General features: G+C 35.4%; 4 protein-coding genes across 9 annotated transcripts; 3 read left to right on the top strand and 1 right to left on the bottom strand.

Moving 5' to 3' along the window:
* Positions 1-10,270: 10,270 nt before the first annotated feature.
* LOC408384 (transcriptional adapter 2-alpha) lies at positions 10,271-13,375 on the bottom strand. 2 transcript variants are annotated; one of them, XR_001705275.2, is made up of 4 exons: positions 13,200-13,362; positions 11,062-11,242; positions 10,547-10,937; positions 10,271-10,474 (listed from the first exon to the last, which is right to left on the bottom strand). XR_001705275.2 is itself a non-coding variant. In XM_016915620.2 (2 exons), the coding sequence occupies exons 1-2, from the start codon at positions 13,261-13,263 to the stop codon at positions 11,658-11,660; spliced, it is 1,443 nt and encodes a 480-aa protein (XP_016771109.1). In that variant the 5' UTR covers positions 13,264-13,375; the 3' UTR covers positions 11,454-11,657. The 2 variants fall into 2 exon arrangements, 1 of the variants encoding a protein (XP_016771109.1); XM_016915620.2 differs by lacking the exons at positions 10,271-10,474; positions 10,547-10,937; positions 11,062-11,242 and adding an exon at positions 11,454-13,036 and having other exon boundaries at positions 13,200-13,375.
* Positions 13,376-23,160: 9,785 nt separating this feature from the next.
* LOC410380 (neprilysin-2) lies at positions 23,161-39,610 on the top strand. 2 transcript variants are annotated; one of them, XM_393860.7, is made up of 10 exons: positions 23,161-23,570; positions 34,698-34,846; positions 36,301-36,438; positions 36,515-36,760; positions 36,879-37,087; positions 37,389-37,565; positions 37,771-38,265; positions 38,381-38,672; positions 38,780-39,030; positions 39,152-39,610. In XM_393860.7, the coding sequence occupies exons 1-10, from the start codon at positions 23,539-23,541 to the stop codon at positions 39,488-39,490; spliced, it is 2,328 nt and encodes a 775-aa protein (XP_393860.4). In that variant the 5' UTR covers positions 23,161-23,538; the 3' UTR covers positions 39,491-39,610. The 2 variants fall into 2 exon arrangements, with proteins under 2 accessions (XP_393860.4, XP_006566920.1); XM_006566857.3 differs by having other exon boundaries at positions 36,334-36,438.
* A 2,231-nt stretch (positions 39,611-41,841) lies between these two features.
* Positions 41,842-44,931, top strand: LOC726092. Of its 3 annotated transcripts, none has more exons than XM_016915494.2 (4): positions 41,842-41,918; positions 42,328-42,506; positions 43,651-43,930; positions 44,553-44,931. In XM_016915494.2, exons 2-4 carry the CDS (start codon positions 42,337-42,339, stop codon positions 44,796-44,798), a joined length of 696 nt encoding a protein of 231 aa, XP_016770983.1. In that variant the 5' UTR covers positions 41,842-41,918; positions 42,328-42,336; the 3' UTR covers positions 44,799-44,931. The 3 variants fall into 3 exon arrangements, with proteins under 3 accessions (XP_016770983.1, XP_001121859.1, XP_006566917.1); XM_001121859.4 differs by having other exon boundaries at positions 41,873-42,213; XM_006566854.2 differs by lacking the exon at positions 41,842-41,918 and adding an exon at positions 41,925-42,064.
* Positions 44,932-45,008: 77 nt separating this feature from the next.
* Positions 45,009-50,322, top strand: LOC100577829. Of its 2 annotated transcripts, XM_003250913.4 has the most exons (4): positions 45,009-49,140; positions 49,262-49,470; positions 49,748-49,943; positions 50,019-50,322. In XM_003250913.4, the coding sequence occupies exons 1-4, from the start codon at positions 49,123-49,125 to the stop codon at positions 50,130-50,132; spliced, it is 537 nt and encodes a 178-aa protein (XP_003250961.2). In that variant the 5' UTR covers positions 45,009-49,122; the 3' UTR covers positions 50,133-50,322. The 2 variants fall into 2 exon arrangements, with proteins under 2 accessions (XP_003250961.2, XP_006566916.1); XM_006566853.3 differs by having other exon boundaries at positions 49,748-50,322.
* Positions 50,323-72,089: the final 21,767 nt, after the last annotated feature.

The raw sequence follows: 72,089 nt of genomic DNA on the forward strand, positions 1-72,089 counted from the left end.
TCTCTCTCCTTAATTTATCTTTCTTCTTTTCTTCATTTTTTTCCTCGAACGATCCAAGATTCGTGGAAACGAGAAGCGAAACGTTTCTTTCGAAATGATCGGGTTTACCACGAAAATTCTATCCTATCCCTCCATATACGCGCACAATTCGTCGAACAATCAACGTTCCAGGGGAGCGCGTCGATGGAAAAACGGACACCGTGCGCAGGGAATGCGAGAGAGGCGAGGTTCAATCGTAATCGTTGCGTAAAGTTCGATTTTCTCGACGACGAGTTCGCGGCAGAGAAAATATAAATAACGGGACGAGCGAGTCGAACCCTCGTTTCCCTCGTTTCCCGATTTCGCGTATCCCACGAAAGCTGTCGCTCCATTTCTTTTCCCTCCTACCTAGGCGGCAATTTTCACGGATTTCCACGGAACCGGTTTCCACGTCTATCGTCGCTTATCGGCCGGCAACATCTCGCAGACGCACGCGTGCCATCGATAGTGCGGCGCGTCCACGCGTTGCACTCTCAATAATTCAACGGCGGCGACACACTAACTAACGACACGACGACGACGACACGACGTCCAGCCGAACGGAGCCGCGCCACTCCACGCAACGCCACTTCCTCGAAATTTTTCTTCTTCTTCTTCTTCTTCTTCTTCTTCTTCTCGATCGACTGATAATTTCGAGGTCGCGCGCGAAATATACGTCACGAGTCATCGTCTATCAAGTCACCGCGAACAAATAACATCTCTCGCAGCGTCGTTCTCACAGACTCCCCTCCCCCCCCTGTCCCGCCGCGCCGTTTCTTTCACCTCGCCTCCGCTCTCTCCTTTCCTCCTCCGGCCATCCGCTAATCGCACCTTCTCCGTCCCACTCCGGAGCCGCCGTATCTACGGGTCGTTGATATCGCTTCGCCTCGTGTTTTCTCGGATAACTCGTATAGCCGCCGTCTGCCGCGATCGCGGTGCACCGCGCCGCGGCGGCTACGTGCTCGTCGATAATAATTATTGACAGATGGGACTGACTAATGCAACCACGTTTCTCTACCGTGTATAAACTTTTAGTTGTGCGCGCTCTCTCTCTCTCTCTCTCTCTCTTTCTCCTTCCTGCCGAGCGGCGAGGCCTTTCTCCAGGGAGGGAGAGAGAGAGAGAGAGAGAAAGAGAGAGGAGAGGATTGACACGCGTGACGTGGTATTCCATCGATTCCTATCAAGGTTTTGAAATTCGTCCCACCAGACACTCACATTTCGTGACTTTCACATTCGAATTTTGCACAGATCGATTTGTATATCGTGTGCCAACTTGTAAATTTATCAGAGAAAATGTAAGAGATATAGGTGGATAGGAATGTTTGTATTTAAGTAATGCGAGATAGATTGGAACGAACAGTTTCCGGATACAGGATCCGAAGGAGAGATCGAAGTGCGATGCGTGTTGCTAAAAATATGCCTCTTTGTTGGCTAAATGCGAATCGTGTGATTATAAATATGCAAAACGAGCGGAAAGATATCGATCGTTGGATACGCATTTATTGTAATAATAATAATGCACGATAATAATCGAGGATCAATTATGAAAAGGTAAGGTAAAGGTTTTTTGCCAAATAGTAATTTTTGTTGTGACTTTTTCGTCGATTTTAAAGACACGTTTGAAGAACTCGATTATTTGGACAAATAGAGGAAATTACAGAAACGTTTGCAACGAATATTTTCCAACTCGAACGTGCATTTTCTTTTATTAGCAAGGCAAAAATGCGTTTGCAGAAGAAACGTTTAACGATAACTCGTTGAAGAAACATGGAAACATGGGAAGTCGTTCCTTATTGCATCCGCAAAGCTTAACTTTATACCTACCTAATTTCCTTTACAACTCGAAACGACCATACCTTGGCATAGTAATTCGCGTTAATTAGAATCTTCTTCTTAATTCCGACGCGCAAAGCATAGCGGCGAACCGTTTAACGTTATTTATGAATCATCTTGTATACACACGAAACCAAAACTCTCGGAAAAGATAGTTTGTTTTCGCGAATAAATTGGAAAGAGGCTTTCGGTGGCGATTTTCTCGAAATTCACTCGACGACCAAACGAATAATCGAAACGAAATAAAACGCGCGAGACACGGTTTTCGACGAGAAAGACACGATTTCGCACGCGCGCGCGCACACGCAACCGGTGTCCCCGGTTCGCATTTTTCCAACCGCGCGCACGCCGAGATATATACGCACAGATATATTGTGAGACGTAAAGTATACCTGGATAATTACATAATTTCCTGTAAGAAGTTTTTTCCAACGTGCCGCGGTTCTGGATCGCGGTGTCCGTAGCCGTGATACCAGCTTCCCGAGAAGTAAATAAAAGATTATCCGAGAAAGGACTTTAACACCTTCCTCGCATTGGCTCACGATATGATGCAATAAACACGACGCGCCAACCGTAACGTCTCGAGAGAGACGTTCCACTCTCCCGGATCCAATCCCTTCCCGGACGAATCCATCATTTTCCCCCAAATTTTACCCGGAGACGATCGAAATGGGAAATTTTTGATCCTCGAAAAGTTTGGATCTTCGAGGAAAAACGCGCGGGGAATAAAACGTGAAGAATTATCGAGCCTTCTCCTCGTGTTTTATTTAATCTCATTCGCTCAACATTCGCGCGAAGAAGCACCGCTTTCGTGTAAACGAGTTTACGAACAGATTGCTGTTCACGTTAAACGAGCACGGACGAATATACTTTTACTCTCGTTCCATCCTCTTATTCGTCTTGTATTTTCGAATTAATTTGATCAACCTCGCTTTTTTACTTCTCTTTAACTTCACCGCTTTTATTATCCTATATCTGTTACGTCTATCTTCTCTTCTCGAAAAAAATAATAACGTTGTTCGACTCGTAAAGTACGAGTTTCTAGCGATTCGTTTAACTCCTCCTCAATTTCCATAAAACCCGTAATCGCAATATCCAACTCTGATCCATTTAATTATGGAGGGTAAAATAAGGATTAAATATAACCGCGCATAATAAAACGAACTATAACACTTAATTTGAACTTGGCTGCAACTTGCTCTTTTAAAATTCAATTACGCTTCTCTGGCATCGTGACACGTTACATATTAATAATCCACGACACGGTCGATGAAACGCGAGGCATCGAGCGAAGCCCACCGTTCAATACCCGCGACTAACAATGAATAAAACTGTTGCCAGAGATAAAGATCGCCTATGTGAATTTCTTTTTCCATCGCAATAAACATAAAATCCCGATTCAACGATTCGCGGAAATACGACGTGATTTTCTTTCGCGTCTGTGCGCAGCCGAATTTCGATCGATTTTCGCGATTTATTCGCGCTCGACGAATAATGCGTCGTTGGGTTCCAACCGAGAGAGACACTTGTTGCAACTCGCGAAAATCTTTGCGAAAATGACCCACCATCGAGCCAAGATAAACGATTCGTCTCACCTTGTATATGCCTTTTCATTAATTTCAATTAATTAGAAGAGAAAATTAATTTTGTCTGAATTATGTTGTACATAATGTTATGGAGAAAATTGAATAAATTATTATTATTATTATCATTATCATTAACTATTCGTAAATTCGTATAATTAATCAGAGAATAATGGATTAAGAAAATATGCAATTTAATGTAATGTAATTATATGTAAAGCGATGTGAAAACGTAACGTAATAATAAATATTGTTGTGAAAATAAAATTTCGTTTGTTTTTGCTAATGATGTAACGCGATATCAAAAAACATAGCCATATATCTTCTGTTAACTTGATAACAGTAAGAAAATTATATTGCTTTAAATTCGTGAAATAATCATTATAAAAATATATCATATGAGATTAAATATTTAGGATAAAGGAATATTTATGGAAATAAATACGATATTAAAAATATAAAATACAAATATTTTAAACATTATAATTACGGAATTATCTCCATGAAATAAAATAAAAAGTGACCTCTTTCTCAAAATCTCTAACGAATCTTTCAGAATCAAACGCATAACTTAAAAGATATTTCATTTGAACAAGTACATACATGTATATTCGTTATAAAAAAAAAAAAAAGGAAAAAAGAAAAATTTACAACGAAATTCATCATTCTCGATCATACTGTGTATTAACAAATCGTTAGACAAATCGTTAGATTAAACGAACGATGAGACAATTTTGATTTCAAAGAAAAAAATTCCTTATTTCGCGAATAGATTTATTGGAATATTACCAAGCATATAAATTTTAAATATGAAAAGCAAATCGAAGATGATTCTTCCTTCCTCTTGTATGCTAATTTCTACTAATAATTCTCGTCTCGATATCAACGTCGTACGAGTGTTCGCAACCATTTACATCTTCAATCACGATATATTAATTTTTCGCCGTTTGCCAATAATAAATTAACCAATAATAAATAATTGGATTAATTTTATGTATGCAAGTGATTTCGGCCAAGATAACGATTATCGTTTGAAACAACTTATCTTTAAAACCAGTTCGAATCGAATAGTGATAAACGTTTCGTCGTACCGTAACCGTTTGGAATCTAATATATCTTCGTAATCGTTTTAAAATTTTTTTTTTTGACGAAAAATTAATTAATGATAAAAAATATTTGACATCTTGCCAAATTAATACTTACATTATTCAATATTAACCGATATCCAATCCCGTTTTCATAATAATACGAATTCAAAAATATAAAAGTTCGATCGGTAAATAACTTCGATCATATTTGCTTAATTAAAATTCGTATATCATGGATCATCGATTTTCTTCAGAGACGTTTCGTAAAAATTTTCAATCAATACTAAATAAAATAAATTGAATTCATAAAAAACAGAGTTTTACAATTTGTTCTATTTCAAGAGTTTTGTTCAAAGAAACATGCATATGTTTAAATGCATATATTTTTCTTTGAGGCACGAATAACATTTTCCACTAGCTATTTATTATTAATGATTGCTTTCATCAGATCGGTTTCATTCAGAATAAAATGGACCGATAATAATATTTACCATTTATGTATAAAAGCTTATGAGTGAATGTCTATACGGTACGAATAGAACTACGCAAGTCTAATAGCACAATGGTGCTAGTGAATCTATATTCCGTACATTTGCGTGACAAACGTGCACGTTTGTCGATGCTGTCGGTATCGGACGAATAATAAAGAATCTGCATGGTAGTAGTTCTAGTTCGCGTGATGGAGGGGCATATATTCCATAGGGATTTCGAATATATTCAAATTTCCCGCCATTCAGCCAAAAAAAATACGGTTCCTTTGAGATTTTTTTGCTCTAACTAACCACGATCTGTATTTACGAACACGATAATACATCTCGCTAACGTAATCTAATATGTTTAAACAAAAAAATTTAGAAAGATTCGGGTTAAAATACTACTTCTTTCTGGAATAATATTTTAACCGTTAAAATTCAAATTTTCCATTCATATACGTCAATAACGTATAACAAATGCTACATTACGATCGAGATCCGAGAAAATGATCCGATGAAAATGTGTAATATCTTTTTTTTTTTTTTTTTTAGAAAAAATTCCATCACAAACATCGTTCGATATATCAAATATGATCATATTACACGAAATACACGATACGAGCCATGTTTACTGGAACCATGTTTCATTCGTCGATACACGTAACGACGCATTTTGGCGCGTAATGAACGAAAAAGATGCCACAATGCCAAAATAACACGTTTAAGAAAGTCTTGCGTCGACACAACGATGCTCGAGAAACAGTATACATGGTATTTACTCACCTTTCTTACAAAAATATCAACTATCTGTATGTATTCTTCGAATGGGACGATGCTTTTTGCCTTCTCTTCGATGTTCAATGTCGCGTGGGCAGTCCACCTCTAAGTAAACAAAAACACAGACTTCAAATTGTCGATTCCCTTGCACGAGAGTTTTCTTCCATATGATCACTCGCGTGGTCTTTTTTTTTTCGGTCAGTAAAAAATAGTCGTCGAGAAGAGTGGCAGCAAATGCGACAAGAGAGGTGGCATAGTTGAAACAAAGATGTAACGTGAGAGTCGGAGAAACGGAGAAAGAGAAAGAAAAAGAGAGAGAGAGAAGAAGACAGAGAAAAAAGAAAGAACGAAAAAAAGGATAAAAAACAAGACGCGAGAAAAGTAGCTAGTGATAACGAGTTTCCTGCACTTGAAATCATGTGTATGTGAGATACGAGATTCTTTCACACGTCGATCACCAAACACGAGAAATATTTTCGCCGAAACAAAAGCGTTTCATTGGTTTATCGATGATTCGTTACACGCCATCAATGTCATCGAATCGTCAACGAATCCACATGATGAAATCCACGATTTTTCAAACGTTTCTGCTCGTTCGAATCACGACTCTCACTAGTACAGCTTTTTCATCGGGATCAAAAAAGATTTTTCGTTTCGTTCGATTTGGAAGATACGTAGTTGCATGCGTGGCGCGCGCGCGTGTTCGGAGTCTCGCGACGATCGTCCTCTTCCTCCAATGTGTGTTCCTGCTCAGGATCCGATCGAGCAGGCACTGACCCCACGAGACGACGTCGAAGCGAAGAAGAGAGAGAAGGAATAAGACAGACAGATAGAGAGAGAGAGAGAGAGAGAGAAAACGATCGGAGGAAGGGTACGAAAGACGAACGAAGAAATGAAGAAGGGAAAAAGAATAGAGCGAAGAGAGAAATGAAATCGAAGAAAAAGGTGGAAGAAAATAGGTAAGGAATGAAGAGAAAACGAAAGAATGAGAAAGAAAAAGAGTTAAGAGCGGATCGCGGGCGCGTATAATACCGGACTCACAGTTGGCAGTCTTTCCTCTCGTATCTTCTGCCGCGTTGTTTCTCTTCCGAATTAACACACGAAAACCGTTCGATTTATCGAGAGATTATGAACTCATTTCGAATAATTCCGTACGCACTGATTTTATGTTATTATGTATTAATTGTAGCACTGATACAAAGTCACCGTTGAAATTTCAGCGTTTCGTCCAACGAGACACGAATTCGCGCGCACGAACAAGACGTGTAAGCACGTCGCGCGCTTGTTTAGAATATACTGAATATATTTTGACCCGAGCGCTCCGTTCAGGCTCAGCGCTGGCGCTTTGCGCGTTCGGCCATTTTCGGTTGCGATCGGCTGTGTTCGTACTCCGTAGTCGAACCAACCACGACGTCCGACCGACCGCGAACGAAACTCGCGCCCTCGCTCGATTGCAAATTACCTTGCAGGGCCGATGCACCGCAATTCATATTTACTGAATTGATAACACTTTCTTTTTCTTCGTTTAAATTAAAAATTAATGTTAATATATGTACCATTATCAATTTGAAATCCCAAATTATTTATTGATTTTCGTGTTCGTCATTGTAATTTAAAAATAAAAAGAAAAAATTTTAAATGATAGAATGTGTACGTTATCGCGTACATGATTGTAAATTATTTCAATATTACTATTTAGCGATAATTTTATTTTTTTCATATGATTTAAAATAATATAAAATTTAATATTTTTCTTAAAAATACATTGCAATATCATTTTTCATAATTCATAATTTATATATGGAATTCAGATATATTTCTTTTATACAAAGAACATTTAATTACGTTATTCGATCGATATGAATCAAAAACGAGATTTTATTAATTTTGCTCCATTAGAAATATAATTTGGAGAAATTTCATTATATCGATAAGATTAAAAACTTCTCACATATTGTTTAATGTACATCATAACAAATGTATGATATTGAAATCTATACAGGCGCAAAATCGAATCGAATTAGAAAATGAAAAAAATAATCGTATTCTTTTGAATATACATTGGAGTTCAATAAACGAATTGAACTCTTTTAGTTATACGCCACTTATTCAACATATCGTATGATTAAAATAAACTAGATTTAACGAGAATCGTAATAGCATTTCAGGTTTATTTGATTTCGTGGGAAAAATATATAAATATTGTAAATGTTAATTAATGCTTAATACAAATAATACGGAATACATTTCACGTGCGTTTAATTGAACGGTTATTTGATCAATGTAGCCAATTTCAAGATTTCACCAATGTGTTTCGATGGATCGTTAAAAACGCTATATATATGTATTTGTCATTAAACGGTTACGTTTCTTCGTACTACAAAAATCCTATCAAGAATCTTAATCGCATCGCATACAAACATAGCGCGAGATCCCCACTCCAACTTCGATATCATCGGGCAAAGACAACAGCAGTATCGGAGAGCATTGTGGAACATACACTTTCGCATGTATACATTATGCAAATTGATTCCATCGATTGGCTGGTAGACTGTATGCAGCCTTGTCGGGCGTTTCAGTAACTTTGCTCTAGCTTCTGCTCTCGAGAATACGGCTATTCCGGGATCACCATTTACCAGACAATTTCCAGAGAATAGCATCGTTCTAGCGAAGCAATAGCGAAGCGGCATTGGAAAGGTTACTAAAAGGAATCGGACAGAAGTATAGGTTGCTCAGAGTAAACACGCTTTACGATTCACTTTCCTATAATTCTCGTATCAACGATGCAACATTCCCTATATATTCTTTACGATATCTTATATTTTCTTCTTGATTAATTGAAAATCAATCTTATTTCGTTCGTAATTGCTTATACAATTTTACTTTATATAATCGTCAATTCTTTTCTTCTTCATCTCTTTATCTATGTCAAAATGTCGAATAATACCAGTTGTAAATATAATATCAAGAAATAATTGTGACGATTAAAATATCTGTCTCTTTTGGTCGGATATTTTACGGTCAGTTGTAGTACACCCGTTACGAACTTCTTATTAGTCTTGTTAATCTATAAAGTATGACATAACTTAACAGTTATCATTTCAACAACATGTAACATTTACATGTCAAGGAATTCAGCAACATGTGACATGTGGAAAAATTCAATAGCGCATATTTAAGAAGACGCGAGCATGTTCATATATTTCGATATTAAGCAATCAGACTTATGTTTGCGTTACATTTTCAATTATTGTAAATATGTTTTGCTTGTCGGCCGGAGACACTAGCTATCGCCAATGCCTATAAAATAAAATAAGAAGATAATCTTTTGATCGAGGTATCTGACACGATTAGTTTGCAGCCGTTCAGATAACGCTTATTTCCAAATCAGACTGATTTTGCTATCTTCCTACTGCTTATACACATGGAAATAAGTTCGCGCGATAAATCGAGTGGTATTTTCTTCGAGTTCACAAGCGATTGTCGTAATTATCTTAAAAAGTTCCTTCGTGGAAGTAATCGACCAATTATCATATACCACCTATGGTGAAGTCACTTTTCTCAATAGCACGCATACGATTGAAGTAAATTGGCAACGAACTAGACTAGAAACACGTATGAAACCAAGGAATCCTTACTAAATATAGTAATTCTTATTTCGATGATGGTTAAAAGGAAACAGCCGAGGGCAAATAATTCGATCGCCTTGTTTTCGCGAATAAGAACGCACAGAAGCAATGGAAAATTACAATGTTTATATACATTCGTTATACATAAACACACAATTGATCAATAAATAGTCACAAAGGTAGACATTTTATATGTTACTTTTATTAATCATAAATTAGGAGTAATTTTTATTTCGTGCAATAACCATAGATGTCAAATTTTCAATGATGCATTAATATAATAATTACTATAATAAAAATAGTTAAAATTTTGCAGGATTAATAATATTTATTTTTCGTTTGGATTCTGTCTTTCTATTTTATCAAGAGAGGGTTAGTATACTTTGGAGATGGCGTCTTGTTCCATGTTGTACGAAAAGAAACGTCGATGGCACAGTTCTCTGTCTTGCCTCCTTCTCTTTAACTTTCAATTAAATTTTCTATCGACATTTATGTGATACACAAATCTCCGACACTATGATATAAAACGATATCTTCGATCAAACTGTATTAACGAACAATGAGCAATAAGAGAAACTGTAGATTTATCCCAATATAGATCTAAGACGACGATAGCGTCTAGATAAACTTTATGCCGTGACTGCAGAATGAAACAATGCAACAGGTGTATAAATTCGTGTTTTGTTAGTTTTTTTGATTCTTTTCTTTAAGAATAACTAGAATATTATGACAACATATTAATTTTTCAAATATTATACGATTATTTTTATTCTTTATAAAAAAATAGAATTAAACTATGGATTGAATGTTTGAAAAAAAATGAAATGAAAATATTCATTTTTGCACAATTTTATATATTAAATATAATATTGATTTCTATCGAGCATTTTATTTTTCAACAAAAAGAAACAGAATTGAAAGCGACTTAACAGTTGTTCAACGAAATAATGTAATGATAATGAAGATCCATTCTTGCATGCAGTCAATTATATGTAATTATCCGATGATAATGCCAGTTGCCATTAGAAAGATTAGCCGTTTTTTCCAAGATTCGTTTAATCCTTTGTCCAATGCTGGAATAAAATTTCTATATATTAATTAGGTTTAAAATCATTCTACTTTGTCAAATTTTAGAAAAATATTACATTTATTTTGATATTCTATTAGAGATAATTTGAATATTCTCTACAGACAAACTTCAATATGCGAATATATATATTTAAATATATATATTCATATGTATTACACATACACATATATATACATATGTGCATTAAAAATCAGACACACAGTTAGATAAAATTTTATTGAAAGTGAGTTTATACGAAATGATCAGAGAAACGATGATTTTGAATTATATTTTAATATTGTAAAGATCGTTTTGTTTGTATATCATCCAATATTGTTCTAAGTTCCTCATCTTCTAATCGTCCTTCTAAACTGGGAATCAAGGCTTTCGCTTCTTCTGGAGTTTCTGGACAAAGATTCGCGAGCGAAGCTAACTCAAACTTATGAAGTTTCTTCTGCATAAGCAAGCTAGAACATACAAATTTCTATAAATTTATACGAATATGAATATTTTTCATTTCAAAAAATAGTTTACGAGTTTCTTTTAGTTACGAGAATCTTTTATTAATTATAAAGATATAATCGCGCTTACTTTCTCACAGCAGCAATTGTTTCTTTATTTTTAAATCGGCGAAATCTATTTGTATATGTTAAACTCTTCATGAAAACTTCAGAAAATTCTTGTTCCTCTTCTGCTGATTCATTTTGGGCTTTTCTATGCTCCAATAACATATACACTTCCGAAATTAAAAGAGTCTCTGCGTTTTCAAATTCTAAGAAAAAAAAATTATAAATAACACATTTATTAAATTGTCATATCGTTTATACAATCGACAATATCCTATTATTTACTTTCATCCATTTCAGGTATATTTTAAATTAAATACTACTTGCTCTAAATTTTATTCATAAATTTTATTATATAAGTATTTATATATTTTATAAAATACATTTTATAATATTATTTATATAATATACAAATTGCAAGCAAAATATCATATATTTACATGTATGTATGTTGTATGTTATTAATCTGTGCGTAATTTTAATAATATATTATAACATATTATTATTTTCAGTCGATTTTTTCTTAATAAATTCTTAATATGTAATATCACAATCCAATATATACTTACGAAGTATAATACACAAAACTTACGTATTTTAGTTATATTAACAAAATGTATATCATTGATTCGGTTTATTTATATATCCTTTCTCCGTAAGAAAATCGTATATTTTTCGCGTTTTATTTACATCAATCTTAAGTAAAACTCTAGCTTGTGCCAATCTAAGGCAACCAGATTTTTTATTTTCCGCTATTAAAATTTGTTTAAAATCAAGATAATTGGTAGGAACTATACGCGTAACTGAGCAAAGTTCTTTTTCAGCTGGGGTTAATTTTTCGTATCCTGGAAGACCTTTAATTGCAAGTGGTGGTGCTGCTTTTCGTTGTGAAATTGTATTTGACATAGAATTATTAAAACTAATATTACATCCGGGTAATATAGTCTTCCAACTATACTCGGGATTATTTAAATATTGTTTTCTTTCCTTTTCATTTTCCTGTCTAAGTTTGCTTAATTTTTGAAACATTGGAACACTATGAAAATACTTTAAACCATTGGTGCGAAATTCAAATAATTTATTAATATAATTTTTAAGTTCTCCTGCTCTGTGTAAACCTTCCATGAAGTAATCAAATTCTATACCTCCTAATAATTGCATGTAAATTAATAATCTTTCTACAAGAGGTCTAGTTATTGTACATTCGTATCTTTGTATCCAAGATATAGTTCTTCTAAATGCTATCAATCCATGATTACGTATGATCTTTCTTCTTCTCATACGTTCTTTTAGTCTGTTGTTATATGCCTGTACTATAGCTACTTGCAATGTTTTTCCTAATTCGTAATTTTCATCATTTATACTAAATTCATTATAGTTTAAATCAGAAATTAATAATTCCGCATGATTATCGAAATTCACTTCAAAATCTGATCTTGCTGGATTATATCCAGCCAAAAGTTTACAATTAAGGGTATTTGGTGCAAATCGAGGAGGTTCTTCTAAATCTTGCAATTTATATAAATAAGGAATAGATTCACATTTAAACAAACTAGCTCTTGTTTCTTCAATTTTTGGCAATCCTGGTAATGCTTGATTATCTATATAATATTGAAGATAATGATTTTTACATTCTTCTGGTGATTTGTCTTGCATTCGTTTCGCCATGTCAATCCAATTGCCAAAACCGCACTCCAGTAAAACATCTAGTAACTCTAATTCTTGTTTCGCTGTCCAACCACTTTCTTCGATTAAAGGAAATTCGTTTTTTATGATGATATAGTCATGATCATTTCTATGATTGCCAATTTCTGATCCATTAGAGAAACAAGAGGGACATAGTTCCATACTATTACATACAGCACAACGAATATACGGTTCTGTCAATGCAGATTTACATACACGGCATATTGGGTCTGAAGTAATGATTTCATCCTTCACGACTGACACGTCGAGTTCTATGTTACGCTCGATCTTATCTGTTCTACTCGATGAGCAGTCTGAAAGAGGATAATCGTTACCTTAGGCCATGCCGCATAATCAATTATTTTCATATGTTATCTTATTAAATATAAATCTTTATCGAAAAAAAATCAGTCATAATCATAGGTTAGAAATAGGTAAATTATATTCTTTTTTTTTTTCCTCGAAAGAAAGACATACCTTTTGGAAATTGTAAATCTGCCGCGTCTTCCTCTGTCATATCAGTTAAATTCGGATTAGCCATATTTTTTTTTTTATATTAATTCTTTATATTTATATAGAAATAAATCACCACTTCTTTCAAACTGTTTACTACCAACAAACAAGCATGCTTTTAGTTACAATTAACAAGAATTGTATATACTTTCTTTACTAGATGGCACTTGCGTAGCTATATACTTCTAGTAAAAAAAAAATTATAGTTCGAAATTTCTTTAAACTAGAAGTTTCCAATTGATGACTACTACCAATCGATGTCGATTAAATAATAAATAATAACAATAATAAATTTTACTTTATGAAATTTTATATCCCACATTCTGAAATATCGATTGTGCGAAATATCAGAGTGTTCGGTATGCCCTCTATGATTAAAACAGTGAATTTAGAAATTACATTCAATTCAAGAATGAAAATTTTCTCTAGATATGCGCTTCATATCTCTTTTATATATTCTAAGGTTTTCTTACCATTTTAGCGTCATTCCCAATATTACCGATTTGTCAAAGAATAAGATTACAGTAGTGTGGTTAAAAATAAATTATAATTATTAAAATAGTTATTCAGAAAAAAATTATTATAAATAACTTTTTTCGATCCTATAATATATTAATGTATAAATAAAATTTCATGTTCAATATTTAAAATTAATATTCAAAAATTATTAAGTTAAGATTCATAAAAACGTCATTAAGACGTATTGCATTATTACCAACAATATAAAAAATATGAAGATTCGTTTTCCAAATTAAACATATTATTTAAAAATATATTTACCTTAAAATTAATAAAATTACGAATATAACGTGAATACATAAAGGTATGTATAAAATCATGAATATAAAATCATAAAAAGTAAAATTGCGTAAAATTGTTTTCTTAAAATCGAAGATATAAGTAATTATACTCTATTATACTTTAACATCTTTCAAATCGGATAGACATTAGAAAAATAGACAAAGAAAGCTAAGTGTGTGAACAAGTTCGCCTACGTTGTCTTTTATAAAACAAATAGACACGTTGTAAAATGCGTTCGCACATTGAACTCTCTGTTGGAATGTGTAGTTTGTAAAAGAATAATCCTAAGTCGCTCGAAAATAATAGCAGAATCACTATGTAAATATTAAGAATAGTCTCGTGAAAATCATATGAAAATTTTATCGAACTAACCAATTTTCATCTATTACATCTTTTTTTTCCACTTACATGTGAAGTTATGGATAACGAAATAATGAATAATTCAACGAAATTAGAAGAAATAGAATTTTATGATGAATATGTTTTATGTTTACAGATTCACGACAAAAGCATAAGAAGTGATCTATTTAGTAGAAAAGTGTTTTTTCTAGAAAAATTAGATTTCAAATATCGAAGTTTGTCTTCAGCAAGCAGCTTTTCATTGTAAGTTTAACACACATTTAAAGTAATATTAGGATATTAAATTATTAATATCCTATAGTATAATATTAATACTATGCTATAGGATTTTAATCATAAAACAAGAATTGCTTATTTAATCAAAACGTTTTGAATTGATTGCGTAATTTCTCGATATTATGATCAGATAAAAAGAAGTGTGCATTTAATATAGTCATTCAATATTTTTCAATTTAAATTACGTAATATTCACGTAATAAAAGGAAGGATCATTATTTTCCAACTATAATCTTTACAAGCATAATTCTTTGGTCGATTTACATGATTATTGATATAACCTTGGCCTTCGTGAGTTTTGCAAAGGATTAAACTCGGGACAATAACTTGTTTCTAGTTCTCGCAATGGTATGAAAAAATGCATATCATGTGTTTACTGTAATCCGCTAGGCATGAAAACCGGTTTCATTAAAATTTTTACGAATCGACCAATCAGGTTAAGACAGAAAACTTATCTCTTAATAACCTATCTTATAATTTTCTTTTTTAAGAAAAATATTCGATATTTTCGTTTTATCATCGAATAGTGGAAATTGTTTCTAATATTATAACATTTTACGAATTCTACATTGCATTACGTAAAAGCAGAAGCGTAAAAATGAATAATATTAGACAATTTGATCGACATTGTATCTCGATTAATATTAAATCATAGACTTCTGCGTCACTCTTGATTTTTTTTGCAAGTAAACAGAAGTTTGACGAATGTGAATTTGCACGCGAATGAATTTCACACCGTTCCACACAAAGCAAAAGAAACGTCGAATAATACGCGGCTTCAGGAGAATAATTTAATGCGATAGTTCAGCTACGATAAAAAAAAAAACTTTTTTTAAAACGCGAAGAGCAACGCGTTTCTATCGCGATACGACGATCGAATAATCGAGAGTCCTCGAAGGATTGAATCATTGAACAACGCTCGAATGCGTTTCTTTTCGCTTTTCATCGTGATGTGATTTCCGTATTCGCGACTTGAAATAATGAATCTTGAACAACCAAACTTTTCTAATGCAAGAACGTTGCACTTCCGCACTCACGATGATGGCGATAACGTCATGGAGGAGAGCGTTCGATCAGATCGAGGGAATATCTTTGATAACGTTTATAAAATGACTACTGTAGAGAGGTACGTCTATTTTATTAAATCAGTGAACATGTAACGGAAATATGATACGAAAAATATTTCTTGTATATATTCAAATGATAAAGAATATGATTATTTCTTTTAGATTCTTTCGTTCAACTTTATAAAATTATTTTATTGGATTTATTAATATATTAAAATTATGTGTGTATATTGAAAATAAGATTTATAATATTCAATCCAATACTTTTAAAAAATAAGTTACTCATGCTGTATTTAATATATAATCCAAAAAATATACGTGAAAACAAAAGGCAAAAATGATATCGACGAGTTTACTTTCGTTAACCTCATTTCGAAGCAATTTTCAGATAGCAAAATGATGTAGAAGCTTTCGTTAATTTTCGCTTTAATTTCTCGTGATTAATATCGTACATTTTTCTATTTTAAATCACAAAACGTGTGCAAAAACGAATGATACTTTCATGGATAAATCAAAAACCAGACAACAGTGATCAACAGTGAAAAATGTTATTGTTTCCAGAACTTCCTGCGTTATTTTTACATTCGTTCTGACACGAAGCAGGAGCATTTGTTTCTTGTAAAATTGCCGGAACAATAAGGATTCCTTTTTTTTCTCTATTTTTATAAAAAAAAAGAACCATTATTAAACAAAAATATAATTAAGATTATATATTTAAAATTATTGAAAATCATGATTTAAAAAAAAGATAAATTTCAATCGTGTCTCTTCAATTCAATTTATACACGAGTATAAAAATACTGAAGGATAAATTTCCAGACGTTCACCAGAATGACATCTGTATACCAACGACTTAAGATTGTCCACGAATACGTTAGGTATCTTTTTTTTTATACGAGTTGAGCCTCGGATTTATTCTCTCCTTCGCGTCGTATTCTTTCCTCGATAAAAGAAAAAGGAAAAGATTTTTGGGAAAGGGTTATCGGACTTTTTACGGCACGTTTATAAATTCGGTTTAGCTCATTAACATCGGCATTATGTATAACGGAACAACCGGCATTTATGTATATTTATATAAAAGATATATAAAAGAAACTGCGTTCGAATAATGCAACTTGCATTTAATTTATTATACTATATATATATTTGAATTCTGTTAATAGAAGAAAACATGCATAATAGATTTTGAATTAATTATTTTTAATTATATTCGTTAATTTTATATGAAATATTCGTATATTCATAACTTTTAACTGACGTGCTAAAATTGAGATATTCAAATTAATCAATAACTTACTATAAATAATGTAATAAACATTGTCAACTTTTTTCTCGAATCAGAGTAAATTGGAGACCAAACATAGAAGTTATTAAAAGTTTTCATCGATGAAAATAGATATAAATAGATACATATCTGATAACAAATTGAAAAAAATATTTCTCCAAAATTGAACAAAGTATTCACTTCCTTTCAAAATATACGTTTCATTAAGAGTTCAATTCCCAATTTCTTTTCTTTCCTTTCGTTTCTCTTATTTCTTGACGATTCACGCTTCTTTAAAGCATTGCAGCCTTCAAAAGAATACACTTCCACGAATCATACAAATTTTTCGATCATCGGAACGATAAATTTTTTTTTTTTATGCAAATACGACACACTTATTCCATACATCAAACATATCCTTTCCAATTTATCCGTGAGCTACGCGCATCTAACGCATCCAGCCTCGTCCAAAACGCTTCGTAAACATCCTTTAATCACAACAGCGTCCGATAATGCGTGATTATTAAGGAGCCGACAGAGTCACGAATGAATATTCATCGCATCGTCGAGCGCATTGTGCGCAGGTTGATCCACGATGGCGGTATTCACCTAGACAACGAAATTACGCGACTCTAGATGCAAATTGTTTACTTACGTAAGCTACGCGAACTGATACACCGTAATTCAATTCACCGAGGCTCATGAAACCGCGAAAGTAAAACAAATCCTTCGACTATTATGTTTAAATAGTCTCGAAAATTAATTATTCTTCAATTGTCGGGTTTTATTTTATGTCCATCTCTCGAGATGGGTTACGTTTTAATTCGTGAATGACGGAAATGATCATCACAGCAATTCGTTCCTCTTATACGTTAATTAGCATTGTCTCGAGTGAAATCTCTTAAACGTATCGATATTGATTGTTAATGATTGACTTTCCCTGTTGTATCGTTTCTCAAGTTGAATAAACATAAATATCCTTTATCGTAAGATTTAAAATTAGAATTAAAATTTATAACAATATTTAATAGAATATCGAGGATTTATTTCGCTCATTAATTTTCCTTTAAGAGATACGTGGATTATTTCATTTGATCGTTGGTACATTCGTTGGAAATATCTTAAACTTTCCTGGAAATGTTATTGAAACACGAATTCGAATACTCGTATCATTGTGAAGATCTATCTATTACGCGTTTTAATAGATTTAATATTTTACAAGTCTTCTTGCATTCGCTTCTTGATTTTAATAATTCTTGATTCTCTTTTCCTTTTTTTTTCTTTGATTCTTTTAAGAGATTATTATTCTCGAAACGACCGACTATAACCAACGTTCGTTGTATCATCTTATTTCCTAGCAACGCAAGCTCATAATAAAAAAAAAAAAAAATTTACGACAGAAATAAAACGCTGACCCAACCCACCTTCAAGGAATAATAACATTCTGTTTCCAAGCTTTGCTTTTTTTTCTTTTTCTTTTTTTTCATCGATAGGAAAAAATTTCTTTGATCGAGCAGACTAAATCCGACAAACTCCTTCCCTACGACTTAAATATCGAAATTACGAGCATTCCATCTACCTATCGAAACGGGGAGAGGGGGATTTCTCCCGACGTAAGATGTGAAATGTTAAACGATCGAAAAGGTGAAACGAATAGTTTGAAATCGAGGAGAAGAGGAGTATACGCGTGGCCGATCTTCGATAAAACGGTCACTACGACCTGAGCCTAACGGGATAACCTCGATAAACTTTGATCGGTAGATTGTTGTTGAAGCCACTCCTAGTAACGCCACTTTACGTTACATTTTTGTATTAAAAGTATCTCGATACATTTCATCGTATTCTAATTCAAAAGTAGAATTGTTAGAAATAAGATGTATCTAAAACTGGATTTTCTCCAAAATCTTAAACTTTCAATCAATGAATACTTGTTCGTTCTATTTCGACGAAAATCTCGTGAATGGCAATTCGCTCCATGATAATGTTTCACTTTGCCTATGACGGATTATCGATTTAGAATCTTAATGAAATTACATAAATAGCGAGCAAATCTTGGATTATTTCAATCATCAATTATTCCTAATCGCATTGGCGTAAAATTCTCCATATCTGGGTAAATTTTTCTTTTTTAAATATGCGCATAGTTAAAAGTGGAACGAAGTGGTTGGATCTCGAGTCTTTCGCCTCGTATATAAATTAAATATTATGGGAAAAAAAGTGGTCGGAGAATGGCTGTTTCCTGTTATCAACGCAACCCGCTTGATCGATTTCTCGTATATAACGGCTAATTATATTACGCGAGAGAGAGAGAGAGAGAGCAACTCGTAGCGTTTAATTTGCTAAGATCGTGTGCCGTGCAGTGGTCGAGTCGCGTGCAACGGTTATAACTGTATCTCTCGAGTCGAGTCAAGCTTTTCCCCGGTGAAAAGAGCGCGTTTCCTGGGGAACGCAAATTCACGCATTCGTTCCTTCACCTCGACTCTCTCGACTCTACTACACACCGAGAATCCAGGCCAATGACAATAAACAATTTCGACAGATAGTCGCCGAAACGATCTCTAATATCCTTCTTCGAACGATCGATCGAACGATACTTGATAATTATTCTTATTCTTATGTATATTTTTATCGAAAAGATTATTAATCGAAATAAACGTGTGGAGGAGGATTATAATATTAAAGCAGGTACAATTATCACAGATTGGCCAAAAGAAAGAATAAACGAAAAAATGGACTATGTATATAGAAATCCGGATGTTCTATCAACAACTGCGGTTTCTCTTTCTCTTTTCGAGAAAGAAAGGGTGTTTTCGAAAGAGCGCGGTTGCGTTAAATTGGCGCGGAGCGATAATCGATGGGATCAACGTGGCTCGATCAACGTCGACACACTTTTTGGAACGTGGTTCACCGACCTTACTCCGTTTCGACTCCGTTCGTTCTCATCTCGTCACCCGTTTCGAATCGTGATATCGAGGTATAGTAACACGCGCTACACAAGGCCTCGTGATTTTACGACGTCGCGCCATACGCAACGTGAAATGCATAACGGAATCGACCTTAGCTATTGTTACAAACGTATTGCCAGTCCAATCGATAAGCTAATCAATGAATTGCTCGAAAGAAGAGCTTATTATTGCCGATGCCCTCGATTGAAACTAGTTATCGCAATATCGGTTGCTGTTTTCCATTCCGGACAAACGATCGGTATCGCGCGATCACGTAACCGATTCTGCACCACTTCTTCCATTCCGTTCGAAAATTCAGTTCTAGAATCTCCTTTTCCCTCGATTCTCTTTATTTCGATCGAACGGAGAGCACGGATCTCTTTGCTACGTTTCAGAAAGGAAAAAGAAAGAACGTTCCTATATCGATAATTGTCAAACTCGATTAATCTTTGCAACATCCTTAATTCGATCCTTTAACGATATCTACCATTCCATTTATGGAACGATCTTTATCGATTCGAGGCGAATGCAATTCAGGTTAATGTAGACGTTAAAATATTCCTTCGAGTACGATTTAATGCCATTGTGACGGATGATAGCGTAACTTAACGATAAACTCGCATCTTGCGAGTTACGAAGCGAAGGTTTCTACGAATCGGAAAAAGAAGGTGAAGGTCGGACAGACGAGCGGATGGAAACGTGGGAACGAAATCGCTCATTTCCATCCAACTTTGTTATACCGATTCGTTACATTGTTGCGCGTTAATATCATTTAACAAAATTAATAATACTTTTGTTTTACAAGTATTCGTCGATTGATTTTTTATAAACTTGCGATAAACTGCGAATGTAATTGACGTGAAAATCTTATCGATTCCTTCTCGTATACGATCGTATACGAATAATTGTAAACTATCTACAAATTCTCTATAAGAAGTACAAATCTTAATTACAATCTTGCAAATAAATTGTTTAAGTCGTAATCTTTATTGTATTTTATATTGTAAAAAATTATTCCTGACAAAGAATTCATAATTAAATTGTTCGTTAGAGATATTATAAGGAAGTTCAATCATCGCGATAGTTGAATGAAACTGAAGAAAGAAAAAAAAAAAAATATCCGTGGAAAATATCTATTTTAAAGATCTTAGATTCACAAGATTTTCTGTATTAGTAAGACCAGGAGGAAACCATTCCAAGAAACTATTCAGTCTTTCCGTTCACGGAGAACAATTCCGCAAAAGAAAGTAGAATTATCCAGAATGTATTCGACTTGCATTTTGATAATCGTAATCTAAATTCTTTTCTTTTCATTTCTAAAAAAAACAACACCAAAAAAGAAAATTTGTATAATAATAAAATATATTAAACGAAATCTCATTCAATATTATACAATTAGAAGAAAGAAAGAGGAGGGGAAAGAATTCATTCGACGACGAACAAATCTACCAACCAACATATAATTGTTACAATATTTCAAGAGAGTCATCATTTGTGATCATTTCGTTCGATCGAAATAAAGGCCGCACAAACGTTATTGTTTTGAAAGACAGAAATTCAGACGGTTTCGGATCGTCGAGTGAAACGCACGTGAACGAGCGGCGAATGTATGTTCACCCTATGTAGGTTGAAGCCCTACAGAGTTCCGGACCCGTTTCTGGGACAGTCTCTTTAAAGTTTTGCGCGCAATAGTTTTGAAGCACGAAGAGACCGGCATTGGTCTCTGCAACTTTCGGAAACTCGGCCAAACTTACGCACCCACTTCCTCCTAGCCAGACGTTAACAAACGGGGATCTCGTCGGGGATCCTCGCCAGTCTATAAACTCTAACTCTCTAACCCCGAAAGAAATCGATCCCTTCTTGAAATAAATTACCGGTGAACGGTAATCGAACGATCGAGCAGAGGATCTCCCGCCCGTCGATGTATTTTAAACAGTTTTAAAATAGTTAAACAGTTTCGCTTATTTTAAACCTGTCTTACGAATCGGATATCGAGCCAGTTTTTCGATCATTTCGATCTTCGTGTTAGGGATTTTTAGAGATTACGTATATATACAAAATTTGATCGTTTCTTCCTTTAACTGTGTATTCTTGTAGTGGTATAATGTTTCGATACTAGGGGTTACTAAAGCGGAGCAAAAGATTTAACTCGTCTCGTTGCTCTCGGCTTACGTATCCGTTTATCTTGCACGATCGAAGCTAATGGATTATACAACGTTTCGAATTATTTCGAAATAAGCTGATCAAATACTTATTACGAATCGGATTCGTTCTCGAACGAGGCGAGAGAAAATACGAGGATAGCGAATCGTAAAGTGGCCGGCCATAGAGCAACAATATTTAGAAAAGAATAGAATGACGCGTCGTCTCATCCTGTCGCGATTCCCATCACTTGACTCGGAACAAAAAAATGGGAATAGATAGATTTCGAACCAGATGATGCTTACTTGATGAGGTAGAAATTGTATATTAATGAATTATCTTTTTTTTTTTATACTTTGAATTTAAATTTGAATTAAAACTTCTCTATATTTCGAAAGATCGATCGAAAGAATGACGGATCCGAATTGAAATTCGCCATCCTCGTATTATGCATCGAGGTTTAACCGCGCGACCATGTGGACGTTGCTCATGGACGTTCATCGGCACGAAATAAATATTTCCGTGATGCATAGTAATCTCAATGTCGGTCGTGCGGAGGAAGAGAACAATTTTTTAAAAAAAGTCAGCGATGTGTACGGTGTCATCGTTTCGTGGAGAGAGGACAAACGAAACGAAGGATCGAAGAAAAAAAGAAACACGTTATAAACGTGCGAGATGCTTAAACGGATGAAACAGGCTAAAGAAAAATAAAATTGCTCGATTGTCACGAATTTTTTCCCTGATATATTATATCACATCATATAATATTTATATCATATAAATAAATTCGCTTTTAATTTATTAAAGGGACTCGATCGATAAGACTCGATCGATCGAACGAGATAAAATTTCCTTTCCAATAAATTGCAACGTTCGATCGATTTTTGTGGATGGATGTGTCAAATGTGGCATCGGACAGGATTCTTTTCTCGAAACGACCCACAATCGCCGCTGTACGTAGACGCGGGATTTGGCAAATCGGCGAGAATGCGAGAGTGCAAAAAGGAAGAGGAGAGCCGGGGACGAGAAAGAGAGAGCGAGAGAAGTAGGGAGGGCGTTTAAATACGGAGAGAGCCGCGTGCTTCTTCAGTCCGGTACCAACAGTCCAAACAGATCCATATCCGGACCCAGAGGGAAGAGAACAAGTATATATCGCGGGAATTGCCGAAATATCTAACAGAAATTGTAAACGAAGAAGCTTCGTTTTTTTTTTCGAAATTCACGCGAATCGTGTCATTCTGAGAAGAAACAAAAAGAGAGAGAAACAGAGAGAGAGAGAAGAAGGAAAGAAAAGAAAAGAAAAGAAAAGAAAAAATAAAGGAGAGTAACAGTGAGAGCTTGATTTTTGAAAGGATTGAAAAAGAGTGCGTGTAGCAATGTGTCAGTGAAAAGTTGCAAGAGGAGAAACGTATCGAGGAGAAAAAAATCGCCAAGGAAGAAAATACAGTATGACTAACAGTATGAAGCAAACCGTTATTAAGTGAGTTTAACATTTGTTTATCGTTGCATAAAATTTTGTTAACGAGTTTGACAAATTGTACACGCGTGATAGAGACTTAACTTATCTCTTGTATCAACTCCTTTCGTGAACTCCTTGTGATCTCTCAAAATATTCTTCTTGTCATTTTGGCGGTAAAATTTTTAACAACTTTTCGAAAATTTCGATTCGATCTAAGTACGATTTCTGAATGGGACGTTAATATAACGACAGATTTCATGGATATTCTTTTTTCTTTTTTTTTTTTTTTTTCGTTAGAATCTTTGAGCGCATATCCGCGTATTTATCTTTTTACCTTCTTATTTATAGCTTCGTCTAAATTGGAAACATCGTACGTTATTATAGGATCTTCGATTTTCTTCGTTTTTTTTTTCCTGCTGTCGATGATTTGACGAAGTTACATAAAGTTCGTTAAAAACCAGTCACGTTAAGCGAAACCTTGCGATGTGAGATTATATTATGACGAAAAAAAATTATATACCGTACCGTAGTTATTTTTGATAAAAAGTTATCAGGATCGGTAATCGTTCGATTATTATTATCGCCGTAAAAAGGCGTATTTTTTTATTATTTATTTAGCATTATTTGTTTAAAAACCATCGTAAATTCGCGTAATATTTTAATTGCACGTGATCGATACACGTCGAGTACTACACGTGTATCTCGAGGGAATAGATGTAATATTATACATTTTGTTTTCATCGAGAAACACCATTATTCCATATTGTTTATTTGGCAAAGAATTTGGCGCCGAGATAGAAAGTTATCGCGACGTTCATTTACAATTCAGAGATTACATCGAGTTACCAAAATAACGCCTCGAATCGTTTATCAAGAAAAAAAAAGTTCTGAAAACTGTCAAACCGTGTTATCTCGTACCGTAAACAAAATACGTATATTTATCCTTATTCGATTCGTTCCACGCGCATGTATCGATTCAATCCTCTCAATTTGTTTTTTTTTCTCAAAAGGAAAAGAAAAGAAAAATTCTTTTTTTATCTCTCTGTTACGATCTTTACATTGGGCTAAGCAAATGTTAACAATCGCGACGAAACAAGATAACGATAATAACTCGCTAACGAGCGACAAAAACGCTAAAAGCGAATAAATCGTACAATAATGTTAATATAACGACGTCCCTCTCTCGTCTTATTCCTTTAATGAGTTTCCATTCGATTTCCATTGACAGCTAAATCGACGAGCGTGTACCGATTCAACCCTTTACACGAATGAATCGAATCACGTTTCGAGGAGAGAGAGAAATTTCGTGATTTCAACGCGGGTCTGTGATTCCCGGTGATAAAACACGGCATCCAGGCGTTGATGTTACGCAGTTGCCATTATTTAACCGCAAAAAAGTTTTTGAAAAAGTCTCTTAAAATGCATCTACGAATTCCCGATAAACTTCGGTTTCGCTGAAAAAAATCTCCAAGTTACGCGGATTGTATACAACGTTTACGTTTATCGTGGTTTATCGGTTGCATTTTTTTTTTTCGAATTTCGATATGTTAATCTAATTGTAAAAAAAAGAAAAAATCACGCTATACATATATATATGTATATCTATTCATCCATTTCAGAAATCGTCTCGTTGCCAACTCTAATTCACTTCCTAGCCGACGAAATCAATTAGTGGAGCGTTACTAACCGATTTTATCGTGGCGTTAATGCAATCCAAATTAAATGATTTCTTGTGACACTGAATAATAAGTAAAACATTATAAAGATAATTTTGTGTATGAAAAAAAAAGAAACCTTATATCGAAATCTTATATTAAAATATTACGTTCTTCTACGACGAAAATTTAGAAAGTTACAAATTTTTCTCCTTTTGTTTTTTTCTTCTTTCTTTTTTTGTAATGTAATTTTACATTTCTCGGCATCGTTCTTTTTTTCTTTTTTTTTTTTTTTTTTTGCGACACGAATGTCGTTCGTTATGCACGGTTGCGATTAGCCATTGTGGTAATCGATTGCGTCAAAAATGTTTTACATTCGAGATTTTGTAAACGCGACATGAATTTGAGGAAAGGAAACGTGTGCGGTGAACGTACACAATTCTAAAGATACTTTGATCGAGGCTTAAACTCGAATCACGGTGAAAGTTCCACCGTTTAAAAACAATTTCACACAAGGGCATATATTGCGAACAACTGCGCGCGTATATCGATCTTATATTATCTATCATCTAAACGATATATATGTATAATTTCTTAAATAAAAACAATTTCTTTTTTTATTCCTATCTGTTGGAGATATCACAAAATTGTTGGGAAAAAAAAATGCTTTTCGTCGCTTGACGTGAAAATGACAACTTAATGATAACTTATTTCTACTAGTTATCTAGCGAAGTGATAACTTTAAATATACAAAAAATTAACTAATAACTAAGGTTATCCTCAATAAATACTCTGGTATACAAAATATATTTTGTATGAAATTTAACTATTCGTATTTCGACAATATTTTAACTCAGTTTCTTCTCTTCTGCAGTCAAAACAAAATCAAGTTTAATTCTTAGATATTAAATTTTAAATAAAATAATCGATCATCTTTCTAAATTCGGTAATTATATTTTCTTGTATACACTATGTCTTTTAAATGTGAAATTCACGAACAAACTTTAGAGGGAAAAGACTGACAACTTTGCGTTTATTCAAATAGCAGCATCGTTTCAAATTTTAAATTTCACGCGGCACACTTTTATCGCTTCCTCGATACATTATCGATACGTAGGATGCGTTTGTACCAAGTTCTTCGTGAAAATGGCCTTCTAAATTATTTTTGCAAACAATCTTGACAACCTTGTATCACTTCTCGCCTCTCTGTTTCACATTTGGCAGCTAATAGATGAGAGATTGATAGGATAATAGTATTATCCATCGAATCGAGTGAAACGAAATGGAAGCACGATACGGCTGTGTTATTCTTAAAAGAGCGAAACAGGCGCGAAATCGACTCGATTCGACTTGACTTTCCAGTGGAAGAAGAAGAAGAAGAAAAAAAGAAAAAAAGTGAACTCGCGATGTTCTTTAATTAATACGCATTCCATTTATAAAAAAGAATCTCATTGTTCCGTTTAATCAATTCTCTTGTCTCGCATGCGATTTTCTCAAGCTGTGAAATGAAGTATGTAAAAGGGAATTCATAAATGCAAATAGAGAGAAAGCAAAAAAGAAAGTACAAAGAAGAAGATCCGTTTTTTTAAATAATTATCTTATACATTGTATGTTGATCGACTTTTTCTTCTTAATTATTTGTCGATTGTCGGAACAGAAAAAATTAGCTGTGATAGATTTACGATTAAGGTGAATTATCGTAATTATCGTGTCGTAGGGGAGAAAATTATCGAGATAAATTAAATAATCGTAAATACTGTAATCGTATATTCTGTTATATAAATTTTTATGGTTCAAATGGGTTTTTTTTTTCTTCAAAGAATATCTACTTGTACCTATATTCATAAATTACAGCATTCCTGACACGTTTAAAAATAGAAGAAGAATTTAAAAAATATACACATATGCTTTGAGTGATAGATGGAAAGAACAGTTGTCTTGTAACAATATTATTGTCAGCCTTTTGTTCAAGGTAGCCATATATCTTGGTAAGGAACAAAGCGGAAATCTACTAGACGCCGAGCCAAAAATATTGTTAGATATACATCTTATTAACGAGATGAAAATTAACACAGTTTTTATAAAACACTTATTCAAGAATAATCGTAACGATATATAAAGTATATAACGTTTATATTAAATTGACGTTTCGAAACGCAATTAAAATGTTAAATAAACTTGGAAAAAGGTCATGCAAATGATATACAACAATCGCGTAAACTGTGATCTCAATCGTAAAAAAAAAAAAAAAAAAAAAAAAAAAAATTGAGAAATGTTTGATAAATAACTGATCAGGGGGAGGGAAGAAGTAAATAAAGAAATCGAGTCTGGCGCCACTCGATAAAGTTTAATTGTTTTAAGAAGATCTAAAAAATTACGAAAATAAAGATCGAGAATGAACGTAAGAAAGATTATCAAAACGTTCAATAAAAATGTTCGTAAATACGTACGAAAGTTTGAATTTTTTTTAACATCTTTATAGATAATAAAATCTTTAACCAACCGAACAAACCGAGCTACGCTTTATATCATAGACTGTTTCTATCGAATCATATTTTTATCGATATAATTGTACAAATGAGATTCGAGTAAAGATTTGTATTACAAAATATTTTATATACTTTTATATGTATCTCGAAAATTTGTAAATAATTTGGAAATACTTTTTTCTTCCTCTCTCTCTTCACAATTAAATATCCACGACGTAAAATATTTTTCAACGATTTAAAAAAGTATTGATATGATGACGATAGACGAGCGGTGAAATGATCCTCATCCTTAGCCACGATGCTAATTATTTTTAGTTACAACTTTCATGGCGTACCTAGACCCGACAACGTTATACAGTTAGAATACCTGTTAGAATTGTGCGAGCATAAACCAGGATAGCGTCGTAGTTCGCCGACAATTTCGTAGTTGATGGTTTAATTAAATTCGTTGCTATTTAATAAACGCGACACGAAACTAAACTTTTCCCCCCCATTAACATCTTTTATCATCCCTATATTCGTTTGGTGGACTAATAAATCGTAGTAATTTCTCTTTACTCTATCGACGTAATAAAAAATACGCGACAAAATAATTCGAAATAAATTGCTCGATTCTTGTATAAAATAATTTTATTACACTGTTCGTTTAACCAGGATTCGCGTGGAAATAATTTAAGAGAGAGATGTTTCATTACATCTTTTTGTCAAAATTTTTGCGCTCGCTTCGCAACGAAGGAAGTGAAAGTGCTCGAATTCTTCCGAGTGACCAACTCGGAGAAACCTGTCAATCTTACTTAGAATAAAAGGTAACCAAAGATTCATGCCGTATTTGCGGCCACGAATTATGAAAGTTGGTGTTGACGGTGTTGCAACCGTTTCGCCGCGATTCCTCGCCAATCGAAGAATAATAAAACAATGGTACGTATGCTGATGCATCATATAAATGTTTGCAAATAACCGGGAGCATGATGCGCGCGTTGAATCTTGAAATCAAATAAATGAAACGCGATAAGTTTCCTGCACGATCGTACGAGATATCGTTCTAAGATATCTACAGCCTTTATTTATTTTCTTATTTAAAAAGAGAGCAGGAAGTGCTCGAGTATAATTTGATTTTTTTTTCTCTTTTTTTTTTTTTTTATTTTTTTAGAAGGAAAGAAGCATAGATGTAAGAGGCAAAGGAGAAAAATAAGAAATATTATTTTTCGCTTTTCGATACTCGTGATTATGACAGAATCGCGACATTCCTCGTTTACATACTTGCCGTACAACCGGTTATGTTCACCGGTAGATCATTGTCTTATCAACCACGCTTCGACTTTTGCATAAAAGCCAGTTACTTTCTACAGGAAGTGATTGCCCCGCGTATAGCACTGGTTCGAGTTCGGCCACGTACGACCACGACCGATATTGTAATTGTACGTACGTTATAGTCGAAAATTGTAAAGTTTTATCGCATATTTCGATCAGAAAAATTATTATATTTCTTAAAAAAAAAAAGAAAAAAAAAAGGTTAAATATTTATTTGTCACACGAGCAACGAAAAAAAGACGTATAATTCTATTTATCTAGACGATACTTTACGATTCTTCTCACCTCGTCCGATATCTCAACTCTTCCTAACGTACACTTTTTATATACTTCCGAGAACGAGAATTTGTAGTCACCTTGAATTCGCAAGGAATTACAGTCCGACGGAACTGTCGCTATCTAGGTGTATCGAAGGTGGTCGAACGAATTTGTATTCCTCGCCTTAACGCTCTCTCGTTTCCTTATCCCGTTCATCCTTCTAGAACAAGGTCCCCCCTCCCCCCGATTTACCGAATTCCCGGCCAAGAGGTCGAATACGATTCGAATTAATTTAAAAAAAGGCCGAATAAGGAAGAAGAAGTTTCTGAAGAAAACAACGTTATTAACGCCCACGTTATCTTTTCAATAAAGGAAGATTAAAGAAACTGCGACGCGACGCGAGCCGGGCTTTTTCAAGAATCTCGAACGATTGCAAGATTAGGAACGAAAAGTGGAAAATTGAGGAAGCGCGTTTTATGATACGATGCGCCGCGCGAATTTACCGAATCGAGCACGATTTTTAACACAGTTACGCAGCTCGAGCTGTATAATTTGCGGATATGAGGCGATCGCGTAATTTCGAATAATTGATAATCACGATTCATTTATGCTACTCCGAGAAGAAGATAATGATCAAAAAGATCGGAAAGAATCGAACAACTCGTCGAGAATCGAGAGGAATCTCGATAAAAGATAAAAATCCGTTGGAATATTTATATAAATTAGATTCGATCGTCGTTTTCTCCTTCTTGCTTCTATCTATGTACAGATCAAACAAATTTCAACGGACACTTAATCGAATCCGAACGGAAAAGTGACTGGTAAGAAGCTCGAAGAAGGTCGAGTTTATTGGAGGACACGTGTAAGGGATACGACTCGGTTATTAGCATTCGATCCACGCTCCGTTCGTACGATTTCGATTCGACACAGTTTCGCGATCGTATCTCTCTTACTGGAAACACTGTTTGCCTTGTCCCTCACCGCACAATTTCAACTCGAAAAAGACTCGTCTTTTCGATTTTCATTCTTCAACTTACGAGTCTTTCGTATCTTCGAAGAATATTATCGTTATAATATTGTTTACATAGGAAATATCTTATTTGGAAATTTATTATCGAAAAGTGGATCGCCTCTATCACTGTTTCCAATAAACTGATGGCCGTTACACAGAATCGAGCCACATTTAAGCGAAGTTTCGCATAAAATTACCAAGTAGCTCATTTACATCGAACCTGTTTACATGGTTCGAGTAATCTATTGGACGTGTTTTGCGATCAAGCGTGATTGCTTGATCACTGATGCGACAAATTCGGAATCGACCAGACCCCTAATTCCGCCCTCCCGAGGGCAGATACCACGAAATCAAGGCTTCACTCGCTCGTCCCTCTTCTTCTTCTACCATCGCTTAAAAATCTCCACCATTCTCCATATCTCGATTTTTAAAAAAAAATCTCCCATTTGAAACTATTTCCTTTCGTACAAATCGTTTCCATTTATGGAACGGAAAATAATTTGAATTATTCAAAATTACGTTACACGTCTACGCGTTCCTACGTTTGATTCATTATTCATACGTTTTGAAGAAAGATTCGCTATAAAATTGGGAGATGGATTGAAGTTAACGATATCTGGAAAACTCGCCCAATGGGAGAAAAAGACAGAGGAGGGATTTTTGCAAGATTATCGTTGCACGATATTTGCTCGATCTTTATTTCGGTTCGTAGGAAGTGTGTCAGGGTGATCGGTTCTCGCACAATGAGCGTCGCGCTCGTTAATGGGATGGAAATTCGATCGTCTAGGGGGGGGGCCATTTTCCCCTAGTTCCAGCCAACTGGTTAAGGTCTAAGTTGGTCATTGACTGGCAACACGTCCCTGGACGGGGTCAATACACCCGAGTTGCAACGCGTCGCGAACCTTATTGGCCGACGCTCGTCGTTCCAGATGTTGGAACGGTTTATATATTTACCGCAACGAGCCGATTTATTCGCTACTCCCCGGCTTTGTTCCCGTGAAATGGCATCGCGTCACGCGTGGGAGAACGATATATACGCCCGCTCGTTTCCTATCCTAAACTTCGCCTCGATATTAACATTCAATTCTTTCTACTCACACGTCCGTTTCATCGTCCATCGTTTTCTAATTTCTTTCTTCGAATTTTCGAAACGAATTTTCGTCCAAGGGAAAAAATATAGAAAGAAAAATAAGGATAGAGAGAAGTGATCTTCGACTAATTCGAATACAGTTAAACTGCGTGTAATTATTCCGATTATATTCGATAAAGAAATATATTTATATCGCGTGATTTAGATTAAATAACAATATCTTAAAGGAGGAGTGAGAATAATGCACAATATTTCCCACCGTAAAGAATTTCCGGAAAAATAAAATATCGAGATAAACTCATTGATGATTTGAAAGTCAAAACACGAAGATTAATACGATCAAGTTTGCTCGACAAGAAAAAAAAAAAAATGGATAAGTTACGTATTAAGTTTTTTTTTTTTCACTACCGAAATGATTAGCTATCGCGAACAGAAAAGTTACATAATTGTCGGATTATTTTCATAAATTTTACACGAGTCGTATATCAAATAATAAGCAATGATACGACGAGATATACGACGGTTATATCGGAACGTGTTTATGTATTTTATCGACAACGTTGTTGCTTTTTAAAATATTTTGTATATAATGCGTATTCGCGACGATATATATATTCGACTTCTCACGAACGAACGAACGAAGTGAGGTCAAAGTTTAACAAAAGCGCGGTATTATACGTCCCAAGAGGAAGATACAATATATTCGAGACGTTTCTTTTCATATTGCGCTCATTTCCTATATTTGCACTCTTCCAGATCCCCTTACCTCGTATTTACCTTGTATACAATAGAAAATCCAACGTACGAGATTATAGGAATAATAATTGGGTATTTTTCACACGATTACGCGGTTGATGGTAAACCGTTCGGTTTCCTTACGCGTTCCTCGAGCAATAAGTTGAATCTAGCAAATAAGTAGTTAGCCTTGGACTAACTTTGCCGATGAATGTTACCACAACTCGATGTTTATAATCGATGAAAAATATATTTTAAAGGTGCGCGTTATTACAAAAATCCTCATTTCTGCACGTCGCTCAAATTTGTTGTCAAAATTTCGTTAAAAATTTTAAGCAATTATCCCGATATATATTATTTTTCCCCCTATAAATACTATATTTAAATGTTTTAATAGAAAAACAATAAATGCGCACGATAAACGCGTCGAGTTTCGCCTCAATCGTCAATTTGAATTATTTTTTATTATTGAAAGATAATCGAGTTCTACATTACGACCCGAAACTGTATTAATCGATTTTCGATATTCTACGCACCGTGGCAATTATTTGCCACGAAGGAAAAAAAGAATGGATACGATCCGATCGCGCGTTCTTACGCGTGGCCAAAAAAAAAGGATCGCGTTTTATCGAAATTTTATATATTAGAATTCAAAGTTGTTTCGCCACGCTTTCTTCTTTCGGAACGAACGAATGGAAGAATGGATTGTGGCGCGAACATTCGGATAATAAAACGAAAAATTATAATAAACAAGAGGCACGGTTCGTTTTTGCAAAAGAAGATGGGGGGGAAAGAATAGCCCCGATCGATTGTTACATAGTGTATAAAGAATAGTAGCAATTGTGTATTACGATGTTGTGACATCTCTCTCTCTCTCTCTCATTTTATTTATTATTCGAGGTGACAATGCGGGTAGGAGGAACAATAGGAATCGATAATGATTATTGTTTCTTTAACAGAACGAGTCTATTATATTTTCCTAATTGTTTTTGATACTTTTGTATCGTAATTTTTTCTTTTTCTATATATTATATGTATATCGCTAATTTATAACTCGCAATTTCGTTTCTTTTCTTTCTCTCCCTTTTCTCATTATTAAATTAATTAATAACTTTCGAATCTTTGTTTCTCTTTTGTCGCGAGTATGAAAAGAACAACACGCGTACGAATACGATTAAAATATTTTTATATAAAATAACGAGACAACTATTGTATTTCGCTCGGAACAATTATGCGAACAAGATCGAATGATCGTGGAGGAATAAATTGCTGATTTATTCATACTTATTCATGAGAGGATTCGCGAGAATACAATTTTTCATCCGCTTCTTCTCCAAACTTACGTAAAAGAGTATAATGGTGGTAAAACTAATGATTCTTTCCTCCGCATTATCTTTTTAACGAAAAGAAAACGGTCGATGCGCGCGTCTACGTACGATCGTTCATCACGAAAAAGTTTTCTTCTATATTCCTCGAAGAAAAAGTTTTGAATCCATCTTTTCTTAAAATATTTTCTTTACTTCTAACTTGTATTTTGTTTACGGAGAAAAAAAAACGATTCTTTCTCTTCGATTCGAAACTGTGAAAAATAATAATTTTCAAACGATCGTTGACGAATCACTCAAGTGTTGCCGAGCTTCTTTCGCGAATTATATTTTGCGGTTAATTCAGCATCGAGACTCTCCACAATCTCTAAACTATTAACACGAAACAATTGTGACGCGAATACTTCTACTTAACAACCTTCTGTTTTACTGCTGCTATTTACCAGACTGAAGAAAATCGAAAAAACCTTAAAAGATCCCTCGACACGAATAGCCATATATATACGTATAAATCTTATCTGCGATCATTCGAACGAACATCGCCGCATTTAACTTCTAAGTGCTCGACGCGCAATTCGGAAATATGGAAAAAGAATTACTAGCCCATAAGTCAGTTATGAATGGAATCGTAAACTACAAGTATCGCATACGCCGAGTATACTTCGGTTTCCAACAAATTCGAACGTTTTATCCTATGATTATTTCCATATTTTTTTTAAATGTGTTTTTATAAAAAAAAATTATTGTAAAAAAAAGAAGAGATATTATACTATAATATTTAACATTTTATTCTTAGCCAAGTATACTTTGGTTTCTAATAAATTTGAACGTTTTATCCTATAATTATTTCTATATTTTATTTAAATGTGTTTTTATAAAAAAAAATTATTGTAAAAAAAAAAGAAGAGATATTATACTATAGTATTTAACATTTTATTCTTAGCCGAGTATACTTCGGTTTCCAACAAATTCAAACGTTTTATCCTATGATTATTTCCATATTTTTTTTAAATGTGTTTTTATAAAAAAAATATTGTAAAAAAAAAGAAGAGATATTATTGCATTCGTACACTATTATACTATACTATTTAACATTTTATTCTTAGCCGAGTATACTTCGGTTTCCGACAAATTCGAACGTTTTATCCTATGATTATTTCCATAGTTTATTTAAATGTGTTCAAAAAAAAATATTGTAAAAAAAAGAAGAAATATTATTGCATTAAATTGTACACTATTATACTATAGTATTTAACATTTTATTCTGTTTCAGAAATCCAACATGGTGGAAGAGGCGATCGACGCTGGAACGTGGATTAACCGTGATAGCGGTTTGCGCGGTGCTTTTAGCCATCGGATTTGCCATCGCGTTCGGTGTTCTGGCTGCGAATATAGCGTCTTGCAACGTATCATCTAGAAACGGTAAAGGAAAAGAACAAGTATCGTCAAAATTTAGATTTATTCTCGCAATTTCTTCCAATCGATAATCTTTCAATTTTCGAACCATCTTGAAATTATGTTAATCGATATTATATACGTGTACGTATTGCCGAGCATTTATGTCGAAATGAATATCCTCGTCGATATCGAAATTCATATCCGCGATGCTTTCTCTCGGTTTAATTATATATACTTGTAGCAATAATAATAATAATATCCAAGCACGTACTTTGACACGAGTTTACGACTGATATTTATTAAACGATATGAACGTGTACATTCGGCAAATCTGTGAATGATTGTTAATCTCTTGCAAAACTTAAAACGACGCCTAATTGTCGTTTAATAGCATTATTAATCATTTTGTTTGAAACATCGGCGAGTCTTGTGATCGCATCGTGACCACTTCTTCTCAAAATTACGCAATTACGATCTCGCATATGATCGTTGTGTCCGTAAATCTCGAAACGAATAAATAAATACTTTCTTACAACTTTCCTTCTTATCCATATTGGAAACAATAGAATAAAAGGATAGAAGCGACACATTTTTCTTAATGAAACTCGAATAATCAATGCTACACGATAAAATTGATGAAAAAAATACGTCTATAAATAATATTTTCAAACGTAAGCACCACGTAACTCTTCTGTGAAGAAAAATAGTATTCTTCTGTTTTAATTCGATATCGTAACAATTACTTCGATAAGCGTATAACTTTTACGCGGCGATATTGTACGTTCCTTTTCATTTAATTTGAAAGAAAAAGTTCGTGACGTAAATAAGAATTCGATTCTGATGCATCGAAAAAAGTGATTGGTATTTTGAGAATTAGTCATCAGGTCATGGTTTCGGTCATTCGCAAATGAATAAGAAAGTGTGTTTCTAACTTTGTATATTTTTTATCGACCACCATCTGGTAATATCATAAAAGAAACGATTACTGAATCATCAGAATATTTTTACGAATCATCGATAAACAATCGTTTTTAAAAAGTAATCATCGATCCGTGAGCGTTGATCTTTCTTCTTTTTTTTTTTTTCGTGAATAGATGCCAACTTTCGATCCATGCTGGATTTTAGATTAGAATCTTTCGTAAACATTCGCGTGAAATGTTTTTTTCTACTTTTTTTTATTTCGTCCAATGAATAGACAACAATAAATTCGATATTTGTTCAACGGAGAAAATCGAATAGAATATTTCATTGAATATTTTTTAATTCTAAAAACGAGGATGTTTTATTTTAAATGTGAATTTATTTTAAAGTGTTTTCGACGAGGTTGGATGAGACAGACGAGAGATTATTTATACTTTATTTCATTTCGTATACATTGAACAAATTGCTTGTTGCACAGCTTGAGTATCCATCACTAACCGTCATTAACAATTGTCTCGCATTATTTTTATGTTGCATCTGCGCCTACGCGAGAATAGATCCTGTTAACTCAGAAGGATTACCATCCACAGCCAACGCTTTGAACGGGTATCGACAGAATAAAGATATCCAAGTCATCGATAGAGGATTCCCCTGTGACGAAGATGTGTGTTACACGCAAGAATGCATACACACGGGTTAGTGAAAATTTTCAATAAAATTCGCGTAAAAATGCGATGATTTGACGAGTGGTCGTAATCGAGAAATTTTTAGCCTCTAGATTATTGAAAAATATGGACCGTGAGGTAGAACCGTGCGATGACTTTTACGATTTTGCTTGCGGTGGTTTCCTAAAATCTACCATCATCCCGGACGACAAGACCACTGTAAACACTTTTACCGGTATCAGCGACGAGCTGCAGAACCAGTTGAGGACCAGCATCGAGGAGAAGAGTCCGCCGAACGAGCCGAAACCGTTCAGACTCGTCAAGAATTTGTACAAAGCTTGTATGAATAAGAGTGAGTATGCGTGACGTACGTGATATATATATCGCATCTTTTTCTCGTAATGAAACGAATAAAAACTATCGTTCCATGTAATATATCGAGATATAATTTGGAAAAAAAATAATTTCAGCGGTGATCGAGCAACAAGGCTTAGACCCTTTGTTGAACATTTTACGAAAACTTGGCGGTTGGCCTATATTGGAAAACCAATGGAATGAAACTGAATTCAATTGGAAAGAATCGGTGTACAAGTTCCGTAAGATGGGATACTCAGTCGATTACTTTATCGATTTTAGCATCGGTGTTGATTTGAAGAACAGCACGAAACGGATAATCGATGTGCGTATACACAACGGAAAAAACTTCGTGTTCTTCGGTGAAATTTACACGCAGGCGTAAAATTGTAATCTCTCGATAACCGGCTCGAAGTCATTTGCAAATAAAATTACGTTAGCGTAATGAAGAAGAAATCGGTAGCAGAAAACGCGCGAATTGCTAATGTAAATTTAGCTTTTCCTAGAGAATATGCTATTTGGCGGAACTGTGAAACAATAATGTTTAAGTTACATTTATTATTTTAGTTTGATATTTATTTAATCGACGATTTAAACGTTATAATTTAAACGTTTCGTTTTTACAGTTGGATCAAGCCGCTCTTGGATTATCACGCGAATATTTGTCCAAAGGGTTCAATGATAAAATTGTACAAGCTTATTACAGCTATATGGTTGATATTTCAGTAATTCTTGGAGCTAATAAAACTGATGCGGAAAGAGAATTGAGAGAATCGTTGGAATTTGAAATGAATCTTGCCAATGTAAGTTCAATTATTAAATCAAATTCCTTTTTGAGATTTTAGATTTTTATTTACTTAATAAAGTACCAGTTTATGGTAAATATTCAATTTTCCATAAAGTTACAAACATATTTGTTCACAAAAAATAAAAATCTATAATATCAAATAACGTTATTTAAATAAACCGGGAATAATTAATGTATAATGTAAAATTTAAAATATCCAGATTTCTTTACCAAATGAAAAACGTCGGAACGCTACTCTTCTTTATAACCCCATGACGGTACGAGAATTATCGAAAACGTATCCCAGTATACCGTGGAAGGAATACTTCAACACCCTTCTGGCGCCTAATATTCAAGTTGACGAAGAAGAAGTAGTGATCGTCAGCGTTCCCAATTATATTGCCAGCTTGGAGAAATTATTAGCCACCACTCCAAAAAGAGTGCAAGCTAACTACGTGATGTGGAGAGCAGCCGCCTCTTCTGTAAGCTATCTCACGGACGAAATTCGTAAAAGGCAATTGCAATATTCCACGGCATTAAGTGGGAAAACTGAGAGAGAACCTAGATGGAAGGAATGCATCGATACGGTTTCCGGTAGTTTAGCTATAAGCGTTGGCGCGATGTACGTCAGGAAATACTTCAAGCAGGATGCAAAAAATAATGCCGTGGAAATGGTGGCTGATATTAGAAAAGAATTCACAAAGATATTGAAAAAGGTACGATTTAAATAATTTAAATAAACTTACTCGAAACATTTGCTTCCTTCTTCTCTTTTAATTTATGATTTAAATTGAAAAATATTATTTATAATCAAGTTTCTTTTTTTTTTAGGTCGATTGGATGGACAAAGATACAAAAAGGAGTGCTCTGGACAAAGCAGCTAATATGTCTAGTCACATTGCTTATCCCGATGAATTGTTAGACGATAGTAAACTCGAACAATTCTACGAGAAATTGGAATTAACCACTGACAATTATTTGGAAGATATTTTAAATTTGACTTTGTTCGGGGTTGAATATTCTTTTAACAAATTGAGACAACCTGTGAACAAAAGCGATTGGGTGACTCACGGAAGGCCAGCCATCGTTAACGCCTTTTATTCGTCCCTTGAAAATAGTATACGTGAGTATATTATGATTTCATAAAATTTGATAGAACAATAATTTTGTTATAAATATAATTGACCAATGAAAAAAAGTGCGGTAACATTTTTTGCAATGTTTTTTCAGAATTCCCTGCTGGTATCTTGCAAGGTGCTTTCTTTAATAACGATCGACCAAGATATATGAATTATGGCGCCATTGGTTTCGTTATTGGCCACGAAATAACGCACGGGTTTGACGATCAGGGCAGACAATTCGATAAAAACGGAAATCTGGTCGATTGGTGGGCGCCGCAAACAAAGGAAAAGTATCTAGAAAAAGCGGAATGTATTATTCATCAATACGGCAACTATACCGTGGAAGAAGTTAACTTGAATGTAATGATTCTTTTATTATTACACACGTTCTCTCCCTTTTAATCAAATTAATTATTTAAGAAATAACATATATATAAAAGAAATAATTATATAAAGAATCACTTTTTATTTCCCATTACAGTTAAATGGTATCAATACCCAAGGTGAGAATATTGCAGACAATGGTGGAATAAAAGAAGCTTATCTAGCGTATCAAGAATGGGTAAAGCGCAATCATGTAGAACCAAAATTGCCAGGACTTCCTTATAATCCTCAACAATTGTTCTGGATTAGCGCAGCAAATACTTGGTGCAGTAAATATAGACCAGAAGCGATGAAACTCCGTATTACGACAGGCTTTCACAGTCCTGGTAAATTCCGCGTGCTGGGACCTCTTTCGAACATGGAAGAATTCTCCAAGGATTTTAATTGTCCTTTAGGCTCGAAGATGAATCCCGAAAAAAAATGCGCCGTTTGGTAAAAAAAAAAAAAAAAAAAAAATCAATGTATAATGGAAGAATAATGAGATAACGAAAGTTGTAGCAGAACGATAACGAAATGAAATTTAGAATCTCTTTAAAATCTCGGCAGAGAAGGAAAAGGAAGAAGAAACATTTGAGGCTGAAACAGTTTTCCTCTGCACGTTCCACGTTGAAAAACCGACGATCCGATTCGATCAAGAAAAAAAATTGTTACGAAAATAAAATTTCCGCGTATCTTGATTGTCGAAGATCTTGGTGGAATTCATAGAAGGAACAACGATAGAAGATGATAATGCTTCGATAGTAGTGAAAATGATGAAATCTGATTTGAAGATATGATCGTGTTCGAGAAAGATCTCACTAAGACATCCAAAGAGATTCACGTTCATAAATTGACTTATAATTGAATTATACGGTGCATATTACTAATATTGTTCGTTAATATATAAGTCCTTTTTTATAAGATAGACGTCCGAGTTTCGATAAGTATTGTAAATAAAGAAAGACCGGGAAACGAGAGAGATGGCGCGTCACGACGATTTAAAATTTTCTATAATTATATATTTTAGAAAATCGAGTAAACTCCTATATTAAAGATTCTCTGAATCGTTGAAAAAAAAAAAAAAAAAAGGATGAAGATGGATATATTTAAACTGTGATGATTTTATAGAAGTCGACAATAAAATAATGAAAAAGATTTTTTGCTTTAAGTTGTATGATGACGCGCAAACAAAAAAATATAGAAATATAGAATTATATTGTTAATTATATTTTCAAGTAACACATTGTTTTATTGATAAACGATATATATTAGACAAGAAAATTAATACATGTTTTTTGCTATCTGTATAATATTCTTTAGGCTCCGTTGAGCAGTATAAGGTTGTTGAATAGAGTTACCATTTCGAAGTACTTAGATAATATAGTATTAATCATAATAATTTTTAATTAGTACAGGTTGTAAAAGAAAAAAACACCTGTGCGATTACTTTTGTACTGTTTTATTTTGTCTTTTTGCATCTATGTATCACTTAAGCGTTAATCTGTATCGTAATTTCTTTGTTTCTGGATTGCAATCACCAGATGCGTAAGAATTTAACAATCAGAATCGGCGATAATAATTATATTTATTGATATATCATATCATTTTAAGTTTAAACAGATAAATGTACTCAGTATATTTGTTTAATATAAAATTTTAATATAAAAACATAGAAAGAATATTGCGTCTTAAATTAAACAATTGAATTAAATAAAAATTTTTTATACGTTATATAATAAAGATAAATAAATGGAATATTATATTGAAAATATAATATTTCTATATTAAATTATTTCTTATATTAAAAATTAAGAAATATTGTAATTTCGAAAAATTGTAAAAGTGTATTCAATCGATATATTCCGTTTATGATCACGAGCAAACATAGATAAAAAGAAAAAATAAATAATGGAACAAAAACAGAGACGGGATAAAAATATTGAAATCAACGCCATCTTCAGAGTGTCGCAAATGAAATATATAGAAAGGACAGCAAATGATAAAAGAGAGATGGAGATAGAATAAGAATTGACCATCAGAACCATCTATTGAGTATTAAAGACATTCATTTGTAAAACAAATTCTATGATCAAATGATAAAATGAACGAATATGTAATAGGTAACGAAAAAAGTCTTATCGTATGGCGGATGACGCGACGTATACGTCAAGAAAAATATTTTATCTTGTAATATAAGATATAACGTATACGATTGAACTTTTCTAAGAAATGAAAGTGAATTTTCCATATAAACGGTTGTTTTTTTTTTTAGATATATTATTTTGAATTTATATTTTTACATTTTTTTTTTATACATGATAATTATATATTTACTGTTAATAATTTTCAATTAGATAAATATTGGCGAGAAATATTTATATACAGAAACCTTTAACAAATATTTTTAATTTCATTCAATTAAATGTCAGTAAATTCTAAAAGCAATGAAAAATAAATATTTTAGAAAAAGTGTTTCTTAAAACTTTAAAATATATTTAAAAACTTTAAATTAAAAATCATTATCTGTAAAATAATACAATGGATTTTGATAAATTCAAAAATAGCGCGGTCATTGCAAGGCATGAATTTTTCTCGGTATTCAAATCTATGATGATTCATCTTTGTGCCAAAATTTTCTGAACATTGAGGAATATAACAAAAATTTTTGCAAAGAAAATAAATTCAATAGAAAATAGGATATAAAGTTCTATAAAATATTATGTTTATTTTATACTTGATCAGTGTCGCATGATAAGCAAACAAAATAGATTAATCCATTGAGGTATGGCGCCACTGATCAAAAACTATGCGTTGGTAAAGTAGACTAATCGATTGGCTGCAACGTTGCCATTTCTATCGAGAACTCCTAGTAGTGGATAGTAGGGGTTAGTAGTGGAATTACAAATATTGGGTGACGTTTTGGTGCGGGGTGCAAAAGTGAGAAAAAAAGTAAAATCGGGAGAATACAAATTTGGATCGTCTTACTACACGACGCGCGAATCATGTGTCTGTCTGACGTCGTGATTCCAAGGTTGCATCTTAGCATCTTGATGTCTTTATTTGCGGCATTCCTGCCAATTACGCAATAACCAGCCTTCACGATGTGAAACACTTCGTATAAGGACCGCGCGTGACTCCATTCGACAGTTTTATTTCTCGATGGTCAATCGTGGACAAACTGTGCGTTCATTTAACTGATCGAGAACACTTGATATCTTAATGCCGAAATTTCCCTCAAATTGGGATTTCTAATGGAAACGCTCGATTTGACGACGACGCTTCTTTGTGTTCAAGGTTACCAGCATGAGCTTTTGGTCTCGCAGACGATTTCGCATCACTCCGCTACGAGCGTTGGCGGCATTATTTCTGATGATCATGCTGTTCTGGTATAGCCTCAGTCGGCAAGAAACACCTAGGCAACCATGCAGCGTACCTGAGGAATTTACGGAAAAACTACACGAACTTGCCTACAGGTCCATATATTTGGATACTAGATACTGTCCGTAGATAAATTATCTAAGTGTTGATATTTCTTTCTTTAGTATGTAGGTGCATTTATGATACGATAGTATGTAAAATTCTAGAATCGTATCTAAAATTCTAATCAGATTTTTTTATTCATTTTATTCATATCGTGCATGTTCACACGAAATTATTTTATAAAATATTTTTCCACAATTATATGAATTATCTATGCGTCTTATATAATTAGATTGTGGATTTTTATGCAATTAAAATTTTTTTGTGTTTAAACATTCATAATACATATACACATATAAGATCAAGAGAAAATAAAAGAAAGCATGCCAATGAAATTGTTTTTTGTTTTATTTCGATATATCAATCAATTGTCGAGATATAAGACTTTATAACATTGCATTTTAGTACAAAGATTATGAATGAACCGACAACCTAGTAACCTACATTTTTTCCTGTATATGCGTATGACTTGCAGGAATCGCATTTGCTATTTGCCTCGAATTTAAGATAAGTCAGTGAGATGAGATGCGAGCGAAAGAATAATAACAATAAATGATAAATGGAAATTGTAAATAATTAAAAATTATTCTTATCTTTATACAACGATATCTCAAAAAACATACCGAGATCAGGGAATATTTTAAAGGGAAAAATTCTTCTTTAATAATCTTTTATTCATTGATATTCAAAATTATCTTCGAAGTTCCTCTAAAACTATATTTTAATGCAGTTTCATCGAGTATATTCTTAAGATAAATTACATGATAATTGCTCGTCGATAATTACTCAAGGATATAGTCGATTTTCAATTATTGATCATTAAAAAAGAACAAACTGCAAAATTTATTTTAATTTGAACAATCAGCTCTTATATTTTTAAATATCTATCGAACGTTCTATATTTATATCGTTCATCATATATAACATATGATAATATGATAAATATGCATTTGCATAAAAATCCGTAATCTACTTATAACATCAAATCAGCAAAAGTTAAAAATAACGAAATAATGAATCATTAAATTCATTCTCGTGATCGAAACGAAACTTTCACGGGACACAGTTTTCTCTAATGAGCAATTTTACAAAACTACCGTATGTCGAACTGTTCTATCTAGTGTGTGATTTGATCAGGGTTCATTTGGTGCTAGCGAAACTGGACATCGTGCACTTTCTGTGCCTCGGAGGGCTATGGGGTCAAGTTCGGATCGGTCGTGCCTTGCCATGGGCACGTAAGGTCGAGCTTTGTATGGTTGACACGCTCAGAGACGATGTTTTAATCACGAAAGCATTCCGCGAAATTGGTCTCAGCGCTACGTACTTGCACGCGGCTGGAGTATATCGTATTCAAGAGCACGAGGTTGGGGAAGATGCGCCCAAGGTGGAGATCGTGGTTTTTGAAGAAGATGCCGTGGTAAGTTTAATTTTACTTGAAAGATTTTATTATCGAAATAGAGATAGAATATTTAGAAAAAAATTGCCCTACTATTTGACATTTGTATTTCGAAAACTGTTTGATCTTTACAACTAGTTTTATTACTCGTAAATAATCTTATTTCGCATAAATCTTGAGATAAGAATGATTCATATATACCTATGAGAAATATTTATGTTAGTTACGACATTCCATTATGAGTTATAAAATTGAAATGGCGTGAAGATCTTCTGATGATTTATGAGGTGTATTTTACATGTTATACAACCAGAGGACAAATGAAAGTCATTACTTGGCATTATTTTTGATAATAAAACGATGAACTTTTCTTTTATTAATATTGGTCAGTTTTAGTGCGACATTATATTTTAAAAGGTCATCTTGCAAAGAATAAAAATCCGGAAGGTTAAAATCGATTCAAACATTTGCCATTTGAATGTAAGAATAACAATTTTAACGATATGAAATAAAAATTAATATTTTATATAAAAAGCAAGTCATATATAGATATATAAATTAAAAAATTAAATATTTAATTTATTTGAAAGTTGGCTTTATATATTCAATAATTGAAATAATTGAAATTTTTTCCTTTTTACAGACTCAAATGTTAAGAAGAGTCGGTTGGACAAGAAGAGTACTGCCTCCAGATTGCGAATTTTCTCCCAGTCTACAATGTTTTCCACCTCAACTCGTAATTCCTCCTTTACCGGCTAAGCAATTTGGTGGTCGATTAATTCCTGTCCCTAGAGAAGGCATCGAATTGCAAAAGTATCACTATCCAAACGATTGGTGGCTCGAGGTGAAACCCACCGATTGTACCGAACCCCAAGAAACGATTGCGTAGTACTACAATTTTCTAGACACAATGTATTCCCAATGTAGCAACAAATTGATTTCGAACAGCCAGTAGAAAATATGCTCCAGAACTGCTAAAGAAAAAACAATGGATATTTCTTCTTTTAATTTTGTTACGAAATCTTTTTTATTTTTCGTAGAAATAATTTTATTTTGTAAAGATATACAATTGCTAACGTATAATTCAAATTTTCGAATCGAAATTTTTTTGAATCTTTGAATTCAACGCATAGAAAAATTTTATTTTGAATACATAAAGAATTTGTCGAATTTAAAATTGATTAAGAATTAAGAATCATGAGTGATTCACACGATGAATGATTAATCACAGTGAAAGTTTTGCGTTCCCTTTTTTAAAAACTTTCATTCTATTATTATAAGATGGTTAATGATAATGTAATTAATACGTGGATAATAGATTTCGAGATCTTCTAGTCAAGTAAAAGTCGCTTTGCTAAGAAACTATCATCAGCTGAGCTATGTGAAAAGTTCGGTGATCAAATACGTGCTGTATGAATACTAATATTTTATCATAAAGGAATAAAAACAAATACTATTATATGAATAAAATTTCGCACTGGGATTTCTTCTGGGATTTGCAAATGATTAGAAAAGTCGGAACTAAATATGTGAAATCAGACAGAGAATGAAAGAGAGAGAGAGAGAGAGAGAGAGAGAGAGAGAGAGAGAGAGCGAGAGTATGAAAGAAAGTGTCCTAAGCGATATGAAAAATTAGGAAAATGAAATTTTCCATGGAAATTGTAACTCGTGAAAGTTAGACGAAAATTAAGTGAAAATTGTTCCTACAAGGAGCTTGATATTCGTGAGAATCTTCATCCTTTATACGTACGACTTCATTTACCTAGGCAATAATAAATTTTAGGGTTAAATTTATCATTAATAAGTGTGAATCCTTTGCACTGTATCGAGCGTTTTAATAATTATTTATTATAATCATGTTTGATGATATTTATATCGTGACTCCATCGAGTTATAAATTTATAAAATGTTTCTAAGAAATTTTAAATATTTATATTTGAATCTTTTATCAAAATAAAAAACGATTGTATGCGAATTTAATATCGTATGATAAACGAAAAGTGCAAAGGATTGAATTTATCACGAATTATACTCGAGCAGAACCGCAGCAAGAAGAGATATATATCGATTTTGTGTATATTTGTTCTATTATTTATATTTTTTGTGGTAGTTTTAATCGTGTAAATATTTGTTTATAATGTAAAAATTAATTTATAAATAAGTTTATTACAATTAATTTATGAACAAGTAAATTTTTTCTCTATAACTCTATATACTTAGAATTTTAAAATAATTTTTATCTCTTTATTTTTTCTAAAACAAACATTATTGTCTTATTGCGATTCTGTATATATAGACTGTAAATGATATTTATAAATTAATATCTACTATTATATTTAAACATTTCTATTTCTAGCAATTACTTTGATTCGAAGCATCAAACTATACAATTATACGTATACCATTGACGTGCTTCTTTCAAAGCTTTAATAGTACAATTATTTATATGAATATTTATATCGCTTTTTATACACGATATTAAACCGAAACGAACCTTTTCTAATATTTCCACGTTTCTATGGTAAAAGTAATTTTGTCATTGTAGTTTTTTTATCGAACAATCATGCTTTAATTCTCGAATTCTCATTTACTGTAATCGTAAAACGTTTCTGACAATAATTCGTATTGATTTTGTTGTAAATGTCAAGCAGTAGTTTCAATGATTTTGTTGTAACTAAAAATGCAAAAGATTTAAATTAGTAAAAAAGATTATGGGGATAATTATTTGGAGCAAAATAATATTTGTTATCACCATACTATGCTTCCAAATAATTGATTAGCATTTTTGTATCGATTATATTTTATTTTAAATGAAATGCACACACCATTTCTCATATTTTATATAGATATACATATTTATGTATGTATATGTACTTTGTGATCTGACAAATGATCTAAATTTATCGTAGTTGCCTCTTGGAATCATATACGTCGTTAAATAAAACGTGTAAAAAAAGAACGATACTTTTTTAATTCCATATAATGTTTTTAAGATTCTCAAAATAATCCAATACTTTTGATTTCGACAGGCATTGATCGATACTTTAATCGTCGTATAATTTGTAATGATATCTCAGTTTTTTAAACCATTTTAATCCTATATAAAAAAATCACTTATATTAAATTCAAATTTGTCTGCGTGTTGCACACAACGGTTGCACAAACATATTTTTATGGCTGTCCTCATTTGCTCTCCTCTTCAAAAGAAAGCAGTCTCTTGCGTCCATTTACTTTCCACATGGACTTAAAGTTGTTCCGTGCCTTTAACATTTTTCAAATTAGGATAAATCGTAGATTCTTTACGATAAACCGTCCCATTTTCCTTTTACTTCAACATATTGAATAATATATTAGAAGCGCACCGTTCACCAAAAATATCCTCGCTCGATAATTCTTCATTGCATCCATCAATCTTGTTTTCACAATCTTTCTCTTTCTTTCATTTTATCATTTATCATCCATTTTCTCTTTCTCGATCAATGATACTCATGATTCATGCTCCAATTAAATGAAATATAATTAATAACTACTTGTAACGAATTATTTAATTTCGAAGAACAACATTCCTGATGTTTCTTGGAAAAAATATCCTTGCATCGTTTTTAATATTTTAATTTAAATATTTTAATTTCTTCACACTAGCGTGATTTCATTAAAACAACAGTTATAGTTATACTTGACGTGATCGTAAAATTTTACCTCTCAGGATTATTAATTCCTTTCATTCGATGTTTTCGGATTTACCGACAATAGAATACGGTATCTTTAATTCTCTCAAACCCATCAAACTTTTTGGCACCGGCGTCGTTCCAGTTTTCGCTTGATCCTTTTATTATCCGTATTCAGTTTCTCGGATTATTAAAGTTGGTGTTCGTAAAATCGCGAAGGCGGGACTAGAAATGAAGTGTCTGGACATCAATGTGCGTGTTGATAAGTATATCTAGTAGTATAGGTGCGAATTTTGATAGGCTGATATCTAACTTAACTTCCAATGATCGTCAGAAAAATTTCGATTACGACTCGGTGTTAATATCTATCGAAATTATGGAATGATATTGATATTTTCACAATATTACTGCTTATTGATGAATTTCTTTTTTTTTTCTTTTCAATAGGAAGAAATTAGAATATTTGCGAGTGAACAAGTAATGAAATTTATGAGAAGAAATAAATAGATTTTCAATTATCGATCCAATTGTAATCTGAATTAGGAAAATAAAGAAAAGGATTTCAGTTAAAAATATTACGTGAGAGTAAAAGAATAAGAATCTTATCTACTTGGTCACGCCAAGTAGAATATTGAAGATTTGATTTATGTTCAGTAGTTTAGCTCGCATTATGGAATTCGAATCGCAGACGAAATTACGAAAATATATTATCAATCGCTCAATACGTAATCATTGTCATTTAAGAGATAATGATAATACGAAGGAAGGGCAATATTTGTTCACAGAGGAAAATATTTAATAAAAAGTGAAAAGCGTGGAGACAATGGAAAATTGTTGAATAGGATCCTCGCGACAATGGGAGCGTAGAACAGAATAGCGAATTCATAGGGATGTGAATGGGACGGACAATAGATGGTCAATGATAATAGAAAATGTTGCATAATGATTCAGTTACGTAGGCATAAAGAAATTAACGAAACGCGTTTTCCAACTCCTTCTATTCATCTACCCGTGAACACAACTTTAACCACCATCCGTGTAAAAATACGGATAAATGTAAACAATGGAAATGTTCGACGAAACATTTGACGTGTTCTTTCTCTCAAAGAATAGTTTTTTCCTCGATAAAAGTTGCACGCGAATGAAGAAGAGATGAAGAAAGATTATCAAGATTATCGTTTCGTTAATACAAGTTGAAACTTTATTCCCGTTGGCCGAGATTTGGTACAGATAAAAAAAGAGAGAAAGAAGAAGAAAAGTATCAAAATTTTCTCTCGAATAGCGGAACGCGCGTGTACAGAGTGGGGAAAAATATAAAAGAAAGTTTAGCGGGTAAAAAGTTTCGAGTCGTGTGAAGATACGCGTCGGGATCATCGATGATTCGTGCACGGAAATGCACGAAATACGTTTCGCGCTCCAATATCTTCTTTTCAACGAATGATTCGATCGAAATTGTATTTTTGCCGTTGTATTATGATATTTCGAATTCATTCGTCCATTTCGTCCGATAATTAATTGGATAAACCGGATAAGCGTTTTCAGAAGATGGATATATTTACACGAGTGAGTATGCAACGATTACGACATATAGAATATTTTTCTCGGTTTTGGAACGATGTGTCAATGATCAATTAACATCGATCAATTTTAAACGGTGAACGGATGATAATTAATCGTTCTCTAGAATTGGTTTCTGCTCGCACTTTTCGTTTTACCGCTCGAGATTATCGAGATGGGAAATGGTTACAAACTGATCAGACCGTACAAGTACTATCAGCCTAGACCATTGCGGTGGTCTGGATGGTGGCACGCGGATCACAAATCATCCAAGTTCTACCGTTCTAAGAGGATATCGCCGGAAGACTATTACTCCCGCAGACCAATCTATAATAGGTATGGAATGAGTTAGCACGGAATGGAATAGGTGAGAACGAAGTTACGCAAATTGTATATGCGATTTGTTTGAAAAACAAGAATTAAACCAATTTTTTGCTCCATTTAGCTTTTTCATTTGTTATGTTCTGTTTGTTATATTAAATATTGTATAAGTATAAAAAAATTTTATATCTTCTTATATCTTTAGATAGATCCACTGTTATGATAAAATTCGAATTTTTAGTGTTAAACTAAAAGTCTTGTTAAAAAGATATCCGATAAATCGACATTTCAGTTATGAGTTGGCGAGGGACGATTTTGATGGACGTATCGAAAATTATCCCTGCATCATCGTGATACAATTGTCTAAAGGGAGATACGAAGACGAAGACGATAAAAGAAACAAGAAATACGAAAGAATTCCTATACACGGTGAAAATAATTACGTCGAGGATAACGACGAATCAAAGATGAGAAACGTGCAAATACAGGTGAAGAATGAAAAATTAGTAATTTTCTTAATCTCTTTCTACGATCTTTGCAGAAATATATATATTTTTTTTCAGATGGTCAAAAGTGAAAATCCAAAATTGCATATCAAAATATCAAGATCGGATAGCGAAAAAGATATTAAAATTATGGATAAATTGAATATCACTGTGCGAGACCAATATTATTGACAAATTTGCACAACGATGGAATAACGTTGAATTTTTATATCTTACTTGAAAAATTTTTAATGAAAATGAATATTCTAGCGATTGAATTGAAATTCTTTTAAGAAATCTCAAGAATTGTAAGGATTAAAAACAATATTTTTAGAAATTGTTATTATTTCTTGTATTTATTGTATCGTGTTATAATTATTATAAAATCAATCATTTACTTAAATGAGAATATATATTTCGTATTTAAAATATAAAAATGGTTGTTGACGTAATGAATTTTCTTGTTGTTGTATTAATCATTTCTGGAATAATAAACTAATAAAATAAAACGGTGAATACTTTTTGGAGGGAAGTAAAGTAAAAAATTATTATTGTTATCAATACAAACGTTTGATAATTTTAATTTTAAGGATAAAATTGTTGGAATTGGAACGCGTTAAACTCTTTTATCTTTGTTCGTTTATGAATTAACGATAGCCGAGAAAATAAATACGCGATCTGAATAGCACGAGTCTGGGGCGGAAGCCTTTAAACAATACAACATATTGATTTTTCCCCGTGCCGCTTTTTCCACGGGGAGCATTGTTTCGGAAAATGCACCATCTTTCCAATTGGTTAATGGAATGCGAATTCGACAATTGATTTTAAATTCAATCTACGGAAAATAAAGTTTCCAAGTCGAGGAAGAATCGAGGGAAAAGATAGGGGGAAAAAATACACGCAACGAAAGAAGCGACAAACTCGCGATTCGTTCGGAAAAATTTAAATCTTTGCAAAATAAAATCTTCGGAAAATAAATAAATACGGAGAGGAGAGAAGCGACGCGAAATTGTTGGAAAAGGAATATTTATTCGCTCGAGGAGAGAAAAAGAGAAAAGAGAAAAAAAAAGGAAAGAAACAGTTATTTTCGAAACTAGTGAATCTAATAACGAAGGATCGAGCAGTGGAAACTCGGTGGAATCGTGCTCGAGTTCGGATGGACGAGAGAAGAAATGGCAAATATTGTGTTCCGAAGCGGGCCCCCTGCCATCACCAGTCCTCTCTTGTTCCGCTTTTCTTCCGGCTCGAGTACCCTCGCGCTTCTACTTCGTTGTTTCCGCGACTATAAAGAGCGTAAAGGGGCGGGAGTCGAGACGATAGGGGTAGAAGAAGCGTTACAATGGGATGAACAAGGGAGATCTCGAGAGGAAAGTGGTACGTTTTGTCGGAGATTTACTTTAACTCGGCCAGTTTCTCAATGTACTTTTTATTTCTAACATAATAGTCAACGAACATGTCGTAATAATAATAAATAATAGTAATATAATATACAGTGCTGTCGTTTTACCATCGTTTCCTTTTCCTTTTCCCCCTCCCCTTTCCTTTTTTCCTTATCACTTTATTCTTCGTTTCATGCGCGAATTTTCCCTCCTCTTCTCGATTACCCTTACACGCGTTAAAAAAGGATTTCATCGTTTTCACCGTGATGCATGGAAAAACGCTACGTTTCGTCGGAAAATAAGGAATTTGCAACGAACGAACGAATGATCTTTCTTTCAAATTGGTAAGAAATTTCATTTATAATCGGCAGAAAAAAGAAAATTTGCAAAATTAGGAAACACGGAAATAGAAATTTGTATGCGTGTAAATTCGTGTAGATGCGCAGAATTATTTGCGGGATTTCAAAGGTGGTTGAGATTAAAGTTGAAAACCGATCGTCAAAACAGAGGAGGAGAGAGAGAGAGAGAGAGAGGACGTGCGAAAAAGCTATTTCAGGTGCTAATTACGCTCGGAGCTGCGGAAACGACATTATCGGTTAAACAATTAACGATTGAACGTGCACATCCGATGAATCACCGACTGTCCTCTATCCAAACTCATTGCCGTTCGCATTATTATACGGGAGACATACCGGCCTGCGGATGTCGAAAATATCGAGCGTGTATGGAGCGGGGTTGAGAAGGAAAAAAAAAAAAAAAAAAGAAATGTTTGGCAAATGCATTCGGTTCGGTCTCCATTCGTATGTAAATAACTCGGCCTAAAATCAAGCCAGACGTTCGTCGCTCAGCTGGTTTCATGCCAATATCGACGAATTCGAGGAACCGGGACACGTAGAACGTGTGCTCCACGCCATCTTTCTCGTAATTACGCCACGTCATGATTGCTGTTTACGTCCTTCTATTTTTTCTTTCCTTTCTCCCCTCTTCCCAATAAAATTCATCTTCTTTTTCAATGAAATCGAAACGGAACGATCATCCTTTGTGAACGGATCAAAGAGCAAGAATTCTTGGAAATTCTCGTCGGTCGGACATGAATTAAGAAAACGATCGTTGCTTTGGAGAAACTCGTATGCGATGTATAATTGGATATAACGATGCAGAATTGGTCGATGATACTCTTGAATTTAGCGAAACAAATGGAACGACAATTAATTCCCTCTTTTATCGTTTCCACGTGAATTCGTGATGGATGTTAATGGGGGAAAAATGATGACCTATAACGTAGTTGACGTGGAAGGAATTCTACGTATCGAGTTCAATTAAAATATTTCCGTTTCGATGATAAGGAATAATGCGTCGCGGCAATGCTTCTTCCAATTATCATATTTCTATCGTTAATCGTTTATCAAAAATAGAATAGAAATATTCGATAAATGGGATGTTTCTTTACTTCTCTGTAAAAAATAAATAAATAAATAAATTCATCGAATATAAAAATTTCACGCTGTTGAATATTAAACTTCGTGTCTTCGTCGAATTTTAAAACGTTATTGATCAATTTTTATCATATATTTTGTACAAGGCAAAATAAGTATAAAATTATAAAGTAAATATAACGTTTATGATATTCGTAACGTTTGCAACATTTTTCCATTATCGATATATTTTATCTACTGTGAATTCTTACGTATTAATATTCACCTTCTATATTTCCAATTCAACGTACGAAACGATTTTTGTCGAGAAAAACGAAGGATATCTATTTTTACATCGTTTCGATGTCATTTTTATTCCTATTTATTTCTTTCGAAACTCGATAAAAAAAAAAAAAGCGTACGAGATATAACGAGAGCGTTGTTCGAGAATCCGATGGCTCGGAGCAGTGCCTGATTTGTACGATTCGCTACTACTGATACCATTACTACTGATCGACGCCGGCCGTCTTGCTTTCTATAGTCAATATTTAACTCCTCGACTGGCAATATCCGATGTATTCAACGAATCAATCGCCAGATACTTTACATCTGGAGCTAGCGACAAGTGTCAGCCAAAGTGCAAATTTTAATCGAAATAATGTAACTTGTTGAATGGTTCGCCACCAGCGGACCAAGATTGCCAGTTCAGATTGCGTCTCGTTCTTTCTTTCAGGATAATAGAAATCGAAAAGTACGAGACGTATCGTTAAAAATTAATTATCGAAAATTGGTAAAAAAAGTTTTATCAATCGTGGATCCATTTCATCAAATTGTGTTTCATAAAATTGTATTGAAATTTCTTGCTTATAGAAAGATGAAAACGTTATAATTTCTCTTCGATACGTATTTAAAAACGCATCGAACAAATTTTATATCGTATTTCTTACGATATTTTTTAAAAAAGAATCAATGTACAATATCATTCAATATAACTTGTATAGATTTAATGTAACACGATTGTTAAAAATCGTTGCACGAGATAATAATATTACGTGCAAAGTCGAATAAATCAAATTTATTCGAGGAAGAAAGAAAGAAAAAAAAAAACGATGATTTTCGAACGAAATATATTCGAAGGACGATGCTCGTTGGAGAAAGAACGCGCGTCGATCGACAAAATGATAGAAAAGGTGCGACTACACGAAATAAAAAGAGAGATGTACGGCGATCCATACGCGACGAATATTCGGATACATCGAAGAATACGATTGCACGGAAAACGTGTTAAAAATTCTCGAAACGCTAGAACGCGCGATCGATATTGTATAATACTACTGTCTCCTATGTACAATAATATATAATATATAACGATATTATTTTACAATTCTCTTACCGTACATATATAAAAATATAAGCGCGTCGTATATGTAAATACGTGTGTGTCTGTCCGCTGTACGATCGCTGTATTCGACACGACCGCAGAGAAATTAGATTTCCGAGATCACCGCTACCCTTACGTATTGTCATAGAAGACTATAGATTACGATATTATGTATTTTACACTAGGTCGATCGAAATCGATCCTTTTATTTCCTACGCGGATTAAATATCAAAGGTAATACGATAGCGTAACATCTGCTAGAAAAGCGATTACTATTCCAAGCTGGAAGAGGTCATTTTTTTTTTCTCTCTCTTCTTTTCAACGCGATTCTTGCGCGTGCGTTGCTCATTTTCATTAATCGGACGATGTAGTAGCGTATCGTACAAGCGTATCGTTAAATCATTCTCTATCGAATTATCAGATAACGAAAATTTGTTCGATTTTTTCAAACGTATTTTCTTTTTTTCTTTTCTTTTTTTTGGATTATAATTATATTGGATAACTTACCTGGATCGAGAAATCGATTTCCTTTTCGAAAATCGTCGGTGAAAATAATAATAATAATTATGCGTATATAACGAATAATTGATAATTCTCTGTGTACGTGAATTGGCGCGAAGCGAGTTGTTCCATAATAACTTTAATAAAATTCTGCGTCGCACTGTAAATAATATTTAATTTCGCTAACAAGATAATTAATTGCAAATTATATTGTTCGTATATATATATAACATGACTAAATTGCCGGTTTTTGTCAAAAATATGACATTGATTGAAAATAGACGAAACATTGATATTTTTAACGTTGTTTTTAAGCTGGTAGTAAATCTAGAGAGATAAATGTCGTCTCGTCGAGATTGATTAAAAAACAGGTACATTTTCGTTCGATAATGGGTAAACACGATTTATTTATTTTATTTTCTTTTTTTTTTTTTTTCTTTTTTACGTTTATGTACAATTATTAAAAAAATATCATTCGTATCATTTCGACGAATAATTAATAACAAAACGAAACATTTCTCATCTCCGATCCTTATACTATCGTTCGTAAGTTTGGGATTATTATATTGAATTTCGTTGTATCGCGAATCACTTTACATTCAAAGAATATTTTATTAAAAGGAAATTTCGTAAAAATATTTATAAACATAATTATCGCTCTCTCTCTCTCTCTCTCTCTCTCTCTGTCTCTCTCCCTTTCTCTCGCGATAGAAATTAATAAAAATTAACACGCGATTTTTATCAGGAAGTAAGAAAAGAAAAATTAATTATTCGCTTTCCCAATAATAAATCGTTGAAGAAACCGAAACCGATCCCAAACTCACTTCAACCGTTCAACCGTCCAATATCTCTCTAAATTTACGTTACCCATATTTATATTCACAATTTCTACGGCAGTGGCTATCAACTGCAACATATGTTCCACGTTCAAACAACACATCGTCCGTTTTACAACGATGATCGTTCTATCGATCATCGAGGATATATTTTTTTTCCGACGAACGTAGCCCAAGAACAACGCAGAGTACACGAGTTACAAGGCTGATCGACGCAACGTAACACGTTTACAACAAACTCGTGACGGCTCGCTTCATCATCGGTTGTTGCATCGAACACGCATCTGCTTCCGGTTCTCTCCGATCCCATCGTATAACGCTGTCACGACTTCCATCGCGCGCACTCTCTTCACTCCCTTCCCCCTTTCCCCTCCCCGTTTGCCTTTCCCTTTCCCTTTCGTTTATTCCTTTTTTTTTTAAATCGTTTTTTTTCTTTTTTTTTTTTTTTTCGTTTTAATCGTTTGTGCGTCTCGATAGATCTTCTACGGCCTCGCTCTCACACGCGGGGATTATATAAACATAGAAACATACAAACACACATTGTTTTATTTTCTTCTTTTTTTTTCTTTTTTCTTTTTCTTTTAATATTCGTCTCTTTTTTTTTTTCTTCTTCTTCTTGTTCTACTACACGTGCTCTATTTATCTCTGTTTATTTTCCCTTTATTTTCTCGCGCGACGCGTACGTAATTAATTAATTTAACCCTAAGGTTCGTTCGTTTAAACGATAATAAACCTCTGCTCCGTTAATCCTCTCGCGATAATCAACTACGATTTTATATTTTTAATTTATTTATTCATTTTATTTTTATTTTTTATTTACTTACTTTTATTTACTTTTATTTTATTTGGTTTTTTATTTTATTTTCGAAGCACTTTATTGCAGGTTTTTTTTCTTTTTTTTCATTTTAACGAAGCACTTATTGCGTTACATCTGGAGATTACGTCCGTTTCTCTTATCCTCGTCGTTTTCTCCTCTTCTTCTCTTTAATAATTCCTTTTTCTCTTTCTGCCCTCATCGTTACCCCCTAAACGGTATCAACCCTTGCTGTTTCTTCGTTCCACCGACTATTTCTCCTTTTTATTCGCATTCGATTCTTTTTTCTTCTTTTTCTTCTTCTTCTTATCGTTTCAGGTATGGATGCAACGATCCCCGTCGTTTATCTCCGTCGTTCGAAATTCTGCGTTGCGTTCTCGCCGTTCTCCCATTTTTTCCTTCCCTTTCTCTTTTTCTTTCACTCGTTTATCTTATTCGATCCTATCCGATTATTCCCCTCGAGAGATCGATATCGCAGTTCAGACGTGGACACGCGAGCCGATGAATTTCTGATAGAACGAGTCCACCCCCGAGTCCAAATTAATCGCTTCCTTTTTTTCATCGGCCAAACACTAAACAAACGAAATTTCGATTCCTGCTTAATTGTGTAAAATTTTTCTCGAAAAAAAAAAAGAAAACATGGCTCGTTAAAGAAACGAATCGTTCGATCGAAATCGTTTCGATAATTTGATCCCTTAAGATCGAGATATATAAAGCTGTTAAAATTTACGATTACGTTATTACCTAATTCCTTTTTTCTTATATACGTGTATAAATTTTACGGATTAATTAGATTTTCATAAAAAGAAAAAAATATCGAAAGAGATTACGCGAAATTGTTCGTACTTATCGATCTCGAGGAGCCTTCTAAATCTCTCCAACTCGTTAACTCGGTTTTTCTCCCATATCCATAGTTTCCTGTGTACCGTTCAGATACTAGGTATTCTTTCTGAAAGACTTAATAATTATATCCGTTATAATCACAGTCGATGTAAATGTGTACGCGAGCGTCAACGCTCGTACTCAGAAGTATACAATATAATCTAATTTTTTTTTAATCTTCCTTTAAATTTTCGTTTAAATCGTTCTCTCTAGAATCGTGTTCGCCGTTCCTCGCGTTCCTATTCCAGCGATAATTAGCAAACGCGTTGAATTTCCCTCGGGATATCCTCTTCCTCCTCCTCCTCTTTTTTTTTTATTACGACGATGGATCGGGAAACCGATCGGAGATCACTCGCGTGTAAACGAACGCGAAACGGAAAACGAGGGAGAGACAAAGCATCCCTCTAACAGGGGTTGGAGGAGCAACCGTTTCGTCGGCTTTCTCCTCTCGAATATAAAACACGAACCCACCTTTCTTCCTCGTCCACTTTCTCATCCATCCTCTTCAAACTCGAAGGATCCAATGTTCCAACGATCGAGCGCGTGATTCCAATTACCGACAGACTTCTCCCCTCGTCCTTCGTCATCACCTGCCCGTCTAACTTTCCTCTCCGTCCCAGTTTCCCTCTTCGTCCTAGACTGGAACCGAGACTTTTCGTTCCTCCAAACTCTTTCCAAAGTCTCGTCTCTCACTTTCCTCTCCCAGACTTCGACGAGGAAGAAGAAGAAGAAAAAGAAGAAGGAGAAGGAGAAGGAAAAGGAGAAGAAGAAGAAGAAAAGGAGGAAGGACAGATGACTGTACAGGGAGAACACGCGCGCTCCTTTCACATCGATCGCGAACACACGGTTCAAGATTTCGGTCTAGGTTTATGTAGGTGCACGTGGCTCTCTGCGTGTAATATTATCAGTTATTTATACGTGTAAGGCGTAGTAGCACTTGCGGGATATGAACATGGTCTGATCTTTTTTGCGCGTCTTTTTCCCTACCAAAGATTCGCTTATTACGTATATAATAATCACGGAGTTCACAGAGCATCGACGCACACACACACGCACGCACGCACACGCATATACGCATACACAGGCGCACAGTTTTTTTGGGAAACCGTGCTCTCGTAGTCCGTCCATGTCCGTCCGTGGATGCGACGCGATCGCGCAACACACACCGTGATAGGCCGTACGATTCGCTACGGCCAGGCGTTGTTTCGAGGACGAACAACCGTGGTGAGAGATCTCGACGGGGCTAGGCGGAACGCTGCGGCGATAGCGAGAGAAGGGGTACGCTCGCAGGGCCCTCCCCGTCGAGCGACCGTCATACGGGCGTCTCGAACGTTACCTGAAACATTTTCGAAAAAAAAATACCAAATTATCCATCCAATTTCCATCCATTCCGCGGTAAAACACCGGCCTTAACGCTAATTTAAGCGTTAATTTAATCTCTAATTGCTTTTGCCCGCTTCTCGATTGCTACTCGTTCGGAAACGCTTCGCCGTGTTATGCGAATTTAATTACAGGCACGGTTGGATCGTTACGGACGGATTAATTGCCGTTGTAAGGAAACAATTCAATCTCGATTACTCGATATTCTCGAATCGTATATGATTTTCTTTTTCTCCCTCGCACGACGAAGTAAGCGACGAAGTAAAAGTAATAGAAAAAGAAGGAAGGAAAGAAAATGATAGGTTTCTAGGCGTCGAGCTCAGTAGCGCAGCCTAGACCTTAGAAAATGTTTTTTTCGACGGCATGAAAGGCATTAAAGACCCGCTGAGTACATACTTACTCGACACGTGGCTCGTAACGCTAAAAGGCACGTTGCTAAGGGGAGTCGTGGGGGAGAAGGTCAAAGCTAAAAGCCGAAACAGGGCGGGTTATTATCGAGGCATTATCGAGATCGTACACTCTTGGAATAATTCGTGATTTCTGGCCGATGCGTTTCGCGTGATGCCTCCTCCTTCTGAAATAACTCGATGATAACGTATATTTCCAATCGTATATATATATATTTAATTACACGAGCATTATAGCATCACGCGAAAGGGAGATCGATTTTAACTTACGACGTAAATCGTATTAAGATATTCGTAATTACGATAAAAAGGGGTAAATTAGAGGAAGTATGAAAAAAAGGTTAAACGACGAGGCGGAGAAATGGAAAGGTTTCGCCTCGTAATTTATCGCAATTCGAACGGCACGCGGATCTTTGTAACCCGATTTGTAATTTCGAACGTCGTCACGCGCGAAAATAGAAATTGCGAATTATCGTAGCCATTCTTTCCTCCTCCTATCAATCTCGTGGATCAAGAGCCGCTCGAGTTGTGTGCAACTTTGTTTTTGCGCTTGTCGAGCGAATTAGTCGAATTAATTAAAAAAGTCTCCGTTCTTTCCTCGATTCGTGACCCGACAACGACGCAAATTAGCCCGGAGGTTTTTTTTAAAAATTGTATCGCCCTTCTGGTCTAAACGCTGAAAAAACACGTGGCATACACGGTGCTATTGAAATATTCACGCGCCACATGCGATTTCTTAATACTCGTAACCTAACGATCTTTACCTCTTTATTAACTTTCTTTTTATCGTTTTCTCCTTCTTCTTTTCACAAATTACAAATTTTCTCGCTCGACGATTTCTTCAAAAGCTAATCAAACGAGCGAGATTCTTAGGATAGAAGAAGGAAAAATAAGAAAAGATTTGATCATTGGAAATAATATACGTTGGCCAGAAGAAAGAAACAAAGTTGGCATAATTTGCCTTGCGATAGGTCATTGGGAAAATTTGTCACCGTTATCGAAAAAAAATCGGACTCGCGGGGACGGTAATTTAACCATTTCAACCTTTAGAAATCTTAATCTGGCGAAAATATAATCTACTTCGTAATAAACGTTAAGAAATTCGTTCTTTAACGATCGATCAATGAATAAAATTCACGATTCATCCTGCACTACCTCGATTGCATATTAATTTAATGCAAATCTCTGATGTATTCCAGACATGCGATTGTTTTCGTACAATTTTTCTCCCGCCGATTTATCAGATTTTATTCAAATTTAACTCTGTAATCACGTTTCGAATTATTCAAAGTTCCTTTCGTTTCCGTGCAAAACCGATCGGAGAGGATGAGAACGATATTCTTTTTTATTTTTTTACTTTTCGAAAAGACACAACTTTACGAATGTCAAGCTAAAACGAGGAAAGAGTTTAATTGGGAGAGGCAGCGTTCTAACATCTCACAGAAAGGAAGGAAGCTAGTTTTCCGACACTCGTCGCTTCAAGAGTCTCTCTCTCCTCTCTTCTTTCGCTGCTTCGTTTCGCAAATGGACAACAGTTCCCACTCCCTTCCTTTAAAGAATAAACTCGTTTGGCCCCGAGGGACAGCTAGCGAGCACGCTAACTCGATATCGGTTCATTTTTCTGCCTCGAGTACGCGCGATGCGATCGAGTCGTCCTCTCCCTGCCTGCCCTATTTACGACAGCGAGAAGGAATTTGGAATTTGGAACTCACCTCTCTCGTCCCCTTTTTCGACCGTTTCCTCTCGAGCTTGGGTGTTTGAGGTAGCAGGGTGTAGTCGCCGCTCGCCCCTCCGCTGCGCTGCCTCGTCAACGGCTGGTGCGAGAAGAAGGGTGCCCGCGGCGGCGGCGAAAACTGTACACCCTGCGGCAGTAACGTGTAGCCGAGGTTCTGGCCTTGGGTGAACGGCGAAGTCGGCGGGAAGTGGTTGGCCACCACGGGCGCCCAATACTGATGCGAGTACCGTGACGGGGAGCTCCCTGCGGATCGTAACACGAATCGTCCGTCCATTTCATCCACGTGATCCCGTGGATCGAGAAATTTGTGGGAGGTTTATCGTCTACTTTGGGAAACGAGGCTCAAGAATCAAGACTTTAAGGGGATTGGGCAAGGTCGAGGAAAGAAGTAGGGTTGGAAATTTTGTGGAGGAGGTTGATGTTTTCGTTCGATCGCGCAGAGTTTCCGAGCTGGTGTGGCGGATATGGGTTTTAGCTAGCTTTCGCGTTATTGCATGGAAATGAGGTTGCCAATCCCTCGATATAAATCGGGAATCGCGTTATACTCGTTATACTCGGATAATAACCAACAAGATTTTTATCGAGTCGGACAAGTTGAACTCGAAACGGAAATCTCGTCATCGATTTTAGTTTCGTCAGAAATGGAAGAAGAATCGATTTAAGTGGTATCCTTGATTTCCAATATACTACGAGTATAAACGAGTATTACAGGGTTATTCTCGATTGCTCGGAGGTGAAAAGAATAGGTCGTCTGTTCGAAAGGAATGGAAAAAGAATGAAAGAATCTTACTGTCGCTACGCGGATTACTGTGCCTCCTCTGTGCCTTCCACGTCGTCGATCGTACTCTTCCGGCAGTTTCGGTGTTTACGGCGTCGACGCTGAGACTTCTCGCGACACCCCTGTAAGGATTCGACGTGGTTGTCTCACTGGTCGCGGCGACACCAGCGAGCTGCTCGTTAAGGGCGTACAACTTGGACGTAATGTCCTTACCGATGAGGGTGTTGAGGACGACCTTGAGCAGGGGCCTGTGCCTGAGCACCCTGAGCAACTTGATCCTGGTCCAACAGATGTAGATGCTCGACTCCTCGGCACGTATCGTCACTTGGAACACGTCGTTGATGTTCACGTGCGTGGCCTCCCATTCCGGCGAGTCCACGAACTGATAAGCTTTGATGTAGTGCAAGTGCGTCCCGTCGCAGGTCACCTTCAGCCTGCACTCCACGCAACCCGCTCGTTAGATAGCGCCACGCTACGAAATCGAAATCGCGCCAACTTTCTCCGGGACAGAGATCGAGTAGAAATTTTTTTAAATAATCGATCTTGGATCACCGAAACTTGAAATCCAAAATTTCTTTTTAATCGAATAAAAATTGTAATTGAAATATTCTCTAGTATGAGAAATTAAGGACAAGTTTAAGATCGGAAAGGTGAATTTCTAATCTCGCCGGTGTATCGTTTCGAAGGGAAAAAGAAGAAAATGTAGAAAAGTAAAAGGAAGATCGATATGTTGGAGCAGCGTATCGATGATACTCACTTGCCGCGCAACAGTATCGAGAGCCGCTCGTCGGCAGGTGTGACGCCCTCCGTCGCGTACGTTTGTCCAGAGTCGAGCTTCAATATCCTCGCCTCCTTGGCCAGCTCCTGGAAGTGTTTCTTGCTGACCTTGTACGGTTTGAACAGTTTGAGATAGAGCTCGGCGAGCTCCGGGCTGAGCGCGGGCGGTAGAAATCGGCAGGCCAGTATGAGCGAGTGGATGCCGTTGAGGAGGCCGAGGGCGAGGCACCAGAGCATCGCGTCCAACGCGCATATCGTGATCCCGGCCCACAGGGCGGCCAGCATGAAGCCGGCCGTGAGAAACGTGCGAAGCGCCAGTACCGAGGCCTTGAACGAGCGCGGCACCAGGAACGCCGCTGCGAAGAACAGATTCGCCGCCTGGTAAAAGGCAAATCGAAACAGATTTCCTCGTGAGAAAAGGCCAGCGGCCGGGTCAATTCGAGCGACCGTCTCCCGAGTAACAACACTTGGGATCCCCTCTTCTCTTTCGCCGGTCGAAACCAATAATAATCGAGAAGAAGGACACGTACTCGAAATGTAATCGAAAGCGTTCCAGCGATTTAACGGGGGAAAATATTTTTCATCGGTTTGTCGCCACGTTCCGACGATATTAGTTTTTAGGATTCGATGAAATCTTAAAGAAATTTTCTCTCGGTTCGAGATTCGATATCCGATAAGAGAATGCCTCGCGATAATTTTAGTTCAAATCGACATTTCGCGAATCTACCAATTTGGTATAAAATTTCCTAACATCTATCTTGCTAAATATTTCCAAATTTTATTAATATCCACAAAATTTCTAATTCCATTTCTACTAAACGCGTTAAAAACTATCACCGTTGAAGAACAAATATTTCGAATTCTTCAATAATTTTTTCCCCTCGTAATGTAGATCGATCGAGTTCGTTGCAGAAGCTTACCTGGAAGAGTTTGTGCTGCGCCGCCTCCCATTCGTCGCAATAACCTCCTCCCGATGACAATACAGTGGTATTTAACCTCTCGGTCGCGTTACTGGCCTCCGTACTGTTCCATACGTCCACCCATAGCTCCGTGTAATTCAAGTCCTCGAACGAGTAGCCACCCAGGCTGGGCAAGCCGCTGTAATTGAAGGTGTAGCCCTCGGTTGAGTAGGTTGTCGATGTCGGGCCGGTGAACGGGGTCGTCGTGGTGGACGACAAAAGGCTGCTCGCGGGCGAGGGAGCATCAGTCGTGTTCGCCATTTTTCGTCGCGAGCGCGTAACACGGGCCATCACCTTCTTCCACTGAAACGATCCGAGATAGAGTGGAGTAACTCTCGAGGAGGAGAGAGGCGGGTTGGACGAGAGAACCCTCCAATTTCGAGTAAACGAGAGATGAGAGATCGAGTCACTTGCGCACGTGACGTCGCTCGCGTACGCGTATATTTTTCTACAAATTAGCCTTATCCACGATATCCCCTCTATTGTCCTAATTACTTTCAAACGGATCAAAGATAAAAAGCACGCGTGTGAGTTTGCCCAGTCACGAAAGGTGAACATCTAATTGTTTTTAGACCTTCTTACTGGCGTTAATAATAGATCACACTTTTATGTAGGTCGACGGTTTCTCTCTCTCTCTCTCTCTCGCTCGCTCGCGTAAAGAAACTGTTATATTTATTTCAGGAGAGAAGACTTTCTATTTTTTTTTTCTTTTTTCTTTTTACTCGAGTAGATTAAAAAATGACAAAATCTCTTGTTTTCGTAAGATGGAAATATATTTATTAGAAAGAATTTTAAAAAATATACATATATACGTTTAAGGTTAAAACGCGAGATAAAAATTTGTTTAAATCGCATCGAAATCGCATTTATTCGAAAACGTCGTTCGATTTAGTCGAATCCACTCCGATCAATTTAACGGCATTAGTCGCAAAGTTTCGTTCGACTTGAATCCGTTCGTCAAATTAATCTCCCGCTTCGTTTACGCTACGAATTATCGCTTCCCATTTATTTATAAAATATCTTTCGATCAGAAATCAAAAATCGTTCTTTTCTTTTTTTTATTACTTAAAAGACGCTTGAAAAGAAAAACCAATTTCCCAATTTTCACTCGCGTCTATCAACTTCGTTCGATCCGTCTCGTGCATAAAATATTCAACCTCGATGCATACACGACAGGAAAAAATTCACCCCGATTTTAAAGCAAGAAAGAATGCAAAAAGTCAAGATGACCGACAAAAGATAAATCCGAAAAACTTGAAGGAATAAAATAATCACAATTATAATCGGAATTCGATATTTTTCGGAATACTTTATGGAATTTTTCTATCGAGGATAGACGTGTTTTCAACGTATTTCCACTTTTTTGGAGAAAAGTAAGACGAGATTTGAAATCTCGACTCGAAACAACGACGAAACATCTTCCGTGCTCTCGTTTACATCCTAGTCCAGCACCCGATAAGAAAAGTAAATCTTTTATCTTCTCGAAGAATCGATACGATAGAATGTTGCAACGATCGATCCCAGAGTTTGCGAACATTTCGTTCGACCATCTGCAATCTCAAAAAAGATTTTTATACCTCGTCGAACGAATCGATCCACGTTGGATCACCTTCTTCATCCTTCCATTTTCCGTCTTGTTGGATCTCTCTTCTTCCAACGGGATTCGTTCGTGCGAATCACGGAACATCCTTCCGATATAGATTGTTTGAAAATTATCTCTCGGATTTCGAGTCGAAACGAAAATTTTCTTTTCGAGAAGATCGAGACGACAAATTTTTCAATTTTTAATTGAAAGTTCGAACTTTGATATTTTGATATTTTGAATTTTATTCCTTTCCTCGGACAGCGATCGACGAAAAAGGTATTCTCTTCGAGAAAAAGTAATCTATACTCGTTGCGAAAGATAAATTTTACTTTATAAACTGCAACTATTTTGGATAGAAAAAAAAAAAAAGAAAGAAAAATTGGAAAGACAGCGTGAATAAATTTATTGGTTTGGAATTAAATTGTAAATCGGATTACCTTATCGCTTTCCCGTGATTTACGATTTCTCTTGACCGCCTCTCTTTTCCAGAGATATACAATGAGAGTGGGAAGAAGGAACGACGAGTATAATTTGGTTCGATTTCCATATCGATGAAAAAATATATAAGATCCTCGCATCTGTTTTCTCGAATCTTTAACGTTGTTTGTTGAAAAGCGGATTCGAGCGACGAACGTGAAAACTTGGAACTCTTCCATCGAAAAGTTTCGAGGAATAAAGTGCTATCGGAATTTATAGAGTACGGCATTTTTCTAAGTATATTTAAAACGATTCAAACTTAAATGGTGAAAAAAAAAAAAGAGAAAAGGAACGAATTAACATCAGACAGAAATAAGATATACCTTTCCTTTTACCTTCGCGATATTTATATCAAATCGCAGATAGATAACGACGAAGATAACAGAGATTATTAACATTTGTTCCATCCAGATGTATTCCAGGATGAAATTCCGATCCGAAAGCGATGGACATCGCGAGCTGTAGAACACGAGTGCAGTTGGTATTCGAAAAGATCCTGGCTGAATGGATTTCCACGGATTTTCAACCGAGGTCTTCGAAGCGGCCGGTTTTCAGAGAAAAGAGACACGGCTCTTTTATACCTCGCCGCCTCCTTTTGCAATTCCACGAGCGGGGGATCCTCTCGCAAATTTCAACGAGCGCGTCTCTCGATACTCCCCCGAGAAACTTAGATTAGAAGCTTATAGAAGCTTAGATTATTATTTCCAAGTTGATACTATTTCCAAGTGTGCCAATTTTTTTCTTTAAGGGGAAGACGAATCAATCGGGTGAATTTTACTTATCCATAGTGGCGCGCAAAATTGTGCGTGGATTTTTAGAAAATCGTAGAGAAAAGAAGGGAAAAAAAGAGAGAATTGAACACGGTAGAAGTGAGAAAATTGGTCGAGAAGAGATTAAAATTCCGTTAAACGTTTCGAGGAGGAGCGAAAGATCTTTTTCATCCATCCGCAGCTGGCAAGGGTCGAGGTCAATCGATTTATGACACCGCGTGGCTCGCAAAAGTTTTTACGCTCGGTGTTTCGTATTGGCCGGGACCGTAACAAGTTTATGCGTCCTTATCCTCGCGATATCCTTTTTACAACTGTTTCAACCGGTTTATGCGAGGGAGCATCGAGTATCGATCCCAGACCGCGCGCTTATACACGTACTTGAACTGTGGGGGGAAAAAAGTTTGCAACGATCTCTTGCTTCGACGTACTCCCCTTTACGATCTCTCCTTATCTTCATCAGAGATGTTTATCGAACGTTCGAAAACATCTTTTAATCGCTTGGACAATTCGATTGAAACGAGTTCCAATATTATTCTATCCTCGATGTAAAATCGAAAAGGAGAAAAATATTGAAAAGAACGCACGAAGGGAAGCGAAAAATAATCCCTCGATCTCTAAAAGCGCTTCTTCTATCGGATGAAACAGGAGCATGATTATTTGCGGCAAGTTAAATAACGAACAAAACGGGGAATTTTGTTTGAATTCCGCTTAAAACTGTTACACCGCTTCATTTTCCGCTACTTGGTCGACGAGTGGGTTTAGAACCGAGTTCTAAACCGAGCTCGAGGCGATCAACTTTGAACCATTGTTCGATTCAACTCCGATGATGGTAACTTTGCGTGGTCACATGCAACTTGAAACTGCGTTTAGAATAGAGCCAATTCCTCTTTCGAAGAAAGGACGAGTCTTTCCTCCTCTTTTCTTCCTCCCTGCTTCCTAAATTCGTCTAGAATTACGGAACTCGACCCTCCAATTTTTCCCAGATAATTTTTTAATCGCGAGAAAGAGCCCGATTATAATTTCCTTTCTCTGCAAGCCAGTTTCGCACGAGCGTTATTTCTTGGAAGAGGAAACGGAAGAAGCGTCGCAATCCTCGAAATGCAGCGGAATTAAATCTCAATTTACGCCAGCGCGAAAATATTGACGCCGCTAAGAAAAGGAACCCTTCGCGTAAATATTAATTCGCCGCGAATAAATCACGGTGACTGCTCCTATTCTCCTCTCCTTCTCCTCCTCCTCGTTGATTACACGCTCGCGTTCTAGATCCGGCTGGCAGCCGGCTGGGGACGATTTCTCGTGTTTGGCACGGGGAAGAATTGATGGCGATTTCACTCGACTCGACTCGTCGTCGCTGTGAAAAACCGATCGCGTATATCGACGCGATCGTTCGTATGCGTCGCCAAATTTATAAAATGTCATCCTACGTCTTTTTCCTTTTTTATATAAATCTTCTTCTTCGAATCTATCTTAACCTTCTTGGATTGATTTCGAAATATCTAATTACGAATGTCGGAGTGATTGGTTTTCGCGGGATGAAATTATGCGTTGTTGAAAATGTTACTCGAGACACGAGTTAATCGGGTGAAAACGAGAAAGCTCGAGTTTAACAAGAATCTTCGTTCGTTTTACAGGGTTAGGGAAGATATAGGTGGATTTGCATATACTCGTGCATTAAATTGAATGCATTTAACGAGCTACTTTTGCGATCGATTTGTGTGGAAATAAACGTTTCAATAATTATTATTTCGTTTCCCTTTCCTCCATGTATTTTTCCGCATGTGCGACAGTCGATCAAGTCGACATTGCATAATTAATAATAATATTACCTAAACGATTTAAAATAAGTAACTATACTTGAAGCAAATGACTTTATTTTTGTATAATAAATTACTAAACCATAAGAAATTAATCCTAACCCATCTCAAGCTAAAATAATCGATGATATATTTGGTCTTAAAATTATAGAAATTAAAAATAAAATTATTAAGTATAAAAAAACCGATTTATTTTTAATTCTCTTAAATCTATATATCTAATTCTGTTTATCATTAATCTCAACCTAAAATAATCGACAATATATTTGGTCTTAAAATTATAGAAATTAAAAATAATTAAATATAAAAATTATTTTTAATTCTCTTAAATCTATATTCTATCTAATTCTAATCTAAATAATAATTATAGAAGAAATGGTAGCTGGTTGATAGAGCAAATAGCGATAGCGAACGCGTGTAATGAACGGAACGAGCACGTGTTCCACGCAACGCTTCGATTAATTTCATTCGCTTTAACGGCGAAGGATTAACGGAGTGAAGAACGTTGCATCGATAGCGCAATTATTTTTACACGACCGATTTCGTCTCGACTCGAAGAATCGCGTCTGGAAGAAAATTGGAAGAAAAGATCGATTCGAAATTCCATCCCGTTTTCGTTTCTTTATTTTATATAAAAGCGGCAAAAAGTTGGATCGTCGTCGCTTTAATAAGCAAGTTAAGTGGAAAGAACAGGATGTTACACACACACAAGCCAATTTTGGGGAAGCGTTGCTGACACTTGTTGCCAGCAACATCTTCGTGATCCGAATGTGCTTAATAGATATTGAAATCTATACCACCTACTTGTTATGTACGGCTAACTTTGCTCGACCAGCCAACCTCTCCAACGATTACCTCTCATCACGAGATCTCGCAACACTCACGCACTCTTCTCTCATCGTCCTTTTATCTTTACATCTAACGATCTATTTATTTATTTTCATTTCGATCAAAGGAGCCGAAATTTCAATCAATTTCGAAATTAACTCGCTCCAAAAATAATTGGCTCGAAACTCAACAAGATCGAAAGTTGAGTAAAATTCCTTTGATCTCGACTTTACAATTTAACAAACGCAAAGATTTTACGAATGAAGAATCCGTGTCCATATTTCGATCGAAAAAAAAGTAAAGAAATATTCCAACGATCGATGGAACGTTAACGATATCGACGGAGCGCGAGGAAAGGAGGGAATTTCGCGTTGCACCCGAATCCAGGGTGAGAGAGGCGGCCGCTATCGATCGAAGGGTGAAAGCATCGCAAGAGCGGGCTAAATCTTTTGCGGTTCCAGCAGCAGGTAGGTAGACAGGCACAGGCAGGTATACGGGCCGCGGAGAACGAATTCGTTTAAGCCAGCTGGTCTACTACTCGGCAATGCCGCCGCTTTTCTAGCTTTGCCGAAGAGAGATCCGTTGCTGCGATACGCTAGTCGGGATTTGCATATTTCACAACCTGTAAAATCCGAATCTAGAAAAAGAGTGTTGAGCGAATATCGAGAAAGAAAGTAAATTTGAAATCGAGGAAAATAACGATAATCGGTTTCTCTTCGCTCGTTCGGTTCGTGACGTGGCGTGAAAAGCGGGGGATGGCTACTGTACGAAGGAAGAAAAACTTTGATCCTTGAAAGGAGCGCGTAACCTCGAACCATCACGAACCATGACGAGCCGCTCTATCGAGGCAAGGATAGAAATGCAAATGGTCCAAAAACGCTGTCTAAAAATACGAGAAATCCCGGCCGAGCGGTATCGATCTTTCAAAAACAGCCTTGATTCCGTCTATCCGTGATTCATCGCCTCGGATGCAATAGCTAGAACCGTATTATCTTCGAGGTCGAGCGCAAAGTCTGCGTGACTCCAACTTTCGTTTCGATAACCGTTTTACTGGCCGGGTTTACGGGTTGCGGGATATTTTCTGGCGACCGAGCCGGCGAAAATCTACTCGAAATCGAGCTCGTGGCCTTTGCGATCGGCCATGTCATTCGGACCACCTACCGCCGCGATGAGATCTTATCATCTCCTCTCTCTCCCCTCGTCTCGAGCGATCGAAATCTACGCTTTCCACGGACCTTTTGTATCTCGTTCGAACGGATTCGTCGGTTCGCGATAAAGGCAAGAGATGTAGTAGGCCGTGTGTGCGTAGAGCACGCTGATCGAGAACGCGAGATACCGGCCGCTCGTTTCTAAATCCGCGGGGTTGGGTCACGGACCAATTCCCCTTACGTAATCTCAGCCTGGCCGATCGACCGAGTCGTAAGTAAACCCTTCCGGTGGACGCCTTCCTTCGAACTCCTTTCAACCTTCTCCTCTTTTCTTCGAAAAATCGAATGCGTGAGATAAAAATTAAAAACCTCTCCCTTCGTTTCTCTCGATTTATCGTTTAAAAGAGAGGAGAAACGGAGGTTTTTGGGGGTCACGTCTCTAACAAACGTTCGCGTTGAAACCGCGATCTATCGTCCGACTAATGGTCGTTTGCAGGGAAGAGTCGTTTGGCAAATTGCTTTCGCGCACCGACTCTTAAAATTATCGATCACAGCGGCACAGATTTTGCAAGCAAACGCGCGTCTCCCCGAGAAAATTTATTTTTGGCAAGTGTTGACGAGAATATATTCGAAGATATTCGCTTGTTGCTCGTCGAATCGTTGTTAATCGTGGATTTTTCTACGTTCTTTTTCCAGTGATAATCCGTACCGTGGAAGGAACGGCGGGTAAAAAAAGGATCGCCTAACCTTCCGTGGCATTTGGCGTTCCGGGTCAACGAACACCTCGTTAAAACGCCGTTTCTTTTCGCTGTCTAATTTTATCCACGTCTCTCGACTTGGCGCTCGATTGATGACAAACGCGAAAGCAATCCGGTTTTTTTTTCATCAATTTTGGAACGCGCGGAATGAACGACTTCTCGTAACGCGAATGTTTTCACCATCTTATCCTTTTCACCATCCGTGTTGTTTCCTTTCGAGATGAGAAAAAGAAAAAGAGACGAGAAATTTTACGCGCCACTTTTTAAATAAATAACATGGTCCCCGAAAAGTAGGTTAATAAAAGAAGCAAAAGCGAGGCGGATCGAGCAGAAAAAAGAGAAAATAACGAACGCCCCGACGACGATCGATAGTCCCGTTCATCCTAATTTTTCACGCGCGTATCTACCGCTTCTCGATTTTTAACCAATCTCCGATAACGAATCGAATTCATAAGTCGAATTTATGCTACATCAAAATATGAGAAATTGAAATTAATAAAAATTGAATCTCGTCTGATCTGATCTTCAAAACGTAACTTAAGATCGAGTTTGCGTTGTGAAAATATACATCTCTGTATTTATATCTTATTCGCTTATATCGCGATTGTTTAAACGTCGTACGAAAATTGACAGAGTATTTATATTCATATACACGATATTTACTTCAAATCGAACTTTCAATACGCGAATTTTCGATCATCCTAATCGAAGATGAACCAAACGAAATTCCATAAATTGTCAGAAATTTTTCCACCGGGAATCATCGCGCACGGGATGCATCGTGACACGGTTTACCCAAAACTTTGAAAATAAAATAATCCGCCTGTATATCTCCTCGTCAAACTAGATTTGTGGACGCACGTCAATCGTACATTTCGTTCATTTCACGTATCTCTGACCCTTTTCGAAAAACATAAATTCGAAATATTTGCTTTAACGCGAGCGTTTTCGAAAAACAATTGCCTATGAATACATAAATATGTATATAAGAAAAAGAAAAATCCATTCCAATTGCGATCATAAAAATATCAACGAGATACGTAACGAGAAACGTTTAACGATAATTGAAAACGAAATCATAGGAGAATAATATTTATTTCGGATGTGACGTATCCTTTCGCAAAATGATGCGGGAAACGACGCGCGTTTAAAACAAACTCGATTAAACGCGATCCTTCGAAGCATGGGAAATCTAATTATAAAATAGCGCGAACAGGATGGGAAACAATTAATGACAGTTGGCGACAATGTTTACGCTGGATTGTCCCGATCCGTGAGAATCGAGCGGAAGAGTGCCCCGACGAATTTCCGGCTAGACGACGCAATCTCGTCGATGCAAAATCGGATTAACTCCGGGCTTGTACGGAAATACTGAGAATCGAACGGTAATATCGAATTATCCGGGGAGGTGTCTGCCTCGCGCTGAATCCGCGTTAAGATCCGTAATCGCCGCTTCATCCCTCCGCCGATAATTTCGTTTTACCTTTCCATCCTTTCATCCTTTCCTCTTTTCTCTCGCGGTTTT

This window comes from Apis mellifera, linkage group LG12, assembly GCF_003254395.2.
Source record: "Apis mellifera strain DH4 linkage group LG12, Amel_HAv3.1, whole genome shotgun sequence".
Lineage (NCBI taxonomy): Eukaryota > Metazoa > Arthropoda > Insecta > Hymenoptera > Apidae > Apis > Apis mellifera.

Excerpts from the sequence above, each read along its gene's own strand:
- LOC726092 (XM_001121859.4), top strand. The coding sequence starts at position 42,193 with ATGGTCAATCGTGGACAAACT. Across the intron at positions 42,214-42,327 it reads TGGTCAATCGTGGACAAACT|GTTACCAGCATGAGCTTTTG; the intron begins GTGCGTTCATTT and ends TTTGTGTTCAAG. Across the intron at positions 42,507-43,650 it reads CTACACGAACTTGCCTACAG|GGTTCATTTGGTGCTAGCGA; the intron begins GTCCATATATTT and ends TGATTTGATCAG.
- LOC408384 (XM_016915620.2), bottom strand. The coding sequence starts at position 13,263 with ATGGCTAATCCGAATTTAACTGATATGACAGAGGAAGACGCGGCAGAT. Across the intron at positions 13,037-13,199 it reads AGATTTACAATTTCCAAAAG|ACTGCTCATCGAGTAGAACA; the intron begins GTATGTCTTTCT and ends ATCCTCTTTCAG.
- LOC100577829 (XM_006566853.3), top strand. Across the intron at positions 49,471-49,747 it reads CGCAGACCAATCTATAATAG|TTATGAGTTGGCGAGGGACG; the intron begins GTATGGAATGAG and ends TCGACATTTCAG.
- LOC410380 (XM_393860.7), top strand. The coding sequence starts at position 23,539 with ATGACTAACAGTATGAAGCAAACCGTTATTAA. Across the intron at positions 23,571-34,697 it reads ATGAAGCAAACCGTTATTAA|AAATCCAACATGGTGGAAGA; the intron begins GTGAGTTTAACA and ends ATTCTGTTTCAG. Across the intron at positions 39,031-39,151 it reads TGGAAGAAGTTAACTTGAAT|TTAAATGGTATCAATACCCA; the intron begins GTAATGATTCTT and ends TTCCCATTACAG.